This window comes from Rhododendron vialii, chromosome 5a, assembly GCF_030253575.1.
Source record: "Rhododendron vialii isolate Sample 1 chromosome 5a, ASM3025357v1".
Classification (NCBI taxonomy): Eukaryota; Viridiplantae; Streptophyta; class Magnoliopsida; order Ericales; family Ericaceae; genus Rhododendron; species Rhododendron vialii.
Genome location: NC_080561.1, coordinates 25,765,531 through 25,837,619, shown reverse-complemented (window position 1 = coordinate 25,837,619; position 72,089 = coordinate 25,765,531). Strand labels below are relative to the sequence as shown.

Genomic DNA, 72,089 nt, shown 5'->3' with positions numbered 1-72,089 from the left:
AACAGCAACTCCTTCAGGACTGCCTGGAGGATTGGGCAGTGATGGATCCGACTATGGTGGATCTGGTTGTGGCTGCTGATTCTTCTTTGGTGGCATGATTGAAACCTTCAAACGACTAGGGTCCCACCGGGGATGCCAATGAAAACTCTCGTTTTTGGCAAATGCGTGAATGCGTTGGGAGTGGGCGTGCCAAGACTTGTAGCGCCTAACTTTGAGTGAAGATTGCCATGAATCTTGACTTCTAATGGATGAGCAATTGCGTGTGACCCAAAGGTTAAAGATCACAATGAGGTTCATGGTTTGCCATACGGTTGTGGACTTAAAATTTCCTAGTCGTGTTGGAAATGGGACATAAAAATGTGAATTTTATTACTCCGGGATAATAAAGTTTGATTACAAAAAAAGTAAAAATCCAAACTACTTGATGAAGTGAGTTTGAATGGGGGTTTGAGCACGAAGTACTCGATAGACTACTTTGTTGAAAGTAGGAAAGTGTTTGTAAGCGTTGAGCTTTGATTGGTGTTGGATCTGTTTTTCATCTTGTGAACTTGTATTTATAGGCACAGCAGTAAGCTGATTCAAGCCTGAATCCGAATTCTGCTTTGTTCCATAGGTTGACATGTGTCCCATGTTCATGCATGCAAGATAATGGGCAGTTTTCTAGCAGTTGATAAATCATGGGTGACGTGGCAGTAACTTCCTACTATCTCCCTCTCTTTGTATGTATCTGACACATTGGTCAATTGGCCTTTGAACTTTGGAGGGAAATAACCACCTCAACAGCAACAGCAACCAAACCCCTAAAAACGTGGGCCGCACCTCATGGGCCAAATCTGCTCCTTTTTTCATGGGCCCAACCGTGGGCTACCTTCCCAAAAAATCATGGGCCATGCTCTTCATATGGGCTACATGTTTCTTGGGCCCAAATGGAAAAAACCCATGGCCCAATACTTAACCAATCAGTTACACACCTTCAATCCAATTTAATTAAAGAATCAATTAGAAAGTCCAATCACGGCTAGCCCGATACATGGTGCAAAAAACGGGTATAAACAGATATATGACAGGAAATGTCTTCTTGACAGAGATGATGGGGTACTACATATACCTACACTTTCATTTTGATCATTAAAAAGAGGGAAAATAATGGCCTAGGACGTTTTTCAATAATTAATACCCGCTAACATGTTGAGAATATTTGTTAATATTGAAAATGTCTTTAGCGGAAATTAATTATTAAAACACGTTTTTGGCCGTCATTTTCCCTTAAAAAGAAGATTAATTAGAAGCCCAATCCTCAGCCCATGTCATTACTTTTCACCAGGTACGGGAAGTCAGTAGTTTTTGGGCTAATTTTGGGCCAGCTTTTTTCAAACCTGGATGAGGAAGTGGATCGAGGCCCAACGCTATTTGGTTATATCTGTCTGTGCAATTATAAGGGGTTTTTACGGCTATGAATTTGTGCTCAATTCAGAAATTCACACGGCTACAATTGTTTGCTATGTTTCTGTGTGAATTGAAAAAACATTGCTGTTTTTCAAAGCGTCAAATGAAGTCACAAAGGCATAGCAAAACAGTTTTTGAATTGACACATCTCCTCCTCGCGCTATAGCACCCGTACCGATTTCATTTGACGCTTTAGACACTGCTGCATCTACGTTTATCTTCACCATGTTAAAGTTCGGTCGTACCCAAGTTCTTTGTTGATTTGGAACGTCAGAGCGCAGAGAAGAGGAAGGTGGTTTCACATTAGCCTCCAAAAACTCATGATAATCTCCTAGTGCTTTCCTGTTTACCACCTTCGTTGCCCATTTGATTCTGTTAAACACAAAATCATTTCTCGCCCTCCAAATCCACCACAGATAAACCAAACCCAAGCCAAAAGATAGAAGATGGGAGGAGTTGCATGTCCTTGGGAAACGCGGTCCTGGATGCAACTCCTCCAGTTAGTTAAATACCGAAATTTCACGAGTTCTTCCAGCCTTAAACAGAATGGTGAAAGAATCCAAACTTTAATATCAGGCTCACATCAATCTAAAAAGAAGATGGATAATGGATTCGTCTCCCTTGCCGCAAAGAGTACAGTTGGATCAATTCTTATCTTCCCCGAAACCAGAGCCGAATTCGTTGCTACCACATCATTGAAGCACTTCCATACAAACAATTTGATTTTTGGATGAATTTTCAGACCCCACAAATGTGATTTCCATACAACAATTTGATTTCCGTACAAACAATTTGCTACCGCATCATTGAAGCACTAGCTTCTTGTTGAATTCACAAATTTGGCGCCCAATAATTGTCAGTTTCTTGTGAATTTTTTTTTCATCTGCAAAAGATGAAAATTTTATTAAAAACGGGGAGAGAGAAGAGGGGATCCAACAAAAAGTTGAAAAACGCCGCTAACGGGTGAATTTTATTAATAATCTTGTGAATTACTGTTAGGGTGTGTTTCACTAATTAAAATAATAAGTACTTAATTTTTGTCGAACTAGTAGATTATTGATTGTCATTCTTTTTATTTATAATTGGTAAGAGAATTTATCCGTATGAATGACCCCATGTTTCTAAAATCTTGGAGTCGCCATTATCCGTTACATGGTATCCAAAATAAAGTTACTAAAGATGGTCACCATAAAATTTCTCTTATGTAAGCGTGACTACTGTTGTGCACCCAAATCAAACATGAAAATAAAGAATAATTAAAGCACTAGTTCTATCATGCCTTCACCTTGTGTAGTCCACTATTACTTATCCAAGACGACAGTTTCCAGCTCAATAAAAAATCCCATGTAGCTAGGACGTCCTTCTAATCCTTTTGCAGTACTGTGTTTGGACTTTTGATTTGCAGATGGAATTAAGTACTCTTGTTTCCTTGGATTAGATGTGCGGGGGAAAGTAGATAGGATTAACAAAAATCACCTCTTGTAGTTCTTCCAATATATGAATAAAATCAAGATTCAAACATCGGATAATACGAAAAAAAAAGATATGCAGACAAAATCAGCATATTTTCCTCTCTTTCTTTCTCTTCTGATATTTATGTCCTTAATTGTGCCAGTACTTCTGTACAGGTGTTGCTTTTGCTACTACAAAGAAAGCTTGAGGTCTAAGCCATGATGATCACCGCCTTCCCCGTCTTTATCTTCTTCTTCTTTTTCAGTCTCATCTTGTCTCTTAGAAGGACCTGCTTCTGGGCTTGCCTGAGGAAATTTAGACTTACCACCACCACCACCACCACCCTCGATGAAGTCTTCGAGTTGAAATGAAGGGTTCAAAACCGCCATCGACTTGTCTTCCTCGCCTTTCTTCTTCTTCTTCTTCTCTTCTTCCTCCTGCAATTTGTTTGCGCTCTTAACCATAAGTTCGCGCACCTCTCGTGTGCTTCTAACCAAAGCAAAGAACTTCTGTATCTTCTCTTCTTCATCTTCATCCCCGTTCTGATCTTTCTCAATCTTCCTCTTCCTACTTTCTCCCTCCATGCTATATATTATGTAAAACACACCGAGTGGAAAGGGAGAGTAATGATCTCACCCTTATAACAAGAGAAAAATACTATGATTGGGTTAGGTCAACTTGAAAAAGTGACTCTAATTAGAGAGAGTAATAGAGTGAAGGCATTTCCATGTATATATATGAGATGATAAGGAAAAAACTTATTACAGAAATTAGAAAACTCTATCAGATTAGGGTGTTATTGAAGTTTTTGTGAACAGAAAGTAATCCTCATGGATGCTTTGATTTAAAGTGAAACATCTCATATGGACCCAAATAATTTTACACGGTACTCATTTTAGTTGGAATCTTCAACTGGAACCGATTGTGCAGAGATCCGCACACGTGGCCCACTCCGAGTGATTCTGTAAACTAAATTAAAAACTAAAATATTAGATCAAGCACCCACACTTATCTTGTCAAGCTAATTTGGCGTACAACCACTCGAAAAATTATTTTAAGATTATTCAACGACTCGAATTACCCGTATGAGAGCTAGAGTGAGCCCCACGTGCCGGCACAATCAGTTCCCAAGTCGTCGGTGTCCCCGGAGATGGAAGGACTCTTCGTAATTGGGCATGTTCTGACAATATCGTATTGTATTCGCAACTGTGTGACGCCCATACCATGACATGTCACTATGACATGTGCCTAATAAGTGGCGTCTTTTCGGCGGCCCCCTAGCTTGTATTATTATTGGAAAAATTATTAATTGGGTGCTTTTGGGCACAACTACTTCGTTCCCCTGATACTTTTCTCCACCACTTATTCTATAAACTTTTCTATGTGGTGGAATAGAAAAGTTTATAGAATAAGTGGTATAGAAAATTTTATTGAATAAATGGTGGAGAAAAGTATTAGGACACCGACCAAGTTCGTGGTCCCGACATGAATATGTCGTCTTCAAAGACCAAGTTGATCGATTGGAAAAGATTATTGTTATCATCTCACTGAATAAAACATGATGTCATCATCCCGCATATCATTCAGTGTAATTTAGTGTACACTCAAACTGCAAATTATTCATATTTAACAGTGATGAAAATTTTATAATAACTTAAATGAGCATGTAACAAATAAAACTACATAACTTATTTTATTATTAAAAGGAAAATTGGGTGAGACCAGCTTTCGCGGACCCACCCCTAATCTAGGATTCAACAAATTAAGGAGGGGCTCTAGCTCGATCATCGTAATTTTTAATATAACATCATTCGAATGTTCGACGCAAAGCAAAAAAAGTTTTGCATTAACCTTAATAACAACTCATTTTGATTACTAGCAATAAAATCCCATCTTAAGAAACACGTATTTTAGTATGTGATTAGTAAACTCAACTCACAAATTATATTATTAAGAACTTAATCTTTCATTTATCAGCTGGAAATGGAATTAGTCTATTGTATGATTGCTAAAAATGAAAAGTCATACAGAGAGAGAGAGAGTATTGCCGCCACGAGAGAAGAATTTAGATTTTGGGGTTGTTTGAATAATTTAGAAAACTAGGAAGTTTTGAAGAACTTATGATTGAAACTTAGAGCAATCAAAGTGGAATAACCATATCTTAAATGGATAAAATATAAGCTCCGTAACCATATCAAAGTTTTTATTGGGGTTGTTTGAATAATTCAGGGAGGCTGATCATATCCCGGCCTCTTAGTCCTTGACTAGATTTGCCAGTGGCCTGCTCTGTCGTAGCTTCGCCCTTTGTTGAACACATTTTGAAATTCCAAACTAAACTTGAGAAACTCAAGGCCCAGACTCTCATTTACTATCGATTTGTATGACTTGCTCAATTGAGGAATATTAAGATACTTGTCACTTTAGTAGGGGCTGTCACTTTAGTAGCGGCTACATAGCTTATATTTTAGGAAAAAATTTACTACTTAACACCCCTTGGAGGAAAAAATGCTGCCATCAAGAAAAAAAAACTTTACATTTCTGTTAGTTCTAACAGAATAACTTACAATCCCACAATTGTTGATAGTACATGGGTATAAGTGTTTAGAAATATAGTAGACGGGGGTGTCTTTGAAATTCCCTCAAAGTACAATGAGTGTAAGTAAAAATTCCCCTAGATTTTTTCCAGAATAAAGAAGTTCCATGACAGGACTTTAGACTTGGAAATTGTTTGGTGGGGTTGGAATCAACCTCAATACTGATTTGGCTCCAAAAAACCACCTCAATGATTGTTAGGCAACTTTAAAATATCCAACAGATGATCCTTCCTGTCCTGGATATATAGCTAAACAGAGGTCGCGGTAGGCTAGACGTAGGTACAAGAGAAGTCCAATCGCTCTGGAAACATGGCATGTTAGTATCACTGATAGCCATAGGAATATGCGTAAGAAGCCAAAAGGGCAACAACAACGCTGCTATAGTATAGATAGCCATGCAGGGCTCATTACGGATCTCACACAGAAAATTTGAGCTGTTCAATAATTTTAAAATAAAAAACCGAGTGGGCATCGTCAAAAATTAGCTCAATCCAATATGTGTAGGTGTTCGATCTAATCTTTTCATTTTTCATCCAATCTTTTCATTTTGCCGATTTTTAAAAAACAGAAAGATTGGATCGAGTATCTATACTGACATATGGGATTGAGTTAATTTTTCGCGTAGCCCACTCGTTTTTTCTTAAAAAATTATTGAACAATTTGAATTTATCGTGCAGGTCTCGTAGTGGACCCTGCGTGGCCGTCAGTATAAGTGTTTTCGGTCCCTTTAGCTTTTTCGGCCAACAGGATTATGAGTTGGAATATAGGTGCTCGATCTGATACCTATAGGTGCTCGATCCAATTCATTGAACTTTTCATTATCCTGATTGGATCAAGAAAAGTTAGATGATTGGATCGAGCAGTTAAAAGTATTGGATTGAACTGATTTTTCGCGAGGACCTTCGAAAAAATATTTTCCATTTAATAAACAGTTCGGATCGTTTATATGGAACCCGTGGCGGGTCCCATAACAAAATTTGTGCACAATCTGTGTATAACTTGTCAGTGTGGGTAGCAGTTCTCTTATATTACTCCATTTGTTTTCATTCTTTAGTCTCTTTTGGGGTTCTTGCCTCTTTTTAATTGATTATATCTTACAATCTATAATTTCTTAGGAGATTTTGAAAACATCGTTTAAAAGAGCTCATTGATATCTATCAAACAAGATCTATATTGCATATTAATAGTATTACTGATTAAAAGTTATAATTAGATTTTTATCTGATTAGAATAGGACGAGGGAAAAAAAAATAGGGTGGGAGGGAATATAAATACTAAATAGTGACTTCCATTTCTGTTTGTTCGCTTTCTTCAACATTGACTTCTCTGCTTCCCTGCTAGGGTTGGTAGGTCTTTGCAAAACATCTGTGTTGGATTGCTTTTTGTAATATTTTTTAAAAAATAGTAGAGATAATAAGTAGAGATATAGAGAAAGAAATGTTGAAAGTAAGAAGAATCAAAAGGGAATTTAAGAGGAATTTTTTAAAAAATTCTTTTTAAAAGGTAAAGTGAACAAAGCATAAGGCAGAGACTCCTTTTGCCATTAAATAATCAGCACTCTTAACCACACAGATAATTTGTGCACAGATTGTATACAGATTTTGTTGTGGGGTCCACTATGAGTCTCACACAAATAATTTTCGCCATTCATTAAATGTGAAAATAAAATTCATGGGTCTCCGTGAAAAATTAGTTCAATTCGATACCTATAGATTCTCAATCCAATCATCTAAAATTTCATTAAAATTTTCGGATAATGAAAAGTCAGATGATTGAATCGAACACCTATAGATAACGGATTGAGCTGATTTTTCGCGTGGACTTTTGAAAAAAAAATTTACATTTAATGAACATCTTGAATTTTTTGTGTGAGACTTGTGGTAAACTCCACAACAAAATCTGTGTACCGAATGTCTGCATGGATGGACTTATTGTTAAACAATTATTTGGCTGGTAATTATTTCAAAAGGTAATTCTTTTACTAAAAGTTTATAAAAGATTTTAACTTTGGTGACGTCTCATTCAGTGTCTCGTCATAATACTACAGCAGCATTTAATACTGCAGTTAGTAGTAGTTAGCATACGTTTCTTCTTTCTTTTCAAAAAAAAATATAGTAGTACGTGTTTTCCAGTTTTCTCAGGGTATTTTTTTTAAAAATCCATTCGTTCCAATATGAAAAGAGTGAATTGAACTATTTTAACCTCTTAAAAAATACTACTTATATTTCTTACGGAGTAGTTTAGAATACTTTTATATCCAATATGAATGTTGTAGATAGAGTTCCCTAAGCTAAGATTTTAAGTTAGTATAAAACATGTACTGTAGTAAAATATTGGAGAAATTGAAAAGAGTGAATTGGCCAACTGGGACACTTATCTACGTTATATTTTTGCTATTTTTTATTTCGATATTTTTGTTAGTCTTTTCTGAATTTTTGTTGAATTGATATTTTAATTTTTTGCATTAATCATTTGTTTCGGCGAGAGGAGTTTAAAATATAAAAACTTATGACCAAAAACAAAAACAAAAATCACTAAAGACGAAAAATACCAAAGAGTTGGTATTTTTTGTCTACAGTGTCATCTTATATGAATTCTTTCCACGTCAGTTCACATTTTTATATTTTTCCGGTTCCTCTCTATGTGACGAACTATTAGTCCCAAAAATTACGACGAAAGGCTACACTAAAATTAAGAAAAGTATGTTTTAGCCAAAAAAATACCAAAGACAAAAAATATAACGTAAATTATTTTGCGACAGAGAGAGTATTGGGAAAGTGGCTTTTGTTTCTGCGTGATTTTGATTGAGTTGGAAGACCGAATCCATTTTTTCTTAGGGGTGTTTCAGAGTAAATTACGTACTTTTCAAGTTATGAAAGAAATACTCCAGATTTTCGACTTATCAAAAGAATCTGTAAAGATCGAAAAAGAAAAGAATGATAGTAATTAATATGCAGAATATACTCCGATAGGGAACTCAAAAATTCATCCGGATGCAATTTTTTTTTTCTGCATTATCTTTAGTTTATTTGTCAGTAAACAATGTTGACGTTCACTATTCACGCCTTTCCTAAAATTATCTATGTTTTTTTATCTATGCTCCATCCGTCAAAAAAAGATAGATCCGCCAAATAAAAATTTAAAAATAACATGTCACGATCACAAAAATCCTAACATTTTTCATATATAACAACTTGTTGATATTTAGTAACTTAAAAATAAAATGAGCGATCTTTATGTGAGACGGAGGAGGGACTATTAACTCAATCCCTTGGTCGTCGTTATAGTGAGTTCAAGACTGAAACCCAGATCTTCTAAATTATTGTCGGTGCTCTTTTCTTATATCTAATGAATCGAAAACTGAACTAATAAGGCCACGTTTTCACTAACAATTTTCGACCATAACTTATGGCATTTTATCAAGTTACTCACACTAATCAACAAGTTATTGGTTAGTGAAAATAACTTGACATTTGGCAATAACTTATTGGTTAGTAGAAACAAAATATTTTTAAACAAATTTTCACTCACATATCCACGTACAACTTATTGGTTAGTGAAAACAACTTAACATTTGTATACACCCCAATTTGGGCCTACCCGAATCACCTTAAATCTTCAATGATGATTACAAAACAGAACCATGAATTTGGAAGCTTGATCGATGACTTTGAACATCCCAAGCCTGAACCACATTTAAACCATAACCAGCGCTGGACGCCACTGCCTTAGCACTGGGCAATCCAGTTTCCACCCCAGTGCTGGACATCACTTTTCCTTTTTCTAACAGCTCTGACTACTACAGGAATCTCATCATTAACCTACTAAGCATGCAACCGACTCTCATCAGAAACTAGGCTAGCATAGACGCTCCTCCTCTATTTCCCTCTATAAATACAAGTGCTCAAAGCCATATATACACCTTCAATCTCTCTCAAGAATCCTTGCAACACATATGTTGGAATTTTTCTCATATATTTGAAGAAAAATTCTAAAATATCTTGCATTTTGGGAGAAAAATCCCATTTCAACTCCAAAAATCCTCTTTCTTCCATCTTTCCATTCCGAAAATATTCCCCCACCGTTCTCCAACTAAAACTACTCCATAAACCATTCAAAATAAGTCTCAAAGTCCAGATCAAGCATTCAAAAGGTAGAAAACTACCAACACCATTGGTTTCTATTACTCTGAGGAAACCAGGAGTTCAAAGCAGCAATACGAGCTGGCTACTATGATCACAAGCCTTTGTTACAGAAAAATGTAGCCAAGCTCTGACCAGCGTTGGCCTTCCCTTCCCAGCGCTGAGGATGTGCTCTTGGGCTCACTGATTTTTTCAATATCAGTGGGGTCCAAGGGCTTTAATGTTCATTTCTAGCATTCATTCATTCATTTTTAATATTGTTTCTTGTTGTTCCATTTAAAAGTACATTCTAAAACTCAAAAAAGCCGTTTTCATGCATTTGTACTAATTAATCCATTGTTTGGGCAGTCAAAAATATTTTTTTAAAACTGGTATGGGAACAGAAGCCCAGCGCTAGGCACAGGGACCCGGTGTTGGGGTTGTGTGTCCATTTTCTGCGATTTAGACAGTCTGAATTCTTTTTCTATATATTATATACAGTGTCGCCCTCAATTTTTAACATAAATAAATAAAGCCTTCCGGAAATAAAGTCTTCCCATTACATGGATAATACCCCAAAGAGAGTTCCAAGTCCCCAATAGTTCAACTTATAAATCCAACTTCAAAAGTCAAAGAGATTTCATCAATGGCACTCCAGCCCATAATTGCTTTTGTCACGCATCGATTTTCAACATTAATAAATAATCTTTTTTGATAAAAGATCCTCATGTATCATGAATTACACCCAAAAGAGTGTCCATAGGTTAAACTTTACAAAACAAGTCCCCATGTTTAGAGTTAAACAATTTTGGCACTCCGGCCCCAAAGATAACTTAAATACATGTACTAACAAACCATTAAGTTACAAACGGTTTAGTCAAAAGGAATTTCTAGAATGAATAGTTATAAACCCATCTTTATCAAAAGAAAGTCCTTTACAAAAGATTAAGTAACTAAAACAGTTAGCTTCCAAAAATCTCACTTCCAAACACGCAATGCATGCATGCTACTGTTCAGCATTTGAACCTGAAAAGAAAGATTAGGTTGAGCTACACTAGCCTAGTAGGAAAATTGTCACGCCCATCGATTTTTAACATAAATATATAATCCATTTCAATTAAAGATCCTCACATAATATTAATAATACCCGAAAGAGTTCCCACCAGTTCAATTTACAAAATAATCCCCCAAGTCAAAGATGCACAACTTTGGCACTTCAGCCCAAATTAGTTTAGATACAAGTACGAACATGTTTTGAATACTACAAACTTTAGTCAAAAGATAATTCAAGAGCAATTAGTTACAAGACCATCTTTAACAAAATGAGATCTTTACAAAGATGATGAAATAACTAATGATGTCAACTTTCAAAAGTCTTTCACTACCAAACACACGATGCATGCAATCTATTGCCCAGCATTTGAACCTAAAAAGAAAGATTAAGTTGAGCTACACTAGCCCAGTAGAAAAATCTTTACCAGTACTATGTGTAAATATGATGATAAGTGCATAAGGATGAAGACAAGAGATACAACTCAATTGATGGATAACAATCAATTCATGAGTATGCCAACGTTCAATACGATCATTCTAAGACATGCCTTTATCACAATATGCCAACTAGTTCACAAGACATTGACAACTCTAGTAAATCTCGACACGGCTCACTATCGTCAATCTCCACCATCGGCATTTCTACCCCTTGCGTTGCCGTATAATGCTACGAGAGTCACCGTATTAATGGACTTACATTCCGGGTCTTGAGAATCCCGTACGTCTCCCAAAGATCTCCAACATGAGTCCAAGTAGGTCATTCTCCATTTTTTTTTTGCTCAGCAAACGAAACTTTTTATTAAACTCGAAAGGGTACATCGATGAGGAAACCAAAAGTACAAAGATCTATCCAACCAAAGTTGGATAAAATACCCTCAAATACTTACTCTACACCTTCACTTTTCGTATCCCATCCAAATAACTTTTAAAATCCTCCACTGTGTAAATTTTGATGTCAAACTTAGCCTTCATCCACATGGCTACTCTAGTTTTGACTAAATCCACCACTTCCGAAGCCTGAGTTGTTGCTCCGTTGAAGATATAATCATTCCTTGTTAACCAGATGGACCAAAGAGTTGCATAAAAGCAAACTTCCCATGTAGCTTTCTCCAAGTTGCGAAACCTATTCCCAAACCACCAAAGCGCCAACTCTGCTACTGCAGATGGGCATGCCCACTGTAGGTTCCACCATTCCAGAATTCCTGACCATACTACCCACGCAAATCGACAGTGTAGGAGAAGATGTTGAGGGGTTTCCACATGAAGAGCACAGAATGGGCACACTGCCAAGTGGATCTCAGAAATTACATTCCTATCGACAAGTACCGACCGAGTTGCAACTCTATCTTGAGTGGCCATCCATGAAAAAATTTCCACTTTAGGAGGGCTCAAGTTCCTCCACATCAAACCCAGAAGAGTGTTTGGAGACTGTGTAAGGGATTCCCACTGCCTATAAACCGATTTCACCGAGAAGGTTTTATCTGCTGTCCATATCCACTGAAGCGAGTCTGGTTTTGAGGGATCCAATGTCACACCATTCAGTCTTTGTTTTAAGTCCTCGTACTGTTGATTCTCCCGAACACGAAGCGTTCCTCTAAACTGCAAATTCCAATCTCCACTGCCTCTTCCTTCACAAATATTGCTCAGAACCACATCCTGTTGCATGGACCGGCGATATAGTCTTGGAAATTCCTCTCTAAGCGTAGTAGAACCCAACCAGCTATGTTCCCAAAATAGAGTATCATGACCTGAGTTTACTTGCACCTTGAAGCCCTCCCGGAGAGAAAATCCCAAGGCCGAATCAATATTTCCCACTGAGCATATGTCCCTCCATACATTAGAAATCGAACCCGAGCCTTGTGTATATGGAAGCCAGCTCCTCCGGTCCAGATTATATTTCCCACGAATAACTTTTACCCATAAAGAGTTTCTATCACTACCAAATCTCCACCACCACTTAGCAAGAAGAGCCAAATTTTGTTGTATCAATCTCTTGATCCCTAAGCCCCCATTTTCCTTTCTCAAAGTAATCTTCTCCCAATTCACCATGTGCATTTTCTTTTTGTCCGGTGTATCGCCCCAAAAAAATTGTCTTTGTAATTTCTCCAGCGACTTTGCAACTGCCATTGGCATTTTGAATAGGGACATGTAGTAAATCGGCAGAGTGCTAGAATTATGGTTGATAAGCGTAAGTCTTCCCCCGGTAGAGATGGTTCTCGATCTCCAAATGCTTAGCCTCTTTTGAGTCCGTTCAAGAACAGGCTCCCACGTTTTGACCCTCCTTGGATTAGCACCTAACGGAAGCCCAAGGTATTTAATGGGCAAAGACTCCACTCTACAGCCCATCACATGTGCAAGTGCTTCAATATCCTCCTGTTGAACATTTATACCACAAATGGAGCTCTTAGAGTAGTTGATCTTTAGACCAGACATTAATTGAAAGCACCTAAGAATTCGTTTAATGTTCCCCATTTCCTCCAGATCGTTGTTGCAAAAAAGAATCGTATCATCGGCAAACTGTAGGTGGGAAATAGTTACTCCATTGTTCCCCAACTTTACGCCTTTAATGATATTTTTCGCACGAGCTCTTTCCAGCATGATATTGAGTGCTTCAGCTACTATGTTGAACAAAAAGGGTGATAAGGGATCCCCCTGTCTCAATCCTTTCTGGGTTTGGAACTCCCTTGTAGCTGATCCATTAATCAAGACAGACATAGAAACTGTGGAACAACATTCTTTAATCCACCCACACCACCGCTCCCCAAAACCTACCTTCTTAAGCATATCCAAAAGAAAACCCCAATTCACACAGTCATACGCTTTCTCAAAATCTAATTTAAGAATTAAACCTCCTTGAGCAGAATTTTTCCAACAGTGAATAGCCTCATTAGCAATCAAAACACCATCCAATATTTGTTTACCCCCTACAAAAGCAGCTTGGGCTTCACCAATGATAACAGGAAGATGCTCCTTAATCCTATTAGCTAACACTTTGGAAAGGATTTTATAAACACTCCCCACCATGCTAATAGGTCTAAAATCCTTAAAAGAAGTAGGACAATCAACCTTAGGAATTAAAGCAACAAAGGTTGAGTTAATACCTCTCGTGAGCTTTCCATTCCTGTGAAATTCTGAAAAGAATTGGATAATTACGTCCTTCATGAAATCCCACCCCTTCTTGATAAACGAAAAGTTAAAACCATCCGGGCCCGGAGCCTTTAAGCTATTGCACCCTTTTAGAGCAGCCACAATTTCCCCTTCCTCAAACTGTCTTTCCAAATGCAAGGTGACATCGCCGGACAAGGATCTCTGAAAAAGTCCCCCCAAAGTCGGTCTAATCTTCCTTTCCTCTGTGAAGTTACTTCGGAAGTGGACAACTGCAGCTTCCTTAATTTCATTGGGGTCCTCCACGGCTCTACCATTAATTCTGACCGAACCTACCATATTCCGCTTAAATCTGTTATTCGCCACGATCTGAAAGTACCTTGTATTCTTGTCCCCCAACTTTAGCCACTTAACCCGTGATTTCTGTCTCCATAAAGATTCTGAAAGCTTATAGAGCCTCCCGTATTCTGCTCTTACTTTGCATCTGAGGGCCTTTTCATCATGATCAAGAGGTCTTTCTTCGGCTACCAAATCGAGCTGATGTAGTTTAGCTTCATTCTCCTGTAGAGCAGAGTTGACATCCCCAAATTCCTCCTTATTCCAGACTCTCAACCTATCTTTGATGGCCTTCAATTTTTGAACTAGAATGAAGCCGGCCCACCCCACTATCTGTACCTCATTCCATGTTTCTTTGGCCAAAGTCATACACTTAGGGTTAGAGAGCCAAATATCCATAAACTTAAATGGTTTAGGACCCCAATCCCTGTTGTCATCCCTAATCGTTACTGGGCAGTGATCAGAGATTGGTCTCGGCAGCCCCCATTGCAAAATATTGTATTTTTCAAGCCATTGATGGGAAACCAAAAATCTGTCCAGCCGGCTATGGATAGCATTATTCTGGTAGTTTGTCCATGTGTATTTCCTGCCAAGCATTGGCATGTCAATCAGCTCCATGTTGTTACAGAACTCAGAGAACTCTCTCATGCCCCTTTCAATCCGTAAACATCCCACCCTTTCACTAATAACCCTAATTTCATTAAAATCCCCTCCCAGGCACCATGGACCATTACAACCTGCCTTAAGCACCAATAACTCCTCCCATAACACTCTTCTAGCCACTGCCTCATTTGGAGCGTACACATTGACAAGCGTACACGGGAATTCATCATACAGCAACCCACTCATCAAAATGAATAATCTATGGACCACAATATTATTAGCAGTAAAAAACTCCTTATTCCAAATACTAATAAGACCCCCCGAAGCACCCACTGAATTGGAACAAGCAAACTCCATATTAGCACTACCCCATATCTTTTGAATATCAAATCTCTCTACTGCCTCCAGTTTAGTTTCTTGAACAAACACCATGTCCGGTTTGCTTTTCTTAATAAGTTTTGACAGAAAACGTTTCTTGACAATGCTCCCCAATCCTCTAATATTCCAGGTTATAATTTGCATAAAAACAAGAAACCTTTCAAACTTCACCACAGAATTAGTTACATGCACTAATTCCCGGCACCCCTCTCCTTCACTAGAGAGTATTCCTTAGCCTCCAGTTCAATCATCCTCTTTAAAGTCTCATTATCATCAGGTATAAAATTAATATCCAACTCACCTCCGACTGCCATGGTAGCTCTGACCTCGTTAACAATCGACGGGCTGACTTGGCTAATATCCTCTGAACACGATTGAGACTCCTCCGCTGAACTGAGCTCACGGTCCAAATCCTCACGGACCCTCAACAAATTATTCAGTTGTCTTCTTCTTCTTTTCCTGCATTCCGTATTATTTAGATCCACCAAAAGATTAATGCAGGGCAGTTGAGACGATCGCACGACCAGCTGATTTGTTGAGCTCTCCTCTGGTGACTCCATGGCTGGAGACGTCAATTCCAGCTGAGGATTATCAGAACGAAACCCCACTAAAGAGGGCCTCTGTTGGACATAACCCACCTTCTTGTTTGCTCCTGACTGGCCCACCGGCCCATCCATTAGATTAAGACGAGCCTGCGGTTTTTCTTGGGCTTTGTTGGGAACTAATAAGTCCAAGTGGGCCCCTTGGCCCAAAACAGTATCATGACCCACCGATTCTTCCACCAAGGATTCAAAATCCTCTGAATGAGACTGAATATCCCTATTGTCACACATTAAATGCTCTCCTGCAGTCAGCTGCTTTGGGCCACCAACCCTGGCCTCAGTTTTCTCCTTCCCATACGCAATAGCAGAGTCAAAGACAGAGACCCCTGCACCCTCACCTACCCCGCCTTTCTCATTGGCTGGCCCCTTTGAAATTGTTTCCACATCATCATCTTCTTCCAACACCCCTTTTGCACCAGAGCCATTGCCAACCTTCTCCAGCGATTTCGGTGTTGGCCTTGGAGCAGCAAGAATCATCGACCTTGGAATTTCAGTTTCATCAGGATTGACAAAAGAAGAAATCTCCTTCACCAAAACATCATATTTCACTCCTTGCACCACCAATTGAATCCACTGTTCTATCTTTGATTTCTCTTCCGTAGCTATTAAAATTTTCCCCTGAGCAAAGTATAGACTTCTCAATGTTTCCTCATGCACTGATATGAAATGACCCCATATTTCACCGATTCGCTGAAACGTGGTATTATCCCATGCATTGAGTGGGATCCCTTGACAACCCAGCCAAGCAAAACGTTCATGACTAGCTGGTTCTCCGCTCCACGGTTTGACCACTTCAAACCACCTTTCCATCCACGGGTCTTTAATAAAAACATCCCTCGTTTCTTGGCTTTGGAATGTTATTAAGACAGACCTCCCCCCTAAGGCTCTAAATTGAGTAGCCATATCCATTTCCAACCCGCAACTTGCCCTCAAAGTCGGCAACGGGACCACACTACGCATAACCGCCACCGCACTCCGGAAGAGCCATCCATTCCCAGTAGGATTGATCTGCAACGAAAGAATGGGGCTGGGTTGTTTGGATGACTCTCCATTAACCACTTGGGCAAATGATCTGCCATGAGCCATGCTATTCCATACTTGTCCAGATGGACCAAATTTCTTGTTTTTCCCATGATCAGTCTGTTGGTGCTCTCTCCTTTCATGGGTCCTAGGTTCCTTCAGCTTCACAATCCGACCAAAGCAAGCCTCTTTGACAAATAGCTTTTTGTCCTCCACCCATAGCCCATTCAACCTAGAGACTGCCATGGAAGCCGAAATATGACAGTCAAATCTGACAAAGCCAAATCTATTACCTGTGCGCTTGCTTCTCTTCCATGGGATGAACGCATCCTTAACTACTCCGAACTTATTGAAAGTTCGTTGTAGCCATTGAAGGTCTTTGTCCTCAGGGATGTTGTCAACAAACAGAGTGTAGGTCTCGAGAGTCCTGTCTCCATTGTTAGCTTGAGCCCTGTGGTTCTTGATCACAGGGATCCACCCACCTTCATCTTGATCCTTACCCTTCTCTCTTTCCAGAACTCTCTCTCTTTTGCTCTCTCTCTCTCTAGCCATGTTTACGAATTTCGTAGGTCATTCTCCATTGACTCATCAAATAGTAAACTTAAGAAACTTTCCGGGTCTTAGGGCCTCATTTACCCATAATACATTCCGGGTATTCGTGACCCCATATATCCATTTTACATATCATCCCACGTATTTCCAAGACTCTAATTTCAAGAAAGTAGATAGGAGAGAGATATTGGTATTAAGTAGGTAGTTCACATATTAACTCGTATTTCCGTTTTGTTCCCAAACTCTCTATCTCGACTCACCCCTCGTACTACATGGCATCAATTGTCAAGTTGTCACATCGTACATTAATAAATACCTTAAGATCACGTTATTCCTCTAAGTTCATCACGACGCCCTTCGTCACGTACCGTATCCACAAATGACTCCACGAAACTCCACCCGCTAGGTTCTAAACGAGAATCTTACCGAAAGAGTGCCAAAGGAACCTAGAAAGATCAACAAGACGATGCATGAGGATACGAATCATAATCTTATCCGTCGGATCACTAATATTATACTCTAATGATTGCCAAGAGACAAGATTAAACGAGTCAATAGGACACAAGTAATCATACTCGAAAGTGACTTAAACATGTTCTAATTAGATAGGGAGTCATAACACGGAACGAGAACAACTTTAGGAATAGCCATAGACACCAGTAAACTGACACACCTCTACTCAAACGATCATAACTTTCTGTGTACTCAGAGTCTTAAGGTGATTCCGGTAGCAATGGAAAGCTGACTTCAAGACCTTCGAATCGATATAAAGATTGCATGAATCAGACATCGGACGTAAAAGTTATGGCCATTTAAAGTTGGGCTGAAACCCAGAAGACAGGCAGAATTTTCAAAGAGGGGAGAGATCGATCCCTCCTCTCATGGGGATCGATCCCTGGGCGATTTCGGGCGATTTCGGCAGATTTTGGCAACTTTTCAAATGAACAAAGGGCGACGATCAAGGCTCGATTTTTACACCAAATCAACATATAAACACATAAAAGAGGTAAAGAAGTCCCTACCTTGTGACGATAACCAAGATCCAAGCGATTTAAACGAGCCCTGGCCTTCACAAACTTCAAAGTTTCACTCTAAGCTCGACCCAAGGAATTTCGAACCCAAGAACACGATAGGAAGGCCAGAGAGAGGTTAAGCTTTGAGGGTTTTGTGAGATGGAGTGAAGTTTTGAGTGAGATAGCAAGAGAGAGAGACACACGGTAGAAAGAGAGAGAGATCGGCGTGAGAAAGAGAGAGATACAAAGAGATAAAAATGATCTCCTACACCATCCACATCCCTTATATACTCTTATATCTTTATATCACACTCACACTCCCTCTAGTTTCTATTCTTTCACTTCAATCCTCAATTCAAACAATCACCTAATAAACTATATTCTCCCAATTAGGCATTTAATAATCATTTTAAAAATTAAAAATTTTATGGGTCTCTACAAAAATCTTTACCAATTCTATATGCAAACATGAGGATAAGTGCAAAGGAAGGAAAACAAGGGGATTTAGCTCAAACGACGAAATACAATCAACTCAAGGATATGCCAATCATTCAAGACGGTCGTTCTAAGATATGCTATAATCACCTTATGCCATATAGTTCACAATACTCAAGTAAATCAACAATTTCGACACAACTCACTAATACCAATCTCCACCGACTGTATTTCCACTCTTTGCGTTACAGTTTAACCCCACAAGAGTAACCGTATTACCACCCTTAGCGTTACGGTGTGTACCAACATCTACGATATTCGTATTACTGCCCCTTGCGTTACGAGACCATCTAAGTATTTGTATTACCACACCTTGCGTTACGAGACTCCCTAATTTGACCACTGACCCAAACAACTATTCCTTCACACAATACTCAAGTTAAGGCTTCCCCAAATCCACATTGATTCATAAAGTGTGTCACGACATGCCAACAATATCACAAATATGCTACAAACGTTCACAAGTAATCATTCAATCATAAGCTGCATCTTATTGACATTTTAACCAAGTAAATTATTGTTCGTTTCTTACTAACAGGAGGCCAACAAATCAAGGACAACATCGATTATTTGTAGGAAGTCAATTGAACATGCAAAGAATAGGTTTGGAAGTGTCCAAAAGGGTTTAGAAACGATCGGGGGTCGATACGGTCGAAAGAGAACAAAACATCAAAACGGCTATCCAGAGGGAAGGGGGATCGATCCCTCCTCCATCAGGGATCGATCCCTGCAGTCACTGGATGAAGACAGAACAAAGGGGGATCGATCCCTTAAGTCTAGGGATCGATCCCTAGGCGATTTCTGCAGTTTTCTGACAGCTTTCAAATGAACAAAGGGAGACTATCAAAGCTCGATTCTTTCACCAAATCATCATATAAACACATAAAAAAATGTAAAGAAATCCCTACCTCGCAACGATAACCAAGATCTATGAGATTTGAACGAGCCCTAGTCTCCTTGAACTTCAAAACTTCGATTCAAGCTTGACTCAAGGATTTCCGAGCTCAAGAACGTGATTGGGATGCCGAGAGGAGGTTGTTCTTGAGGTTTTGGAGTGTTGGAGCAAGGTTTTGAGTGAGAAGGGGAGAGAGAGAGGGAGAGATCGGATGTGAGAGAGATGGGAGGATGAAATGTTATCTCCTACACACACACCCACTATATTTATACCCCTATACAGTTCCTCAAGTCTCACTTCTTTCATTCTAGTCCTCAATTCAAATAAACCATATTCTCCAATTAACCATTTATTAAACACTTCAATAATTAAAGATTTTACAAGTCTCTACAGCTTAAGTACAAAATACGAAGGAGTTAAGGGTTTACAAACATTTCAGTTAAAAGGAAATTAAGAAATTTAAGTTACAAACACATCTCCGTCAAAAAGAAGTCATCATAAAGATGATTAAGTAACTCTTGGAGTCAGCTTTCAAAAGGCGATCTTTCACTTCCAAGCACACAATGCATGCAGTTATTGCCCGGCGTTTGCACCTAAAAATGATGAAGGGTTGAGCTACACTAACCCAGTATAAAAATCTTCTACCAATTCAATATGCAAACATGAAGATAAGTGTAATGGCATGAAAGGTATGGTGAATACAATTCAATCAAAAGTAACGCAACCAACTCACAACTCTTTTTACGATAACACATATGGTACGTTCAACAAAGTCAAGCAACTCCCAAGAAGACAAGTAGATATAGAGTTTAAGACGCATCAAGTAGGTTAACATTCATCACGTTTCAATCTGTGGTACATCACAATCTTATATAAGCTTATAGTTCATGAAACAAGTAATACCGACATCCTCTACACAACAACCTATCACCCGTCACCTACGTCTATATTTCCACCCCTTGTGCTACAACTTAACCACTCCTAGAGTTACTGTATTTCCACCCCTTGCATTACAGTGAACTCAATCCACTTGGGTCACCATAGTACCACTCGTTGCATTATGAGACCCACTCGATTCTCTGTATTAGCACCCCTTGCGTTACAAGATCCCTCAACTCCATTTCCATACACATACATGCAAAACCGATTCAATACCCATAGTAAACGAATTCCATTATTTTCAAGCCATCTCACTACATCATACTAACATTGCAAAATGTGTCACAATTATCCACACACATACGATAAGCACATAAGAGATTTCGATATAGTTTTAATCAAGTAACCTTTTAACCGTTCCTTAATAGTCAGAGTCCAACGAAACGAGGATGACTTAGATTAATCAAATGAATTCAATTCACCATGCTTGAAAGAGGTTCGGAGGTGTCGAAGAGGTGCTAAAAGTGTTCAGGGTTCAACACAATCGGCAAGGGATCAACAAAGTTCAAAACTGTTCCAAAGCTCTGGGTATCGATACCTCCACAACTTTGGTATCGGTACCGAACCAGTTAGCGACGATACAAAGAGCTGGGTACCGAAACCTCCACAACTTTGGTATCGGTACCTAGGTTGTTACAGCACACGATTTGCAGATTTTCGATAGATTTCAACAAGGCAAGAAACGATGATCAAAAATCAACTTTTACACCAAATCATCACATATACATATAGGAGAGGGGAAGGAATCCCTACCTTGAAGCAAAAACCGAAACCCATGTGATTCAAGCAAGCCCTAGCTCCAAGAACTTCAAAATCGACCGAGACCTTTCCTCCGAGCTCAAACCAACGAAACCCAATCTCAAGAACGTGATTGCAAGGTGGAATGGAGGTTGATCTTGTGAGTTTTTGAGTGATTGAGTGGGATTTTTGGGTGAAAATATATATATATATATATATATATATATATATATATATATATATATATATATATATATATATATATATATATATATATATATATATAGAGAGAGAGAGAGAGAGAGAGAGAGAGAACCGTGTGTGTGGGGAGAGAGGGAGAGATGAGATATTATAATCTCCACACACACTTATATACTAGTACAACTTTAGACCACACAAACACCCTTCTACTTTCAATTCCATCAGTTTAAACTCCAAATTATATAACCACAACACTTTTCCCAATTTCTGGCATTAATATAACCTTTCAATAATTTAAAAATTTTACAAGTCTCTGCAGAGAGTCTCTGTTCTATTCCATTCATGTATTGTACATTCAGCACATGCCTACACTGCACATACTACTTGCTACATGTTTCAAGGTTAAAGAATAGGGGAAATTACATTAAGCCCCCTTCAACTATACCTCGATAACGAGTTGCCCCCTTCATTGTTTAACTCAAACACTTAACCCCCTTCATCTTTTATCTCGCGCAAAATGGAAGATGCCGTTAACGGAATTGCTGAAATTACCAATTTACCCTCTTTTTAGTCCTGAATAAGATGATGCCTTGATGGCAAAACTAACCCGTTCTAGCGTTATGTCCATTCGATGCACAGGACAATTAAAAAAAGTAGGTTGTCTTTTTGGGTAATAACTACCATTTCCAGTACTTTGTTTCCGGGTTGTAATCTTTATTGGAATGCACTACATTAATCAACCAATACTCATTCATATTGTACCTAAGCCAAAGCTGCGTACTTTTCAGTCTCCATTTTTTTGTACACGTGGGATTAAAAAAAGAGAACAATCAAAAGGAAACCTATTTTCTTCCACCACGGTTCCTTCTTCAAACATAGGACTTCCTTCTGCATTTGCCCAATTTTTTTTTCATTTGTTGAACTTCTTTATGCATTTGTTCTTTCATTGCTTCCAACACTTCCACTCTACTTTTCAATTCATCAACCTTTCTCTGCAACTCTGACTTGCGGATCTGTAAATTCTGGATGCTCTCTATGTTGGACTGTGTGCACTCGGATTTTGGTAGGTCGACCCAGATGAAAAATCCACAACCGAATTTTGTCTGCAACCACAAATACAATGAGACCCAGTGCTACCTTCCATCACAAAGAGAAAGAGAGAGAGAGAGAGAGATATTTCAAAGAAAGAGAGAGAGAGAGAGAGGGAGAGAGTACCGTTGGGAGGGGCAGAGAAAGAGAGAGAGAGTGTGTGTACCGTTGTATGTATTCTTGACTAACGGCTCACTAACGGATGGTGGTTAAGTGTCACGCAATAAACGATGAAGGGGGTTAAGTGTCCAAGTTAAACGACGAAGGGGGCAACTCGTTACCGAGGTATAGTTAGAGGGGGCTTACTGTAATTTCCCTAAATATTTAGTAGATATTTAGTAGAGACCGATCCTTGCATCAGGTGAAAAGAGTGCCGAACAAAAGCTTTCCCTTCTCGTAACTTGGCTCCCGAGCTCAAAATCTCTGGGTTTTTTTCAAGCTCAAATATCATTTTCAAGTTCAAAGTTTCTCAGGTGGCAAACCATCTTATAAAAACTCAGGTGACGACTCTCTTTTTCAACAATCAATCAAAAACTCTCAACGAGTGAGGGCCTTTGCCCCAGGCTTGGTAGCCCACAATATTTTTTAACAACTTATTAGTTAGTGGAAACAACCAATAATCTTTCAACAACAACAAAATCAAACACCCCTAAATTGTTTGGTGCACCTTTTAAATAAGTTCAAGACCGGAAGTTGGGTTCGGGTACCTCGGTTTTTCTCTCATATTAAAAGAAGGAAAAATGATGGCCCATGACATGTTTTGATAATTAATATCCGCCAAGAATAAGCTAAGAACATTTGTTAATGCTAAAAATGTCCTTGGCAGGTATTAATTATCAAAACACGTCCTTGGCCATCATTCTCCCTTCAAAGAAGGGGTTTTGGTTTTGGTTTCGGCCCGCTGATTTGAAGGGTTGAAAACTGAGCCCAATTTCGGGTTCTTGGGTTATTTTGGATTAAAATAGTTGATTCCATTTCGGGTTTTGGTGAGTCATTAGAACTTGGAGGGTTTCCAGTAGTAAAAAATTTGTAGATTTTTATTTGTGGTTAAAGTTGTTATGTGTTTTCGGTAGTGTATTAATCGTTGAGAAATGTCAAGTTATTTCCAGTAGTGAATAAATTGTTGTTGGATTTGTAAATAAAGTTACTGTAGCAAAAAAAAAAGGTTATTAGAACTTAGAGGGTTTCTAGTAGTAAAAAAATTTGTAGATTTTTATTTGTGGTTAAAGTTGTTAGGTGTTTCCGGTAGTGTATTAATTGTTGAGAAATATCAAGTTGTTTCCGGTAGTGAATAAGTTGTTAATGGGTTTATGAGTAGAGTTACTGTAGCAAAAAAAGTTTTTGTTGACAATTTTTTTGTTAGTAGAAAAGAGATGATAAAATACTGAAACTTTTTTTGTTAGTGGTAAAATGCGTTAAACGAGGTGGTAATATAGTTCTTTGTTAGCACCACTTCATGGCTTTGTGAGCTATTGATATAGTGGTTTCGGAAAAAGTTGACAACGAGATGCAAGAGTGATTTCCGACAGTGGGATTGAGACGCGACAAAACTTCCCGAATATATACTGGTTTATATTTGTATTTAGCGACTTAGAGAAGTCAAATACAACTTTTACATTTTACGTTCCTCTGGTCAAGACGAATAAATAATTCAAGAAATATTTGACTCAAAACTAACAAAAGTAGAATAAATAAATTGTCATTAACGCATGTAACGATTCACTTTAATATACAAAATCATTATGGGTTGTGTTGAAGTTTCTAAATGAATAAGGGGAAATTTATACCAAGTGCATATCACAGGGGGTCAAGTGCAATTTTCACAATTGGTTCCGTTAGTAGGAGGAAATGGAAGTTAGTGATTATACTTAATTGGCACAAAATCAAAACTATAGGGTTAAAATTGAGTCAATTAAAACTATAGGGACTAAAGTGACAAAAAGACCAAACTACAAGGATCATTCGAGTAATTTGCCCTTTAATTATTGATTAGAAGGATGCTAACTTTGATTATTATAATGTTAGCACTTTTTTAAGCACACTTTGCTAACTTTAGCAATATTTTGATTTTGATTAATACATTGTGGATGCTCTAAGAGTTTATTAAGTTTGGTTATGCCACTGTGAGCACTTTTTTGAAAAAATATTTTTACTTTAGTAACTCTATTGTTTTGGTTATTCCACTATAGATGCTCTTACACACAAATTTTTGCACAAAAATCGTGCACGGTAAATACATTTTTTCAAGGGTTCTCGCGAAAAATCAGCTCAATCCGATACCTATAGGTACTCGATCCCAATCATCTAACTTTTCATTAAGATTCCCGAATAATGAAAAGTTAGATGATTGGATCGAACACTTATAAGTATCAGATTCAGCTGATTTTTCACGAGAGCCCTTGAAAAAATGTTTTACATTTAATGAACAGCTCGGATTGTTAGTATAGGACCCGTAGTGGACCCCACACTATGATCTATGCAAGATTTGTGTGCAAAAAATCAATGCGTGTAGACTTCAAAACATTATTTGGTAATATTTTTTCGTAAACAATAAAAAAATATTTTATTTTTTATTTTTTATTTTTGGTTCAAGAGGGAGAATAATCAAGGTAAGGTAAAAAAAAAGAGAAGGAAAAAGCTGTGAAGATTATATGAAAAATGCATTATGCCATTTATTGATTTGGTAAATGTTTATATTGAACCATCAAATTCAAACAGAAGACAGAATTGAGATGCTTGTTTTGGAAGGTGGAGTTTCAAAACCCTACACATCTATGACTTGAGTATATTATATACTATACAGTCACCTCCCATGAAGATTGCCCATCTTTCCAAGCACATCAAAAACCAGAAGAGAGAGGGAGGGAGAGAGGAAAGAGCGGACCGGTACTAGAGAAGAAAATGATCGGGACCGGATGAAATAAAATTATTGGGATTGCCTTGTTATGTTTGTGTTCCTCCAAAAAAAATTGAAGAAAACACATTTTTGTAGTTTTCAAAATTTACAAAGACTCACAACGTTTATGAAAAACAAAAAAAGTAGAAATATGTTACTAAATAAATTTTCTTCATTAGTTTTCAAAACAGTAAAAACAAAAATTGAAAACAAAATAGTTACCCAACGCCCCCTTATAAACTTACTCTTATAAACTTACTTATTTTTTCGTTTTGCGTTTTGTTCCTCTTTTATGAAATTTTGTTAGATTTAAATAATATTTATTGAATTAATCACCCGTCTCGACGAGAGAAGTCTAAAATGTACAAAATTATAAAAAACAAAAAAAAAACAAAAAAAAATTACTAAAGACAAAAAAAATGTATCAAACAACCGTTTTATTTGTTTAAATTGCCGTCTTATTTGAATTTTGTCAACATCGATCCATATTTTTATACTTTTTCGATTCACTTTGTCGAGACGAATGATTAATCACAAAAATTACAACAAAAAGTAAAAAATACCGAAACAAGTTTCAAATTAATAAGTTTACAAGAACGCGGCCTAATTTTAAAAAGCAACCGACTGAAAAACCTACAAACCGAATGCAACACACTATTTAAATCCAAAACCCGAACAAACCGACTGCAACCCACTATTTTAATTCAAGAAAACCGAACAAACCGAAACTACGCCACTATTTTTGCTATTTTTTTAAATATAAAGGAAACCGAAACAAACCGAATGCAACTCACTATTTTAATCCAAAACCGAAAACAAACCGAATGAAAACCACTATTTTAATCCAAAACCGAATGGAAGCCACTATTTTAATACTACAAGGAAACCGAAAGCAACCCACCTATTTTAATCCCAAAAAACGAACAAACCGATTCATGCAACCACCTACTTTAACCCCAAAACCGAATGCAACCCACTAACTTTATTCCCAAAACCGAAACAAACCGAATGCAACCCACCTGCTTTAATCCCAAAAACCGAACAAACCGAAGCTGGGAACGAAACACGACACATTTTAATATGAGAAAACCGAATTGAAACCACGTTTAACGTCGGCACGGCACAACAGGAACACAAAAGTTGGCCAGACTAGGCCACTGTTTTGGAGCCCACGGCACAGTGAAGCATTGACACGGTATGAGCACGTATAAGGGCACAACACAAAAGTAATTTTTTATTTTTCAGAAAAAAAATACTAGTAAGAAACATCCCAAAAAAATAATTTATGCCAATTGTAAATCGTATACCATATATTAATATTTAGTATATTACATGCCTCATATGCCTAAAGAATTGGAAAGATGCACTTCTTGGACTCAAAACTCAAAAGTGGATGATATTACAGTATTATTAAAATCTAGATATAAATAGTGACTTGAATGAGTAATGAGTCAAAATTCCCTCCGATTATATTTTAAGAAATAGAAATGTTTGATACTCCAATTGTGTAAGCGTCAACCTAGTTGAGATGTATTCGAACTATAGTGATGCATTTCTTGAATTCTTGAGGTTGAATTTTTTTGGTGGTGTGAATTTTTTAATTCTTGGGGTTGTGAATTCTTGGGTGTGTGAATCCTTGGTGTAAATTGTTGGGGGAGTGTATTCTGCCAAAGGGTGTAGCCGAATTCACATCTCCCAAAATTCACACTCTAATAATTCAAAAATTCACACCAAGAATTCGCACCCCAAGATAGGTGCATGGGTGGTAGGGAGAAGCCGATTGAGATATAGTGAGGTTCAGGTCTATGGAGAAACATCAAGCCTCCTTGGCTGTTAAGACATGAACTCTCCGCTAACCCTCCATTCAAGTATACAATAATTTAGCGGGTAAAAAAAAATGGTATTTAAATACACACAAGATGATAAATTTTCAAAACTCAATTTTTTCTGGTTTCTAAAATTGATTAGCACGTTTTCCCCTCTCAAAATTCGCAACGCCAACTGTAAACAATGGTCTGTATACATCAATGGGGGTTATTACATTAACAACAAAGAGAGTTTGATGTCCCTCCATAGACTTGAACAACACTGTTGATCACTCTTTTTTAATTGAAAGACATGTAAAAAAACAAACCGAAACACTTCTTAAGGCCACCTTTTAATTAAAAGCAACCCGACCAAACCGAATGGAAACCACTATTTTAATCCCATATAACCCCACAACCCGAAACTAAGCCACTATTTTAATATAGAAGAAACCGAAACAAACCGAATGGCAGCCCCTATTTTAATCCAAGAAACCGAATAACCCGAAAACTGGGCCACTATTTAAATACTCCGTAAAAAACAAACTGAAACACCTCTTAAGGCCTCATTCTTAATTTCTTATAAACTTAATTATTTTTTTCGTTTGTGTATTTTATTCGTATTTTATGAATTTTTATTAGATTCGAGTAATTTTTTTAGATTAATCATCCATCTCGACGAAACGAGTTTAAGAAATACAAAATTATACCGAAAAAAAAAATTATTAAAGACAAAAAAATGTATCAAACAGCTATCTTAGTTGTTTCATATTTATTTAAAGTATAGTCTTATTTAAATTTTTTCAACATCAATCTATATTTTTATACTTTTCTGAATCGTCCTGTCGAGTTGAACGTTAACCCCAAAAATCACAACAAAATCTAAACAGAAAGTAAAAAATACCGAAATAAGTTTCAGCTTAATAAGTTTACAAAAACGCGGCCTAATTAAAAGCAACCGACCAAACCGACTCGGCCCCATTCGCGCTAGTGATTGATTTATGCACTACAACTTTTTAGTTTTGTCCTTATTCAAAAAAAATTCGCATTTGTTAGTTTTACGCTTTAACTTTTATGTGATATGGGTTCGTCTCAATGAAAGAAACCGGACAAATAAAAAATGATGCCTTTAACACAAGTATTTTGAAAAAAATCCAAGAAAAAGTCCAAAAATAGACTTTTTAAGCTTTTCTTTAGATATTTACCAAAATACTTTTGTAAAAGTCATAATTTTTTATTTTTTCGATTTCTCTCGTCGAGATGAACCTATATCACATAAAAGTTTGCCGTAAAACTATCAAACGTAAAAAAATTTGAATAAAGACAACCAAAAAATTATGTTGCATAAGTTCAGTTCAGCACCAACGTGAAAAACCTACTAACCGAATGCATCCCACTATTTTAATCCAAAACCCGAACAAACCGACTGAAAACCACTGTTTTAATCCAAGAAACCCGACCAACCCGAACTAAGCCACTATTTTAATATAAAGGAAACCGAAACAACCCGACAGCAACCCACTATTTTTTAATCAAAAGCCCGAACAAACCGACTGAAAACCACTTTTTTAATCAAAAAACCCGAACAAACCGACTGAAAACCACTATTTTAATCCAAGAAACCCGAACAACCCGACACTACCCCACTATTTTTAATATCAAAGGACACCGAAACAACCTACTCCTTTAATCCAAAACCCGAACAAACCGACTGAAAACCACTATTTTAATCCAAGTAACCCGACCAACCCCAACCAAGCCACTATTTTTTAATATTAAAGAAATCGAAACAAACCGAATGCAACCCACCTTACTTTAATCCGAAAAACCGAATGCAACCCACTACTTCAATCCCAAAAACCGAACAAACCGAAGCTGGGAACGGAACAGCACTTTTTAGGGAAAATGACGGCCCAAGACGTGTTTTAATAATTAATACTCGCCAAGGACAAGCTAAAAACATTTGTTAATACTAAAAATGTCATTGGCAGGTATTAATTATCAAAACACGTCCTTCGCCGTCATTTTCCCCACTTTTTAATATGAGAAAACCGAATGGAAACCACAATTTTAATCCAACCTGAAACTAAGCCACTTTTTCATATAAAAGAAACCGAACAACCCAAATATATGAAACCGAAACAAAGGGACCCAAAACAACAGCCAATTAGTGGCCAACACCAATTCTTTAATCATTAATAGTTTGTGTTTTTTTAGTACTTCGCTAGTCATTTACCCTTCCTAAGTACCCCTTTGAAGGGTTTTCACTCTTCTGATATCTATCTACACAAGTCCACCATTGAGAATGTAATACCCAATGCCTTTCTTTTTTCCTTTTCTATCGGTGAAAAAGAGCAAAGGAGGGGACGAATGGTATTAGCAACATCCCTAGGTGTGATCATGAAGTTCACACTCGCAGACCGCAGCAAATTCCGTAATGAGATAGTGATCCATAGGGGTATTCTACCGCTGCTAAGGCACAATCAAATCAAAAACTCTCTTACATTTTCATCTCGTTCACAAGGCTACCAAGTAGGGGTGAGCAAACTATCCGGTAACCTGCAGGTCCGACCCCCCGCCCCGAGGGGTTTCAAGCAGCTCTGAACAAGTACTTCGGTCGGTACGTGTAGAGGTCCGTCAAAAAAACTGTTTTCGGTTCAGGGCATGGGTTTGTATGTGTTCTACCCGTCGGTCCGACCCGACCTATGTATATATGATATATATAACCCCTTTTCCTTTTTCCAAATGCCCAAACCCTTCACAGTAGGCCCAGATCTGAAAAAGAGGAGCTGCATGATGCACGCTCCGTCTCTCTCTCTCTCTCCTTCGCCGCACATCGTCCACCGTCCATCTCTCTCTCCTCCGCTGCACATCGCCCGCCACTCCACTGTACTTCCTTCTGCAGCAGCAGCCCCGGAAAAATGTGCAGCTCAGAAAAGAGTTGGTAGTTCGGTATCACCACCACTGCGTCCACTACTTTCTCTTCTTTTGTAGATCTCATACTTAATACATCTGTGTTTTCAAATTGTGTGGGCTTTTGTGAGACTGACCCTCTCTCTCTCTCTTGGGGGTTTTGTGAGATTTCATTGTGCTGTGGCCAACCCGTCGGCTCCGACCGACCCGACCTGAAAGGAATAATCGGTTTTTCAGACGGTTGGGGGTTTTGTGAGATTTCATTGTGCTGTGGCCAACCCGTCGGCTCCGACCAACCCAACCTGAAAGGAATAATTGGTTTTTCAGACGGTTTTCCCTGCTACACGGTTCGGTTGCAAGTTGGGAAAATAGCTACCCGACATGATCGGGTCGGGTGACGGGTTCGGCCCGAACCGGACCCAACCCGTGTTCACCCCTACTACTAAGCAAGCAAGTTCGACTTGCGACCGAGTGAAAAAGAGCTGCAACTTAAATTCAGATTCCCAGCCAACTCGTCTACCACCTTGGTTGGCCATTACACCTAGTCCAGATTCCAGAACCTTTCCCCCATATATCTAAGAGAGATCTCACATTCATAAACCGGCCTCAGTTTTTACTGGTATATCCCAAAATCTAGGTGTTTCTTACTATACCATATTTGTTACTTCAACCCGAAATCTCTTTTCCACTAAACAAATTATTTGCCATTGTAGACACATGTTCTTTACGCATGATATTTACACAAATCTTCAACGAGATCTCGTAATTATAGTTGTATTGTCATTTCAGAAGATAATAGGAGAATCGAATCTAATTCAATGGTACGTGAAATACAGATGTAGCAAGATGGGTCAAACAGAGGAGAGCAACATAGATCCAACTCAATACTATTAGTTGAAGGCGGCTACAGGTTTCAGTTTTCCTCTAGCTTGCACTGTCAACCCTCTAAATCTCTAATACCAAGCAAATGGACTCCGAGTGTGCAAAGCGGTTCAGGTAAAGACACAAGCATGACAAGCCCTACTGATAATATTATTCAAATGTAATGGAGGAACAAAGAGAACTCACTTCGGCCACTCAGAAATCATGGTATCAGCTCCATATTCACTTGAAACAAAGAACACATGAGCTCCTTCTCTGCAGCTACCCGTATCTCATACTGCAAAAATAACATACAAAAGTTAATCAGAAGCAGATGACATCGAAACGAATGGTTCGTTCATGCAAGTGACGGAAAATAAGGGTGAGAAGAGGAAATAGCACACCTATACCCAATCAATATCCCCTATCAATAAATGGAAGAGGAGGATATCCACCCTCTGGCGGTGGCTTAAGTGATGGAGGTAAGTTACCCAGCGAAATTCCCATACTATCCCTAACCGTACCACCGGGTACCAAACGAAGAGAATAGGCAGTAAGTGCAAAAACAGGTACCAAAAGGAAAAGAACCAAAGCCATAGTTATCCCCGTATCTTGTCACAGGCGAAACAAAGCCATAGTTATCTCATGATTCTCATCACAGGCAACAAAACAGTAACTCAAACAGTACGGGAAAAGAAGGGATGTCATGTTTGTTTATAGCATATGTTCATGCTGTGTGATAGTCTGATAGACAGGTATTACACTAAATGGCCAAACCCAAGAACCAACCTCTTTTATTGTTACAACACCAATTAAAAAAGCAGGTTTTGATTGTTTGACAATTGAATGGTTACCCTTTTAAGATTATACATCTAAGAATCTAACCAATCCAACTTATGCAGTTATACCACATAGCAATTTTTACTTGTTTAACATCTGTTTATCATCCGAGTTGGTAGCTAGTAACAAAAAAATACACCAAATTAGCAATCTAACAATCTTCATTCATGTTGGAAATTAGCATGCAACGCTTCCCCTTTGCATAAGTGAGTAGTGAATTGTAAGGCAGAAATGTAGTAAGATTAGAGACCCAAACCAACAGAAGTAATAATGCGTGCCTGGAAAAGGTCCTCCTCCGACTAGTTGACTCTCGGCAATACTTGGTGAATGAATATTATCTGCTAATTTCCATAGCAAGTCAAGTAAATACCCCATTTCTATCTACTCAAATACGCATTTACAAGTTATTTGCCCCTACTTAAACATACAAGCATCAAGTGGTATTGGACCACAAGGTTAATGAAAAGTAGTAGGAGCATATAACTTCTTGCCAAAAAAGAATAAAAGAGGATCGAAGAGATAAATCAAAGAAAGATACCCGGTATGACTTGAGGATTTAAACTCTGGAAGTTTTGCTTGGGGTGATAATATTTACATGAATCACCATATTGGCATGATCCCTTTCCAGTAAGAGAAGAAAACAGCTCAAATAAGTAAACTTATTTAATCCAATCCAGCTAAAATAAGTAAACCTAATAATCCAATCCAGCTTAAATGAGTTTAAGGTGATTTTTTTTAGTCGACTTCTCTACAAATACATTCATATTTCGCCCCTTACAGGGTGAAGTAACCAACATGTCTCATTCTGTATATCACTATATCCTTGTTCACTTTGGGCAAATGGATTAATTAAACGGGTATTTTTGTTAACTTCGCCTAGTAAAGACCAAAAAAAGAATGTACATGAAGAAAAGTGAAGTGCAAAAGCATTAACATTAACATTTACAAATCAAACCTTTTCAAAATCATAAAAAATTGACTAGACCATGACTCAACATGCAATATCTCTCTCCAATATTTGTTGTAAATTTGCATGCACAACTACTAAAGAAAATAGTACTCCCTCCATCTCATTCTGTTTGTCCTTTTTTGATGTTATGTCAATTTTCAATCGCTTAAATTTCCCTATATGAATCACCAAAAATATACAAGATGGACCATAGTTCTCGATTAGGTCTATAAGACAGTTTTCAAAATTATGAAAAACTTAATAGATTGGGACATATAAGCATTTAAAGAACGACACGAATAACAAAAATGGACAAACAAAATGGGAGCAATTCACAAACTAGTTATCTATGAGGACTACCATTCCCAATGAATAAATTTACACTTCTTCTCCCCCCTCTTCTTTTTCCTTTTACAGAATTGCCATAGGAGAATGCATGTTGTTCCTAACTGTCATCCACCTATTTTCAACCAACATAGTATTTGGAGGAGGCTGATAAAGACAAGTACATTTTGAAAGTCATTAAAAATAATCTTGAGGATACATCAACCTAGAGAGAAAAGCTCATGAAGAAGATGAACATGAACAAGAAAACAGGGGAAAACATCATGCGGTTTAGTATTTGGAGAGGCCGATGAGGCTATTTTGAGGAAGCACCTTAGTAGCACGAAGCAGGGGCGGGAGCAGAAGCAGAAGCGGGAGCGGGGGCGGAGAACCTCCTAAGGTTGGGAGCACCTAAGTAGCCTATATAGATTATATAAAAATATGTATATAAAATATCTTTAAATACTTAACCATTAAAGGAAAAGTGATACTTCACTGGAAAAAATTTCCGATCCTAAAGTGTAATTATTTGAAGTTATATATTCTCAATTTGCAAAACTTCTTGACTAATATGATTCTCATATTCTTATTTTCACAATGGTATAACTCCCTTAAAATTAAGAGAATATTTGCCTTAACGGCCAGATAAGCTCCCATCTTGGGAGCGCCGATTCGAACTCGTCTAGGGACCGCACCAATTTTAGAAGGATCATGCTACTAGGCAAAACACTATTGAAGAACTAAACTTGTTTCAAAAACTTGCAAGAGACAAGAAAACAACAACACACCACTATTGTATTGATAATGGATTCGTGCAGCCACCCCAATTGATTAGGAACCAAGGCTTCGTTTGGTTTGGTGAGCACATATTTAAAAGGTAGCCAGCCAGGTTTCGTCTAGTTTAGTAGCTACAAGCAATCTTAGAATCTAACATCCAAACCGGTTGGTCTAGAGGAGTTAAATGATCTTAACAAACTGGTGATAACATGAGCTTAAGCCATTTCCTAGCTTCCTTGTACATAATTCAGACCCATTATAAGGTACAGCTATTAAACCAATAGCACATTGCATAAGTCAGATCTCCATAAACAAGAGGTTCATATAATTATCATGGCTAAACAGAAGGCACCCAATATCCTTTGTAAAGCAATGAAAAAACCCATCAAAGGGTTTTTACCCCCTTATTTCTTATGGATAGACATCCAATATAAGGTTTTCTCATTAACCATATGGTTGCCAACTTGCCAAATACAATTTGCATAATGGCTATGTTTGATATACGAAACTGGACACTTACTTTGCTCGTCCAAATTCTATCCAACATGTTTATCAATGCCTTGAAAAATCGATAATCACCACAGCAAATTCCCCAGTCTAGACAATGAGCCCCAGGTTGATATGAAAATTAGACCGGCAACCGATGCATTCTGCCAATCCAACCAAGTAATCAATTCTGATATGAACATTCCTGCTATTCGAAAAAAGCTAGATCCTTTCGAACTATTGCCTTTAAAGTCAATTTTGACATACCCGTCCACTTAGTGTTACCCTATACTACACCCATATCACTACTCCTAACCACCGCGTCAACCCATCCACAATAGACATGTCCAAAGTCCAAACTACCTTAATCTGTTTTCTCTCATCTTATCATATGCCGTGAGAAGATGATAGAAGTTAAGATGGAAAAAAAAATCCTAACGCAATCATCATGATCACAAAATTGTAAGCATTGATTAAACAACCAAGGCATTCCTCCCTACCAAACACTTACAGAACTATGACATGTTGAAGTTGAAATTCAGATCACAAAAATGGAATTTAGCTCATAACCACTTTAAAAGAAAGAATGAAAAATAAAATAAAATAAAATTTAGTTCATAATGGTTCGTGTCGTTTATTGATGTTGTTACATAGGATGTAGTGATATATCAATGGTCCTATACACACCCAAGCAAATACCCACGCAGCTACGCCTAAGGGTTGTAGATTCTATTGTGTCTTAAAATCCTAGTTCTCACTTAACATGAATCCAGTAGGTCCCTTTTTTTTTCTTTTCCTGATCAAAATCCAGTAGGCCATTCAATCCCCCACTTTGAGCTCCAACCATTTGAGCACATGCATCCATATAGCATGCTTTTTGACTTTCTAAGCAAACTAATTTGTTTGATATAATGGCAAAAGAGAGAGGCAAAAATACTAGGCAACAACAAAAGGACGCATTGCTCTTAAAATGGTATACGATATGTGATGAAAAAAAGTACATAATTTGAACATCTTGAACATAAGCGTGACCCTCTAAATCGAAGCAAGATTGCCTAAATCATCAATCAAGTGTACTTTTAGATTCTACTTTTTCACACTCATTCAAGAAAGCTACAAGAAGCAATATTATCAGATTTTTTACACGAAGAAACAACTGGATGATGCTGCAATATTCACCCACTGCCATAAAACAATAGTTAGGGGAATCCTTAAGCAGCAATTTTGGTGTCAACGGAGAGACAGCTACTGCCATGCAAAGCGAATGAGAATATGAAACGCCAAATGGTTGGCCATGGTCAAGGCCCGAATTTAGGGGTTTGCTTCCTCCTAAAGATCTCAGGTTCGAAAGAATGCTATCAATTGCACCAAATTTAAGTGGGCTCCCCGCAGGTAGGCGTGCACCCCAGGATTAGTCAATTGGGCCCAGATTAGTCGAGGTGCTCATAAGCTGGCCCGGACACCTGAGTTGTCAAAAAAAGAGAGTATGAAACACCAACAACAAAAAAATTCCCTCAAGAAAAACCCACTCGATCGCATTATACAGAAGAAGAAGCATTATACACACATGTATGCTCAGAAAGGAATTAGAGTCTAGAGAGAGAGTAGTTGTTCCTGTTCTGAGGAATCGATTGCAGAATCCTTTCCCGAAGGACTCAGGATGCATCTGGTGATTGGCATCTGCTCACAAACAACGTGAATGAGCAGAATAATACGATGATTAGACTAGTGTGGGCAGGCGTTTCGTGCAAATATGATCAATTTCGAGATACATATGTGGATGTATGAGTATAGATTTGGAAATTAGGGTTTGGAGTTGGAAGTTAACCTAACCTGGTAAAAAGAAGGAGGAGGAGTTTTGGTAGTAGAGAGCTTTGGCACGCTGGTGCTGGACGCCTTGGAGATGTCGCTTCCTAGCGGCTGGTGTGTCCTGGAATTGCTTCTCACGGTAATCGCAGTAGGACTTCAACAACGGCATTACTCTTCTTCATTTTCCTTCGAAGAGTGACAGGGATAAAAAAAAAAAAAAAAAAACCCTTAAAAGTGTATTCCGCCCAAACACTCTCTCTCTTTTCTTTTTTTTAGGCAATTACTAATACCACCCCCCACCCCGACACGGGTCATGTTTCTCCCTTTTACCCCGACCCCACCTCCCCTTAAACCGAAAACACTCCCGTTGGGCCCAAAAATATCCGAACTCATTTTCTGTTATTTGTTTTTTATTTAATTAATAATGTTTATAATCTGTATCTTTTTTCTTTTTTATTTACTTAAAATTATTTTAGTATTCCGATTTTCAATCCGATTGAATCGGTGAAAAGATCTTTTTTTTTTATCATTTTATCTTTAATCGTCATAATGAATTTTTGGTCTCGTAGAACCAAATATCTCCTACGGCTAATCAACGAGAGCCCTAGAGTCAAAACTTAATTATGGCCATTGTATCAAAACCACGGGACCGGTTCTAGGTTTTATTCGAATTACGAGTAATTTCTACTTTTTTTTTTTATAACTACACTCTTGAAAGTGTATATATTTTTTGTTAAAAAACAAAAAAATAAGTTTAGAAATCAATTCTCTTTATTCTTTTATTGTGGTCCAATCTGATTCCCCTAATTTTTGTGTATTGTAGTACTTTTTGGAGATTTTGTTCTTATTTTGTTCTTTTTCAAAAAAATCGCATTGGTTAGTTTTGCAGATTTTGTTCTTGTTCAAAATGGTTAATTTTGCTCTAAATTTTTGTGTATTATTGATTTGTTTCGACGATAAGAATCGAAAAAGTAAAAAAATATATATAACTTTTATCCAAATATTTTTGAAAATATCCAATTTTAAGTTTAAAAAACCAACTTTTTTTACTTTTTTTTTCTCAACTGTAGTTATTTTCCAAAACAATTGGGTAAAATTTATAATTTTTTACTTTTCTGATTCGTCTTGAAAATGTCGAGATGAATCAGAAAATCTAAAAAATGAGGTACAAAACTAACAATTGCGAATTTTTTTTGAGTAAGGACAAAATTCCAAGAAGTCCAAAAAGTTTTTAGTGGAACAACACCTTAATTTGGTCATTCATGTTGTAGAGCTCGTCGAGCATGGAGAAGCGAGCATGTCATTCTTTTCAATAATTGTAGATGGATCGAAATCGATTTGTCCATAAACGGAAAATATTTGTACAAGGAAAATCACGTGAAAATATAAGAAACTTAAATTGCTATTTTTTTTGTACAAATCTGTTTCAAACATGTATCATTACCTACGGTACTCCTAACCATTTACCATGCGACAAATCATTTGTTAGGGACTTTATTATTCACTTTTGTGGGGTGATTGAGTTGAAAAAAAAAAAAATGACACATTCTATGGGGACGATCTTTTATTTGCGGAAAATACTAGTACATAACAATGTCACATGATACTCTAGAAGTACCCAATGATTAACGGTCCCAGAGCAACTCCACTTATGGGGTTATATATCTTAGTTTGGTTTGTTTATGAGACAACCCAATCTGAAAACGAACTTTAATTGAGCCAATCACAAATGGATTTCGAGTATCACAAATTTTTTAAACATTATGCGTCCAACAAATTGAGCACTAATTTATTCGAGCTTGGTTTAAAACTTAACAAGCATACAAAATATTCTTGCTTGATTTGCTTCTACAACAAATTGATCTGAAACAAACTTTTAACGATCGAACACAAACTCAAACAATTGGTTTGTTTATGAGCCCCAACTCTAATAGAAGGCCGATGGTGCTTCTACTGTTCGTGTTATTTTTTGAAGTGTCGATAAGTTTCGTAGAGTTATATTTGCGTTTTAAAAAATCCACAGTAAGCATTTTCCATTTTAGCCTAGCCAAAAACAAAACAATGGGTCCTTTGGATAAATACAAAAAACAAAACTTGGGTTTTCTTTTTCCATTTCAATGAACTAGCAGTTATGAGGAGAGATTAATCTGTTTGGAACTGAATGAAACTGAGAGAAGGAAAAGAAAAGAAAATAGGGAAAAATAGAAGGAAAATTCACTATTTACAGAACTTGGATTTGTAATTTTCTCTCTTCTTTCTCTCCAAACCAAACAATAAGAGATGTAGAAAATTTTAACTTTCCTTCTTTTTCTAAGTTCCCAAACAAAGCTCCGGACAAAGGATAATAGTATGAAAACCAAATAGTATAGTCAAGAATTTTACTTGGGTCTTTTTCACTCTCTTCATAATTTTCCTTTCCGAATTATTGATCCGAACGCAAACCAAATTAATTTCCCAAAAAAAAAAAAAAACAAATTTCCTCTTTTATGAAATTTTGTTAGATTTGAATAATATTTATTGAATTAATCACCTATCTCGACAAGAGAAGTTTAAAATGTAAAAAATCATACAAAAAACAAAAAAAAATTACTAAAGACAAAAAAAAAATCAAACAACTGTTTTATTTGTTTAAAATGTCATCTTATTTGAATTTTTTCAACATCGGTCCATATTTTTGTACTTTTTCAATTCGTCTTGTCGAGACGAATGATTAATCACAAAAATTACAACAAAAAGTAAAAATTACCGAAACAAGTTTCAGATTAATAAGTTTACAAAAACGCGGCTTAATTAAAAGGCAACCGACTGAAAAACCTACAAACCGAATGCAACACACTATTTTAATCCAAAACCCGAACAAACCGACCGCAACCCACTATTTTAATCCAAGAAAACCGAACAACCCGACACAACGCCACTATTTTTGCTATTTTTTTAAATATAAAGGAAACCGAAACAAACCGAATGCAACTCACTATTTTAATCCAAAACCGAAAACAAACCGAATGAAAGCCACCATTTTAAGCCAAGAAAACCGAATGAAAGCCACTATTTTAATACAAGGAAACCGAAAGCAACCCACCTATTTTAATCCCAAACACCGAACAAACCGAATGCAACCACCTACTTTATTCCCAAAACCGAATGCAACTTTATTCCCAAAACCGAAACAAACCGAATGCAACCCACCTATTTTAATCCCAAAAACCGAACAAACCGAAGCTGGGAACGGAACGTTGACACTTTGTAAAATGAGAAAACAGAATGGAAATCACGTTTAACGTCGGCACTGGCACGGCACAACACAACACAACAGAAGCACTAAGGTGGACCAGACTAGACCACTGTTTTGGAGCTCACGGCATGGTACGGGCACAGTCAGGCACAACACGGCACAGTGAAGTATCAACACGACACGATGCACGGTATGAACATGTATAATAATTTTTTATTTTTCAGAAAAAAAATACTAGTAAGAAACATCCCAAAAAAATAATTTATGCCAATTGTGAATCGTATACCGTATTGATAATTAGTATACTACATGCCTCATATGCCTAAAGAATTGGAAAGATGCACTTTTTGGACTCAAAACTCAAAAGTGGATGATATTACTGTACTATTAAAATCTAGATATAGATAGTGATTCGAATGAGTAATGAGTCAAAATTCCCTAATCATATTTTAAGCAAAAGATTATATTTTAAGAAATAGAAATGTTTGATACTCCAATTGTGTAAGCGTCAACCTAGTTGAGATTAGGGGTGTTATTCGGTCGGTTCGGTCGGAGATTTCGGAGCGTTCGGTCCGCCCGAAATGGGCCTTAGTTGGGCCATTTGGGCCGTTTTTAAAAACTAACAATAGACTACGGGCTATGTTTGGACCATTTTTTCACCCATATTTGGGCCATTTTCACATGTTTCTCACCCATATTTGGGCAATTTTCAACCTTAAGTCAATCACCCATGTTTGGGCCATTTTTTCACATTTGGGCCATCATAATTTGTACCTATTATTTTTTTTTTCAAACACCAATTGAAAAAAAAAATTAACATGCAACAAGTATGCTCAAACAATTACAACTTTTACAAGTACTCTTCCACCATCTTCTTTTTTTTTCAATCGATTGGAAATATTTTCTACACTAGTGTATATAACTTGGAGGAGTTAAAATAATTTAGAACAGAGAGAGTAATCGATTGGAAAATTTTGCAAAAACGTAAATAAATCAAGCAATGAAATTCCAAAAAAAAAAAAGTAAGAGCCAAAAGTTAACCATTCAAAACAATAAGAGCCAGAAGATTAAAACAATTTATATAAATATATATAATATATATGGTTCAGTCGGTTCGGTCCGCATTCGGTTCGGTCGGTATAAATTTCCAGAAAACCGAGACCGAACCAATCTAGGTTCGGTTCGGTTCGGGGTGGCCCGAACCGAAAAAAAACTCCCCTGGACCGACCGAGGACCGAACCGATCGGTCGGTTTTTTCGGTCTTTTTCGGTCCGGTCAGGTTCGTAACAGCCCTAGTTGAGATGTATTCGAACTATAGTGATGCATTTCTTGAATTCTTGGGGTTGAATTTTTTTGGTGGTGTGAATTTTTGAATTCTTGGGGTTGTGAATTCTTGGGTGTGTGTATCCTGCCAAAAGGTGTAGCCAAATTCACATCTCCCAGAATTCACACTCCAATAATTCAAAAATTCACACCAAGAATTCCCACCCCAAGATAGGTGCAGGGGTGGTAGGGAGAAGCCGATTGAGATATAGTGAGGTTCAAGTGTATGGACAGACATCGAGCCTCCTTGGTTGTTAAGACATGAACTCTCCGCTAACCCTCCATTCAAGTATACAATAATTTAGCGGGTAAAAAAAAATGGTATTTAAATACACACAAGATGATAAATTTCAAAACTCAATTTTTTCTGGTTTCTAAAATTGAAGAGCACGTTTTTCCCTCTCAAAAGTCACAACACACACAAGATGATAAATTTTCAAAACTCAATTTTTTCTGGTTTCTAAAATTGATTAGCACGTTTTCCCCTCTCAAAATTCAGCCAACTGTAAACAATGGTCTGTATACATCAACGGGGGTTATTACGTTAACAACAAAGAGAGTTTGATGTCCCTCCATAGACTTGAACAACATTGTTGATCACTCTTTTTTAATTGAAAGACATGTAAAAAAACAAACCGAAACACCTCTTAAGGCCTCATTCTTAATTTCTTATACACTTAATTATTTTTTTCGTTTTGTGTATTTTATTCGTCTTTTATGAATTTTTGTTAAATTCGAATAATATTTTTCGGAATAATTATCCATCTCGACGAAAAGAATTTAAAAATACAAAATTATACCAAAAAAATTTATTAAAGACAAAAAAAAAATTATCAAACAGCTATCTTAGTTGTGTCTTATTTATTTATAGTCTTATTTAAATTTTTTCAACAACAATCTATATTTTTATACTTTTTTGATTCGTCGACAAACGATTAACCCAAAAATCACAACAAAATCTAAACAAAAAGTAAAAAATACCTAAATAAATTTCAGCTTAATAAGTTTACAAAAACGCAGCCTAAATAAAAGCAATTGACCAAACCGACTAGGCCCCATTCGCGATAGTGATTAATTTATACACTACAATTTTTTAATTTGTCCTTGTGCAAAAAAAAAAATCGCGTTTGTTAGTTTTATGCTAAACTTTTATGTGATATAAATTCGTCTCAACGAAAAGAACCGGACAAGTAAAAAATGATGCCTTCCACACAAGTATTTTGAAAAAAAATCCAAGAAAATGTCCAAAAATAGACTTTCTGAGCTTTTCTTTTGATATTTCCAAAAATACTTGTGTAAAAGTCATAGTTTTTTATTTTTTCGATTCCTCTCGTCGAGACGAACCTATATCACATAAAAGTTTGCTGTAAAATTAACAAACGTAAAAAAAAATTGAATAAAGACAACCAAAAAAATTATGCTGCATAAGTTAATTACTAGCGTGAAAAACCTACTAACCGAATGCAACCCACTATTTTAATCCAAAACCCGAACAAACTGACTGAAAACCACTATTTTAATCCAAGAAACCCGACCAACCCGAACTAAGCCGCTATTTTTTAATATAAAGGAAACCGAAACAACCCGACTGCAACCAACTATTTTAATCAAAAGCCCGAACAAACCGACTGAAAACCACTATTTTAATCCAAGAAACCCGAACAACCCGACACTACGCCACTATTTTTAAAATCAAAGTAAACCGAAACGACCCCCTCCTTTAATCCCAAACCCGAACAAACCGACTGAAAACCACTATTTTAATCCAAGAAACCCGACCAACCCGAACTAAGCCACTTATTTTTTAATATAAAGGAAACCGAAACAACCCGACTGCAACCCACTATTTTAATCAAAAGCCCGAACAAACCGACTGAAAACCACTTTTTTAATCAAAAAACCAGAACAAACCGACTGAAAACCACTATTTTAATCCAAGAAACCCGAACAACCCGACACTACACCACTATTTTTAATATCAAGGAAACCGAAACAACCCACTCCTTTAATCCCAAACCCGAACAAACCGACTGAAAACCACTATTTTAATCCAAGAAACCCGACCAACCCGAACTAAGCCACTATCTTTTACTCCAATATAAAGGAAACCGAAACAACCCGACTGCAACGCACTATTTTAATCAAAAGCCCGAACAAACCGACTGAAAACCACTTTTTTAATCAAAAAACCCGAACAAACCGACTGAAAACCACTATTTTAATCCAAGAAACCCGAACAACCCGACACTACGCCACTATTTTTAATATCAAAGGAAACCGAAACAACCCACTCCTTTAATCCCAAACCCGAACAAACCGACTGAAAACCACTATTTTAATCCAAGAAACCCGACCAACCCGAACTAAGCCACTTTTTAATATTAAAGAAATCGAAACAAACCGAATGCAACCCACCTACTCTAATCCCAAGCCCAAAACAAACCGAATGCAACCCACTAACTTTAATCCCAAAAACCGAACAAACCGAATGCAACCCACTACTTCAATCCGAAAAACCGAACAAACCGAAGCTGGGAACGAAACAGCACTTTTTCATATAAAAGGAACCGAACAACCCGAATGTATGAAACCGAAACAAAGGGACCCAAAACAACAACCAATTAGTGGCCATTGGCCAACACCATTTCTTTAATCATTGATAGCTTGTGTTTTAGTACTTTGCTAGTCATTTACCCTTCCTAAGTACCCCTTTGAAGGGTTTTCACTCTTCTGATATCTACACAAGTCCACCATTGAGAATGTAATACCCAAAGCCATTTTTTCTTCCCTTTATTTTTTCCTTTTCTATCGGTGAGAAAGAGCAAAGGAGGGGACGAATGGTATAGCAACATCCCTAGGTGTGATCATGAAGTTCACACTTGCAGACCGCAGCAAATTCTGTAATGAGATAGTGATCCATAGGGGTATTCTACCGCTGCTAAGGCACAATCAAATCAAAACCTCTCTTACACTTTCATTTGGTTCACAAGGCCTACTAAGCAAGCGGGTTCGACCAGCAACCTCGTGAAAAAGAGCGGCCACTTAAATCCAGATTCCCAGCCAACTCGTCTACCGGCCGTTACGCCGAGTCTAGACCCTCCCCCCATATATCTCATAGAGATCTCACATTCATAAACCGGCCCCAGTTTTTACAGGTATATCCCAAAATCTAGGTGTTTCTTATTATACCATATTTGTTACTTCAACCCAAAATCTCTTTTCCACTAAACAAATTATTTGCCATCATAGACACATGTTCTTTACGCATGATATTTACACAAATCTTCAACGAGATCTTGTAATTATAGTTGTATTGTCATTTCAGAAGATAATAGGAGAATATAATATAATTCAATGGTACTTGAAATACAGATGTAGCAAGATGGGACAAACAGAGGAGAGCAACATAGATCCAACTCAGTCTTATTAGTTGAAGTCGGCTCAGGTTACAGGTTTCAGTTTCCTCTTGCTTGCACTGTCAACGCTCTAATACCAAGCAAATGGACTCCCAAGTGTGCAAAGCGGTTCAGGTAAAGACACAAGCATGACAAGCCCTACTGATAATATTATTCAAATGTAATGGAGGAACAAAGAGAACTCACTTCAGCCACTCAGAAATCATGGTACCAGCTCCATATTGACTTGGAAGTTAGAACAAAGAACATATGAGCTCCTTTCTCTACAGCTACCCGCATCTCATACTGCAAAAATAACGTAAAAAAGTTAATCAGAAGCAGATGACATTGAAACGAATGGTTTGTTCATGCAAGTGACAGAAAATAAGGGTGAGAAGAGGAAATAGCACACCTATACCCAATCAATATCCCCAATCAATAAATGGAAGAGGAGGATATCCACCCTCTGGCGGTGGCTTAAGTGATGGAGGTAGGTTACCCAGCGAAATTCCCATACCATCCCTAACCGTACCACCTGATACCAAACGAAGAGAATTGGCAGTAAGTGCAAAAACATGATACCAAAAGGAAAAGAACCAAAGCCATAGCTATCCCCGTATCTCGTCACAGGCGATACAAAGCCATATTTATCTATCACAGGAAACAAAACAGTAAAACATAAAGAAGGGGTGTCGTGTTTGCTCATAGCATATGTTCATGCCGTGTGATAGTCTGATAGACAGGTATTGCACTAAATGGCCAAACCCAAGAACCAACCTGTTTTATTGTTACAACACCAATTAAAAAGCAGGTTGTGTTTGTTTGACAATTGAATGGTAACCCTTTCAAGATTATACATCTAAGTATCTAACCAATCCAACTTATGCAGTTATACCCCATAGCAATTTTTACTTGTTTAACATCTGTTTATCATCAGATCTGGTAGCAAGTAACAAAAAAAACACCAAATTAGCAATCTAACAATCTTCATTCAAGTTGGAAATTAGCATGCAACGCTTCCCCATTGCATAAGTGAGTAGTGAATTGTATGGCAGAAAATGACAACATGTAGCAAGATTAGAGATCCAAACCAACAGAAAAGATATTGCATGCCTGGAAAAGGTCCTCCTCCAACTAGTTGACTCTCGGCAATACTTGGTGAATGAATATTATCTGCTAATTTCCATAGCAAGTCAAGTAAATACCCCATTTCTATCAACTCAAATACGTATTCACAAGTTATTTGCCCCTACGTAAACATACAAACATCAAGTGGTATTGGACCACAAGGTTAATGAAAAGTAGTAGGAGCATATAACTTCTTGCCAAAAAAGAATAAAAGAGGATCGAAGAGATAAATCAAAGAAAGATACCTGGTATGACTTGAGGATTTAAACTCTGGAAGTTTTGCCTGGGGTGATAATATTTACACGAATCATCATATTGGCATGATCCCTTTCCAGTATGAGAAGAAAATAGCTCAAATAAGTAAACTTATTCAATCCAATCCAGCTAAAATAAGTAAACCTAATAATTCAATCCAGCTCAAATGAGTTTAAGGTGAATTTTTTTAGTCGACTTTCTACAAATACATTCAAATTTCGCACCTTACAGGAATCACTATATCCTGATTCACTTTTGGGCAAATGGCTTAATTAAACGGGTATTTTTGTTAACTTCGCCTAGTAAAGACCAAAAAAGAGTGTACATGAAGAAAAGTGAAGTGCAAAAGCATTAACTTTTACAACATCAAACATTTTCAAAATCATAAAAAATTGACTAGACCATGACTCAACATGCACCAAAAGTATGGCACCTCTAATATAAGGACGGCGTAAATTAAGATAAAAGTGCAAGATCTCTCTCCAATATTTGTTGTAAATTTGCATTGCACAACTATTATAGAAAATAGTACTCCCTCCGTCCCTGTTTGTCCTTTTTGATGTTCATATCAGTTTTCAATTGCTTAAATATTCCAATATGAATCTCCAAAAATATGCTATATGGATTTTGTTTGATAGTTCTCGATTAGGTCTATAAGACAAAGTTTTCAAAATTATGAAAAACTTTACAGATGGGGGACATATAAGCGTTTAAAGAATGACACGAATAAAAAAAATGTTCAAACAAAATGGGATGGAGGGAGTAAATCAATAACTGGTTAAATCTATGAGGACAACCATTCCCAATGAACAAATTTACACTTCCTCTTCCCCCTCTTCTTTTTCCTTTTACAGAATTGCCATAGGAGAATGCATATTGTTCCCAACTGTCATCCACCAATTTCCAACCAACATAGTATTTGGAGGAGGTTGATAAGGAAGAGTATATTTTGAAAGTCATTAAAAATAATCTTGAGGATGCATCAATCTAGAGAGGCTGATGAAGAAGATGAACATGAACGAGAAAACAAGGGAAAACATCACGTGGTTTAGTATTTGGAGAGGCCGATGAGGCTTTTTTGAGGAAGCACCATAGTAGCACCAAGCGGGGGTGGGTGCGGAGAAGCTCTTAAGGTTGGGAGCGCCTTAGTAGCCAATATAGATAATAAAAAATATATGTATATAAAATATCTTTAAATACTTAACCATTAAAGGAAAAGCGATAATTTACTGAAAAAAATATCCGATCTTGAAGTGTAATTATTTGAAGTTATATATTCTCAATTTGCAAAACTTCTTGACTGATATGATTCTTGTATTCTTATTTTCACAATGGTACAACTCCCTTAAAAGTAAGAGAATAACTGTCTTAACAGCTCGATAAGCTCCCATCTTAATTAATTAGGAGCGATCTCCATTGAGGGGAGCGGGCTCCCGTCTTGAGAGCGCCGATTTGAACTCCCGTCTAGAGAACGCACCCATTTTAGAAGGATCCTGCTACTAAGGAAAACACTATTGAAGAGCTAAACCTGTTTCAAAAACTTGCAAGAGACAAGAAAACTACAACACTCCACTCTTGTATTGATAATGGATTCATGCAGCCACCCCAATTGATTAGGAACCAAGGCTTGGTTTGGTTTGGTGAGCACATATTTAAAAGTTAGTCAGCCAAGTTTCGTCTGGTTTAGTAGCTACAAGCAATCTTAGAATCTGACTGACATCCAAACTGGTTGGTCTAGTGAAGTAAATGACCTTAACAAACTAGTGATAAGATGAGCTTGAGCTATTTCCTAGTTTCCTAGTACATAATTCAGACCCATTATAAGGTACAGCTATCAAACCAATAGCACATTACATAAGTTAGATCTCCATCAACAAGAGGTTCACATAATTACCAAGGCTAAACAGAAGGCACCCAATATCCTTTGTAAAGCAATGAAAAAACCCATCAAAGGGTTTTTAGCCCCTTATTTCTTATGGATAGACATCCAATATGAGGTTTTCTCAATAACCATAAGGTTGCCAAACTTGCCAAATACAATTTGCATAATGGCTATGTTTGATATACGAACCTGGACACTTAGTTTGCCCGTCCAAATTCTAACCAACATGTTCATCAATGCCTCAAAAAATTGATAATCACCATAGGTCCACAACAAATCCCCAGTCTAGACAATGAGCCCCAGGTTGATATGAAAATTTGACAAGCAACTGAGGCATTCTGCCGATCCAACCAAGTACTCAATTCTCATATGAACATATTTGAAAAAAGCTAGATCCTTTTGAACTATTGCCTTTAAAGTCAATTTTGACCTACCCCTCCATTTAGTGTTACCCTCTACTACAGCCATATCACTACTCCTAACTACTGCGTCAACCCATCCACAATAGACATGTCCAAACTACCTTAATCTGTTTTCTCTCATCATATCATATACCATGAGAAGATGATAGAAGTTAAGATAGAAAAAAAATCCTAACGCAATCATCATGATCATAAAATTGTAAGCATTGATCAAACAATCAAGGCATTCCTCCCTACCAAACAGTTGAAATTCAGATCACAAAAATGTAATTTAGCTCATAATTGCTTTAAAAGAAAGAATGAAAAAGAAAAGAAAATAAAATTTAGTTCATAATGGTTCGTGTCGTTTATTGATGTTACATATGATGTAGTGATATATCAATGGTCCTAAACACACCCAAGCAAATACCCACGCAGCTACGCCTTAAGGGTTGCAGATTCTATTGTGTCCTAAAATCCTGGTTCTCACTTAACATGAATCCAGTAGGTCCCTTTTTTTTTTCTTTTTCTGATCAAAATCCAGTCGGCCATTCAATCCCCCACTTTGAGCTCCAACCATTTGAGCACATGCATCCATATAGCATGCTTTTTGACTTTCTACGCAAACTAATTTGTTTGATATAACGGCAAAATAGTGGCAAGGCAACAACAACAGGACGCATTGCTCTTAAAATAGTATACGATGGGTGATGAAAAAAGGTACATAATTTGAACATCTTGAACATAAGCGTGAGCCTCTCAGTCGAAGCAAGATTGCCTAAATCATCAACCAAGTGTACTTTTAGATTCTACTTTTTCCCACTCATTCAGGAAAGCTGCAAGAAGCAATATTATCGGATTTTTTACACGAAGAAACAACCGAATGATGCTGCGATATTCACCAGCTGCCATAAAACAATAGTTAGGGGAATCCTCAAGCAGCAATTTTGGTGTCAACAGAGAGACAGCTATTGCCATGCAAAGCGAATGAGAATATGAAACACCAAATGGTTGGCCTGGTGATCAAGGCCCGAGATTTAGGGGTTCGCTCTCTCCTAAGATCTCAGGTCCGAAACATCACAGGTGCTATCAATTGCTCCAAATTTAATTGGGCTCCACACAAGTGGGCGGTGGGATTAAGCCCCGGGATTAGTCGATTGGGCCCCAGGATTAGTCAAGGTGCACGTAAGCTGGCCCGAACGCCTTTTTTCTTCAAAAAAAGAGAATATGAAACACCAACAACAAAAAAATTCCCTCAAGAAAAACCCACTCGATCGCATTATACCAAAAAAGAGGCATTATACACGCATGTATGCTCAGAAAGGAAATTAGAGTCTAGAGAGAGAGTAGTCGTTACTGTTCTGAGGAATCGATTGCAGACTCCTTTCCCGAAGGACTCAGGATGCTTCTGGTGATTGGCATCTGCTCACAAACAACATGAATGAGCAGAATAATACTATGATTAGACTAGTGTGGGCAGGCGTTTCGTGCAAATATGATAGATTTCGAGATACATATGTGGATGTATGAGTGTAGATTTGGAAATTAGGGTTTGGAATTGGAAGTTAACCTAACCTGGTAAAAAGGAGGAGGAGTTTTGGTAGTAGAGAGCTTTGGCACGCTGGTGCTGGACGCCTTGGAGATGTCGCTTCCTAGCGGCTGGTGTGTCCTGAAATTGCTTCTCACAGTAATCGCAGTAATACTTCAACAACGGCATTTCTTCATTTTCCTTCCACCCAAACTCTTTCTCCGATGTTTTTGTAGGTGAGCAAATCTATAGCCGGCCGAGCTGATCGAAACCACTTTTAGGTTTAAAATGCGTTTATTGCGGTCCAGTCCGATTAGACCCCTAACTTTTGTGGATTTTAGTATTTTAGTATTTTGGAGATTTTGTTATTCTTCAAAAAAAAAAATTTTATTTGCATTGTTTAGTTTTGTGTCAAATTTTTGTGGATTATTGATTCGTCTCGACAAGAAGAATTGAAAAATAAAAAAAATTACTTTTACCCAAAGATTTTTGAAAATATCCAATTTTAAATCAAAAAAGCTAACTTTTTTTACTTTTTTTTTTTGCTGAAGTGTGGTTATAAAAAGTCATAATTTTTTTATTTTTTTAATTCATCTTGACACGACAAATCGAAAAACCTAAAAAGTGAGGCACAAAACTAACAATCGTGAAAAAAATTTGAATAGAAAAAATTTCAAAAAGTCCAAAAAAATCTTAGTGGAACAACACCTTAGTTTGGTCGTTCATGTTGTAGTCTTGTAGAGCTTGTCGAGCATGGAGAAGCAAGTGTAGGGAGGTAATCTCGAACAGATAGAATCAAGATACATGGTATGAGGCACCGTGGTATAGATCTAATAGGAGAAGTAACATGCGAAGTCACTGCTCCAAATAGTCTGTTCGGCTTAGAGTAGGGCCGAACAGACTGAGAGCTCATGAGAGCTCTTGAGAAGACGTAAGCCCAAAATGATTGATAAAAGACCAGTTAAAGTATTAAGTAAACTAGTCCAGACAGTCTGTTCGGCTATGAGATAGCCGAACAAGGAAGGAGCTCCAATCAGGTGCTAAGGAAGGAAGAACACTCTGGAAGGGTCCAGAAGCAGTGTTATTCCGTTAAGGAATGAGATTCTGAGGAAATAGAATCTAGAATAGATACCCAATGAAAGTGGGATGTTCGGCCAGCTATGGAAAAGAGTCCTAAGTGGACTAAGGTAATGAACTGATAAGGGAACGAGAATCCAAGATATTTTGGTTTCTTATACGAGGTAGGAAACCTAGTACAACACGGATATTTGGGCGGCAAGCATCCATGAATCTATAAATATGAGGTAAACCTAGAGATAAAGGTACGCAATACGTGGCATTCATTATTATTTTCCTACTAATAAAGGTTCGATTACTAGTACGTGATACTAACTTAGGCATCGGAGGCCTTTGCCACGAGAGGCAAAGGTGTACTCACCTTCTATCTGTTTTGCAGATTAAGGGTTCAGGCAACGAACTAGGGTTCCGGTGAAGAGGCACGAGTAGCCGTTGCAATCTGGTGCTGCTCGAAACACCAATTGTTTTCATCCCCTTACAATTGGCGCCGTCTATGGGAAACGAAAGAGATCCCTTTGACAAAAACGACCATGGCGGAAATAGATCCAGCGACACCACATGATCCAAAAAATCTGTTAGATGCGGGTGGAGATAAATCTCCACCCAGGGCTCCGAGAAAGCCCGAAGGCGGACACAAGAGGACCACGAGTAAGGGTCGCCCCCTTACTGTTCATGATAACTCTAAAAACAAAGAGGGAGAGACGGCTTCGAGATCCCCAAGAAGGAGTAAATCCCACCGAAGGGATGAATCGGTCGCGCACTCCAGGAGTGTGCACCATAGCGAAGATGTTCTCGATAAAAAGAGGCAAGAAATCGAGGAGTATGCTCGTCTGATTAAAAAACAAGAGCATGAGATCAGGGAGCTAGAGGGAATCAGGGAACACCCGGAGGATTCCGGACTATCTCGAAGAGATTCCAGAGGCAACGGGTATGCTATGGTAAAATACAGAAAAGCCCCTTCACGAGGAAGAAAGAGCAGAAGCAAAAGTCTAACCCCAAGGCGACACAAAGCTTCTCCACGAAAAGAGAGGAGCAGGAGCAAGAGCCTAACACCGGAACGAAGGAGGGTTTCTCCAAAAAGGAGGAGAAGCATGGGCCGAAGTTCTACCCCTGAGGAGGAAGGGACTAGGAAGCATCATAGGGACAGGTACGAAAGACCTGATTCCGATTGGGAAAGGACTAGACCCAACAAAACGAAAGGACTAGAAGATGAAACCATGACTGCACAAGAAGCAGCAAGAAAAGCATTGAGGAATATTGCATCCTCCCCTTTTGCAAGAAAATTACAAGAGGCTAGATTGCCGAGCATAGTGAAACACAGAACATTTGTCATCTATGAAACAGATGCTGATCCCGTGGCACACATACAGCATTACCAGCAGGCAATGTTTATGCATGAAGGAGACGATGAAATTATGTGTAAGATGTTCCCATCGAGTTTGGGGAAGGTAGCTTTGTCTTGGTTCCATAAGTTGGAACCACGCTCCATCCGAACATGGGTGCAGTTGGCTGAAGAATTCACTGCTCGTTTCTTAACAAGCAGAAGAGCTCCAAAAAATTTTGAGAGTCTCTCCTTTATGAAGCAAGGCGAGGATGAGCCGATCAAAAGTTATGCAAAAAAATACTGGGAGACTTTCAATGAGATTGAAGGTTGCAGTGAAGAATACGCGATTGCCACGTTCAAAATCGGGTTGCCTGTTCGGGGAGAACTGCGTAAATCCTTGAACATGAGTCCAGTGAGAACATTAGCAAAGCTAATGGAACGGATAGAGCAGCATGCCAGGAACGAAGACAACATATTCCGGGAAGACGGCAAGGTAGTTGCCGAGCAAGTCAAAGGCCTTGCAAAGAAAGCAGACAAGCCAGAGCCCAAGACCTATCGAGAGAGAAGGGACTATGGACAGGCTAAGAGAGAGCCGAATAAACAAGCACCTGATCCCAAATCTTTCTTTTCCATTATCACGGTTTGGAAGGAGCCTATCTATAGGATTCTTTATCGAAGAAAGAATCAGCCTTACTTCAAGTGGCCCCCAAGTCTTGGTGGAGATAAAAATACAAAACGTGCTACGAATCAGCACTACAGCTACCATAAAGATTGGGGTCATATGGTTGAGGATTGTGAGATGTTTAAAAGGCACCTCGATGATCTGGTCTTGCGAGGTTATCTCAAAAAATTTATCCAGGAAGACCCCAAGGATAAAGAAAAATCAATGGAATTGGATTACGAGCAGAATTCAAAGGGCATAATCCATATGATACATGGATTGGCCGAGCTTTATACGAGGAATGAGGTGAGATTACTCCAAAGACAAATAAAACATGACCAACATGTAATGCGGTTGGGAAAGAAAAGAGGGCGTGACGAAGAAACATGCAACGAGGGCATAGTTTTCACGGATGAGGATTTGAGAGGAGTCCAGGTACCTCACAATGATGCTTTAGTCATAACCCTACGAGTTGGGGAATATGACATGGAAAGAATCCTGGTGGATTCAGGGAGTTGCACCGAGGTGCTATATTACGATGCATTCAAGAAGTTGGGATTGACTCAAGCAGATTTGATACAATCAGTAACCCCCTTGGTCAGATTCGGGGCAGGAGCAGTGTGGCCATTAGGAAAGGTAGCTTTGCCTGTTCGAGCTGGGACAGTGGTACTGCGAACTGACTTCCTGGTGGTGGATGTGCCATCCTCCTATAACGTGATTATAAGGAGAACATGGTTACACAAGATGAGGGCAGTCTCTTCCACCTTCCATCAAATGGTAAAGTTCCCAGGATCCAATGGGATTGAAAAGATCAAGGGTAACCAGAAGGTAGCTCAACAGTGTTTGGTGTCCATCGTAAAGAGAATCCAAAATGCCCACCATGTCCATACGGTGGAAGCCCCGGATCAACCGACTATCGAGGATGTCGGAATGGACCCAACAGAGAGGGTAATTGAGGGTTTGAAGAAAATACAGATCAACGAGATTGATCCAAAAAGGTATTTCCTCATTGGAGAATCATTATCGGCTAAGGAAGAGGATGAATTGGTAAGTGTCCTAAAGAGATACATTGACGTATTTGCCTGGATACCAGAAGAAATGCCCGGGGTGGATGCAGATGTCATCTGCCACCATTTGAACGTTGATCCACAACATAAGCCAGTCATTCAGAGGAAGAGAAGGGCAGCCGTGCAGCATGTTGATGCTGTTATCGAAGAAGTAGATCGTTTGTTAAAGGCCAAGGCAATACGAGAGGTTTATTATCCAGAATGGTTATCCAACACAGTGGTAGTGAAAAAGAAGAATGGAAAATGACTTGTCTATGTAGATTTCACAGACTTAAACAACGCATGCCCAAAAGATAGTTTTCCTCTTCCCAGAATTGACCAGTTAGTAGATGCCACTGCTGGATATAAGCGGATGAGCTTTCTCGACGCATATCGAGGATATCATCAAATTGCTATGTTTGGGCCTGATCAGGACAAAACTTCTTTCATTACACCACGAGGGTTGTATTGTTATAGTGTCGTGCCCTTTGGACTGAGGAATGCAGGGGCAACATACCAAAGACTAGCAACCATCATGTTCAAAAAGCCCTTGGTAAGACCATGGAGGTTTACATTGATGATATGGTGGTGAAAAGTAAGACTCATCAAGGACACATAGCAGATTTAAAGGAGGCCTTCAAAATCCTAAGAAAGTACAAACTAAAACTCAACGCCTCGAAATGTGCGTTTGGAGTGGGATCTGGAAAGTTCTTGGATCACCTTGTAACCATGAGAGGGATTGAGGCAAACCCTGACCAAATAACGACCCTACAGAATTTACAAAGTCCCAAAACCACAAAGGAAGTCCAGAGATTGACTGGAATGGCTGCAGCACTCAACAGATTTATGATCATTTATCAGTAGATCAAGTGATAAGTGCAGACCCTTTTTTCAGTTGCTTAAAAAAAGGGAAGGATTTGAATGGGGAGCAGAGTGCGAGCAGGCCTTCCAAGACCTAAAGAAGTATTTAGCCAAAGCCCCACTTCTGTCAACTCCACTATCTGGTGAGTCTTTAATTTTGTATCTGGCAGTTTCTGAACATGCTGTAAGTGCGGTCCTATTAAGGGATACAGGATCCGAGCAAATCCCAGTCTATTACGTGAGCAAAACATTGCTAGACGTAGAAACAAGGTATCTGCCCCTTGAGAAACTGGTCCTAGCATTAAGGACAGCGACAAGGAAATTGCCACATTATTTTCAAAGTCATAAGGTTGTGGTTTATACTGAGTTCCCATTAAAGTCGCTGCTACGAAAAGCAGACTTCTCGGGAAGGATCTCAACTTGGTCCGTCGAGTTAAGCCAATACGATATTGATTATCAGCCGCGTACGGTAATCAAAGGCCAAGTGTTGGCTGATTTTGTGGCAGAATTCTCGCCTACTGTAGCACCTTTGCCTCCTACTAGAAAGAAACAGGTAACAAGGCCACCAGCAAAGAAGAACCAGGCCCCAGCCGAACAGAATCCCCTGGAATAGAAGTTATTTGTTGACGGATCAGCATGTAACACAGGATCAGGGATTGAGATTGTGCTCTTTCCCCCTGATGGAGTGATGTTGGAGCTATCTGTTCGGTTACGATTCAATGCATCAAATAGCGTGGCGGAGTATGAGGCACTCTTAGCTGGCTTGAGAAGTGCAAAAACCCTAAAAGCAGAACGGGTTAGGGTATATTGTGATTCACAGCTCGTGGTCAATCAACTGCCCGGGGAATACGAAACCCGAAGTGAAAAGATGGCAGCCTACGTGCAGGCAGCCATAGACCTGCTTGATACCTTCGAAAGGGTATATATTGAACAGATAAGTTCTGGACAGAATGCTCACGTAGATTCATTAGCTTGGTTAGCTGCAGCTGTACCAATTGAGTTTAAAAGTAAGGTGGCAGTGGAGTATCTGGGTGAGCCGAGTATTGGGAGAAGTGTGGAGTTGGTCTTGGATGTGAACCAAGGACCAAGTTGGATGGACCCAATCGTGGAGTTTTTATGAGACGAAATACTCCCTTCTGACAAAAAGGAGGCTCACAAGATAAAGACCAAATCTGCTAGGTTTTGGCTGTCCCCAGAAAGAAAATTGTATAGGAAGTCTTTTACAGGTCCCTATTTGCTTTGTGTGCATCCTGAGATGGTGCAAAAATTCCTACACGAAATTCATGAGGGAACTTGTGGAAGCCATGCTGGGGGTAGATCCATAGCCCACCGAGCAATTACCCAAGGTTATTGGTGGCCACACATACAAGAAAATGCCAAGGTTTATGTGAAGATCTGTGAAAAGTGTCAGAAATTCTCACCAATGATTCGGACACCAACAGAAGACTTGGTGCCATTGACAAGTCCTTAGCCATTTGCCCAATGGGGTATGGACATCGTGGGTCCACTCCACAAAGCAACTGGCAATAGAAAATTTCTGTTGGTGGCAATGGATTACTTCACTAAGTGGATTGAAGCAGAACCGTTGGCTAAAATCACTAAACCTATGATAGAAAGGTTCGTGTGGAAAAGTATTATAACTCGATTTGGGGTCCCTTATTCATTGATTAAAGACAATGGGTCCCAGTTTCAGAAAAAGTTTAAAGCTTTTTGTGCCCAATACGGGATACGAAATTACTACTCAACCCCAGCCTACCCTCAGAGTAACGAGTAGACAGAAGCTTCTAATAAAATTATTCTTGACGGGATCAAGCAAAGGTTGGATAAAGTAAAGGAAAAGTGGCCAGATGAATTACCATTGGTACTATGGGTGCATCGAACGACGCCTAGAAGGTCTATAGGAGAGACCCCCTATTCATTGGCATATGGTACAGAGGCAGTTATACTCCTAGAAGTTAGCCTTCCAACCAATAGAACTGCATTGGTTGAGAGTGGGGGCAATGACAGGGCGCTTGAGATTAATCTTGACCTTGCCGAGGAAAGAAGGGAAAGGGCTCTGGTTCATTTAGCCTCATATCAGGAGCAGCTAATGAAAAGCTACAACAAAAATGTCCACCCACGATAGTTGTTTGTTGGAGACCTTGTACTTCGAAAAGTGCTCGGTAACACCAAGGTGGCCAACGATGGCAAGTTAGGGGCCAATTGGGAAGGCCCGTATCGAGTGACCGAGGTTGTGGGCATAGGGGCTTACAGATTGACAGATTCGGAAGGAAACCCAGTACCAAGGCCTTAGAATGTCCATAATTTAAGGAAATTTTTTATTTAAAGGCCTCCAGTCTTGTAGGGCTGCATTTCGTGATTGTGTGGGAGTTACGAGTAAAACTCTTATGTTTTTATTACTTGTTAGTTGCAAGGGGTACGAATAACGCCCTCTTGAGTTTCAAAGATTATGAATAAAATCACTTTTTGCAGTATAATATTGCATTCTTGGTATTTGTCCTAAGAATACGAACTACGGGCTTGGTTTCCCCCATTCGTATTGGGGAGCAGGGAACAGGCACCTATACACTAAGTACGAGAACTTAAAACTGTTGAGTACGTGAAACTTAGCGAGTACAAGTATGAAACACTTGTATGGTTTGCAATTCATGTTAAGTACGAGAAACTTAGAAATATTTAAGTATGAGAAACTTAAAAATATTTAAAGTACAAGAAACTTAAATAAAGTACAAGAAATGATGTTTATAGGATTTGCTAAGTACTGAACATTTATACACAAGCAAACATGTGATTAAAGGATCAAAGCATGAAATATTCAGATAAGTTGTTTGCATCCGAACAGATGCAAAAAACGTAGGGTGCCAAGCAACATGTAAAGTTATGCCACAAGGGGCCAAATACCCGTGTTACCAATAGTATTAAAAACACTGGTGCCTCGCAGGGCCAAAGCTTACAGTCACACAGGACCAACGTACTTTTCTAAATATTAACAAGTACATGCCACTTACTTACCCATCAGTCTAAGTTCTGGACCTCTAGAGGGGTTTCATCTGCAACCTCTGTACTGGTCTCATTAACGGGACCATCTCCAGCCGCATTCTCCTCCAAAATGATAGGTTCATTGGCTGTGTCCCGGACAGGTGAACGTTCAACAATGGTACCATGGGTGTCAGTAGGGGTCTCCTCATCAGCCTCAGCAAAGTCTTCAATTTGCTGGTCCACATCGTCCTCCAGATCATCTGCAGTGGTTGACACACGTTTGCTCGGCAAGTCATTTTCAACCCAGAGAGAAGAGTCATCTGCAACTCCAGCCTTTGTCAAACATGCCTCCCAGCATGCAATCCAGATCTGGTCCTGAATAGCCGGCATCTGTTCAACATAACTGACCGTTGTGGCGTCAAAGCCTTTCTGATAGCCCTCTTCATAGGCAGCTTTCTTAGTGTTTCAATCTCTGACAAAGCCTGATTAAGGCTCTCTTCGGCAATCTCGAGTTTGCCCTTAGCTCCATCAAAGTCAGACTTGGCTTTGTCTCTCTCTCTCTCTCTCTTTCTAACCGAGAAACTGTCCGAAGTAGCGGGGTGTTGTCGTTCAACAGTCTGATCCTTTCGGCCTCAGCTTCTTGGTACTTCTGGCCCAAAGTGACCATCTTTTGGATAAACTAAAGGAAAACCAGAATAAAGTTTGGAATTAATAAATGAGACAGGATGACATATAAAGTTATGAAAAAAAAAACACCAAAAACACGTTACCTTGATTCCACTGACGAGTCCAGTGGACACGAGCCGATCAGAGGGAGAGGAGGACTTTTTCTGCATGTCAACCGGTAATAATAAACCCTGGGCAAGGGCCAGTGCAGTCTCCGAAGAGCTAGCACTATCTCCGACGTTAATAGGACGCTCGCCCCTCATGAGTAAAGGGGCCCAGGTTTCATGAGCTACCTGGATGCTCGGAGAGGGATTTTCCAGAGGTGATATTGCAGCTTGGGCACTAGAGTCCTTGGCTTCTTGGTTCCTAGGGCGTTTGTCCCGATGAGCGTCAATAGCCTCAAGGGAACTATCACGTTCCCGAGGAGACAAAGAGGATCATGTTGAAGCCCCTCTAGTTCGACGAGACGGTGGAAGGGCGTGGCCAGTTGATGGCACCCTTCTAGTGGCCCCGCGTCCCCGTGAAGTGACGATAAGAAGGGAACTAAGGTTCAGGGGTTGACGAGTCATAGTACCTGAGTTTGGTGGAGATGGAGAGTAGCCGGAGGAAGATGATTGGCTGGTTTCACAGCTGGGAACTGGCTGTTCGGGCTGTCGTTGAGAGGCAGCCTGTCTTAGAGAGGGTCTTCGAACTCTCAGCCGAGGTAACGGAACACCTTCTGAAATGGGAACCTCGCCCAACTGCCCCGCGACTGTCACTCCGGCGTTAGCCCTTAGACTTCTCGGCTGGGGAGCAGTTGAAGTGGAGGCAACACTAGTGCTTGGGTTGGCAGCGAGTCTTCTGTCGATAACACCTTTATACACGGGATCATACCCTAATAGAACGTCCGCATTGCGACCCCGACCAGCTGTTGGGGTACCGGGCTCACCTGTATACTTCAGAACCTTGTTAATCTCTGCTGTTCGGACGTAGCTTGGTTCACGTCTTGGACGCTTGTTAGCATTGTCCGCTGCAAGTCAAAGCACAAACAGGAGTTAGAATGAGCAGAAAAACAATAACAAAGGAAAATGCAAGTAGCATAATAGAAAATCAGGAGCATACGTGGGTAGCCCCATATGTGGGGGCAATGGAGGCCCACCACTTGACCATCCTCCCCCAATGGCTCAAAGCCTCCATGACGTAGAGGAAATCGATTTCATGATCTCGAACAGAGTCTGGCAGGTTTAGCACGAGACGCTTTTCTGCCCTTCTAACTTTGAAGTAGTAAGTATTGTATTCAGGATTCAAAACAATATTGTACCACCATTGAATGTCCCAAATCCCTAATTGAGTTCCCAGAATCCTGTTTAAAGCTACTACTCCCATTATAAGCCTGAACACGTTTGTTGAAACTTGCATGGAAGTGAGACGGTACCAGTTCAGGACCTGGCGAAGTAGTGGGTGTAGGGGAAAATGAACTCCGCCTTCGACAATGGCTACAATTGGGATACACATCCTATCCCATGAACCGCCATCCCTGTCCGCACCTAAAGGGGCGAGTTCGAGCCCCACGTTATCAGGGACGTTATACTCAATCCTAAATGCCGCCATGGCAGGTTGGGGTTTCACAGAGTTTCCTAAACTTGCTGGGTTTTGGAAGGTTTTCATTATCATCCGCCATGGATACGAAAGAAATGAGCAGGACAAAATCGAAAACTGGGAGCAATTGAAACCCTAAAAGATAAAATCTGGAACAAATCTCAGAATAAGACGCAAGAAAGAGCAAGAATAAGAAGTCTTACAAAGCTATTGCAGCGGTTGCCTAAGATGCAATCGAGTTGCAGACGACGGCAATGGAGGATGAGAGACGGACGATTTTCGCCTGGTTTAAGAGAAAGAAAGGGAGGATTCAAACTTTTGGTGGAAAACCCAAAAGTATCACCTTTAGGGGTTTAAAGTGAAAGCAACGGAGACGAAACGTCTCCTCTTGCGCCGTTACATGAGAGGTAACGGGAAAAGAGAAGTCTCAACGGATGGCCGTTCTGACGCCGTTTATGAAACGTCAGATTGAGTTAAATGCAAAGCGTACGAAATACGCCACGTGGAGTTTCTGCCTCGAGACGGCATGATGATTTAAACGCCAAAAGAATCAATGGCATGTCTGCACGGGATCTAAGGAGTTGAAAGCTTAGTTCAAGGATAAGTTTTAGTTTTACCAGCTGCCCTCGAACAGAGGCAAAATGGCAAAACTGGGGAGCAATTGTAGGGAGGTATTCCCGAACAGATAGAATCAAGATACATGGTATGAGGCACCGTGGTATAGATCTAATAGGAGAAGTAACATGCGAAGTCACTGCTCCAAATAGTCTGTTCGGCTTAGAGTAGGGCCGAATAGACTGAGAGCTCCTGAGAAGACGTAAGCCCAAAATGATTGATAAAAGACCAGTTAAAGTATGAAGTAAACTAGTCCAGACAGTCTGTTTAGCTATGAGATAGCCGAACAAGGAAGGAGCTTCAATCAGGTGCTAAGGCAGGAAGAACACTCTGGAAGGGTCCAGAAACAGTGTTATTCCGTTAAGGAATGAGATCCCGAGGAAATAGGATCTAGACTAGATACCCAATGAAAGTGGGATGTTCGGCCAGCTATGGAAAAGAGTCCTAAGTGGACTAAGGTAATGAACTGATAAGGGAACAAGAATCCAAGATATTTTGGTTTCTTATACGAGGTAGGAAACCTAGTGCAACACGGATACTTGGGCGGCAAGTATCCATGAATCTATAAATATGAGGTAAACCTAGAGATAAAGGTATGCAATATGTGGCATTCATTATTATTTTCCTACTAATAAGGGTTCAATTTACTAGTACGTGATACTAACTTAGGCATCGGAGGGCCTTTGCCACGAGAGGCAAAGGTGTGCTCACCTCCTGTCTGTTTTGCAGATTAAGGGTTCAGGCAATGAACTAGGGTTCCGGTGAAGAGGCACGAGTAGCCGTTGCAATCTGGTGCTGCTCGAAACACCAATTGTTTTCATCCCCCTACAGCAAGCATGCCATTTAGGTAAATAATTATAGATTGATCGAACATCGATTTGTTCATAAACGAAAAATATTTTTACAAGGAAAATTGGATCATGTGAAAATATAAGAAACTTAAAGTGCTCATTTTTTGGTGTACAAATATGTTTCAAATCATATTTGTTAGGGACTTTATCAATTCATTTTTGTAAGGTGATTGATTGAAAAAATGGTGCCGATCATTTATTTACGGAAAGTACTACATAACAATATCACATGATACTCCGGAGGTACCCAATAATTGACGGTCCCAGAGCCACTCGACTTATGGGTCGATAAATATACTAACAGAGCTCAACAATTTGTTTCTAACGGTTTAAATTTGGTTTAAACTTAATGGGTTTTATAATATATATCTTAGTTTGGTGTGTTTATGAGACAACCCAATCTAAAAACGAAGTTTAATTGAGCCGATCACAAATGGATTTCAAGTATCTGAAATTTTTTAAATATTATTTGTCCAACAAATTGAGCACTAATTTATTCGAGCTTGGTTTTAAAACTTAACGAGCATAAAAAATATTCTTGCTTGATTTGTCTCTGCAGCAAATTGATCTCAAACAAATTTTTACCGAGCGAACACAAACTCAAACTTTTACTCAAACAATTTGGTTTGTTTATGAGCCCTAACTCCAATAGAAGGCCAATGGTGCTTCTACTGTTCGTGTTATTTTTTGAAGTGCTGATAAGTTTCAGAGTTTATATTTGCGTTTTCAAAAATTTCACAGTAAGCATTTTCCATTTTAGCCTAACCAAAAACAAAACAATGGGTCCTTTGGATAAATAAATAAAAAACTTGGGTTTTCTTTTTCCATTTCAATGAACTAGTTATGAGGAGAGTAGTCTGTTTGGAACTGAATGAAAGTGAGAGATCGAAGGAAAAGAAAACAAAATGAGGGGAAAATGGGAGTAAATTTTTCACTATTTACAAAACTTGGATTTGTAATTTTCTCTCTTATTTCTCTCCAAACCAAACAATAAGAGAGAGAAAATTTTAACTTTTCTTTCTTTTCTCTCATTTTCCCTAATTTCCCAAACAAAACTCCGGCGAAGGATAATAGTATGAAAATTAACCAAATAGCAAGTCAAGAATTTTACTTTAGCCTTTCAATCCGTTTTTTCACTCTCTTCATAATTTTCCTTTCCGAATTATTGATCCAAACGCAAACCCAATTAATTTGCAAAAAAAAAAATTTCAAATTTCCTCATTTAAGTTTCAGATGATGATTGAACAAATATAGAACTCGAAGTCGTGGACTTCTTCAGCGGAGGATAAGCTTCCATGTGGGCAATCTTGAGAATCACGGGTAGTTTTTGGGAGAAATTTTTCAATGCCGAGTGGGTACCACGTCGTGCCCGCTCGACACATCTAAGCCATCTATTTTGGTTTTGGATAATTCAGATTTAGAGAGAGAAAAAGGATAGAGAAGAGAAGAGAGGTGGTGAGGTGAAACGAGAGAGAGGGTTTTAATCTTGACTGTCTAACATACTTTTAAACGGTTCGGTTGGGCTGCTCGGACACTATGTGAGCATGGTAACGTGGTATTCATCCGGTACCGAAAATTTTCTCTCGGTTTTTGGAGGTTACTGACGGTGACAGTTATCATGGGATCGAGATTACGCAACAATTCCGAATTCCCTTCTTCCATGGGCTACACGAGTAATGGGAAAGTTAGTGACAAAGTGTGGATTGCCCCCACTAATAACTCATTTCATGCTCTTTAAAGAATAATTGGCAATTTAATCAAATGGCGTTTTTTTGAAACTATAAGTGCCAGCAAACCAATTAAATCCCCTTGGAACCATCTTCTGGGGTATCCTCTACAAATTTATTCATATACAAATGTATTCAAATAGTAAAGCCCAAGAGGCCATTTGCATTTGTGCAGCCCAATAATTTTAATCCACCAAATCTTTATTTATTTATTCATTTGGACCGAAATCAACTGGGCCTAATTTGCATTTGTGCAGCCCAATAATTTTAATCTACCAAATCTTTATTTCAGTGCGAACCCTTTTTAACTAGGCCAACTCCATCTCCTCACTACACAGTTCGAATATGTGCGAAAATTATGTTTAGCCAACCAAAAACATACAACCTAGCTCCCTTCTTAAATTTTTTCTCCCAATTATTCAAAACTTGAAAACCCATTTTCACTCCTCCACTATCTTCTTTCAACAAGTGTCCAATTAAATAGTCACTACGACCCCGTTCGTTTTGGGGTTTCGGATTTTGGATTATAATTATTATCTTATTTCTCTTCATTCATTTCTTTAATTTTTCTCTCTATCTCTCTCCAACCATTATCCCAATTTCAAATTATTACTCTATTTCTTTCTATACTCATTACTTACAAATTCAAATCCAAAATTCCAAAACGAACGGGGTCTAGATCTCTACTATCATGTTCAATTCTTCATTACCTAGAAGACACAAATTCAAATACAACCAATTATGAAATTATATGGAGTAAACTACACTAACAATGCACATGAAAGAATAACAACTTGGATAACTTATTCATGCTTATCAAGAAGAGGCTTGGGGGCACCGTGTAACTTGGATAAATTATTTCATGGTTATCAAGAGGAGGTTTGGGGCACCCAATAACATGGCTAACTTATTTCATGCTTAACATAAAAAAGGTCTGGAGCACCGCGCAGTGCCACAAGCATGGATCACAGGCACACCACAAATGATAAAAAAAAATTGCAGATCATACCAACGTAAATCACAAGCACGCCACAAATCAAATACTCGTAATTAGAAATTTACCTAAACATCCTATTTGGGAGTATTTATAGTCCAAAAAAATCTGCTATTAAGAGCACCCACAATGGATTTGGTATCTAGGCTCCGTTTGTTTTGATGTAAAATATCTTACAAAGTAAAATGTTTTCCATGTAAAATATTTTTTCAGAAAACAAATTTCAAACTTTTATTTTTCCAGTATTTGGTAGGTACTTGAAAAATATTTTCAGAAATTGACAAAATGGTGTAGAGGGAGAGGGTGGGCTTAAACGGTGGAGAGATCTGAGAATATCGGAATTGAACATAGGTCAAGACTAGTGATCAATGAGCATTAAGCATTGCAATAGAAGGCAGTAGATACATTTCGTAAAATAACTTACTAAAGATTTAAGAGTAAGTCATTTTCATCCAATTAATAGAAAATGTTTTAAATGTAAAATGTTTTCCTTATTTTTTACACAACCAAACACCAAAAAATAGGTAAAACATTACCGGAAAAATATTTTACGCCCAAACATACGAAGCCATACTAGTGTTTTAATTGTATTAAGAACTAGCAATAAAAATATATGTTAGGTGTCACAATGCTTGTATTAGTGTTGTGTGTTAAGAGTGTATTAATTTTGGAATGTACAAGCATATGTGTCAAATTTGGCCATGGAGCTACCAAACAATAAGTACGCCACATCTTTATAAATTCAAATTCCAACTAGAAAACATAAATGTCCAATCCCACCAATTAATCACTCTTTTGTAGACGTTGATTTCAACATTAATTTAAAGAGCTTTAGAATTTAATGTGAAAAAATAACACACTTAGTTCTAAGTTTCTAACTAACCCATTGAGGTACTCATGTATATGCTTAGTTAGGCCATCCACAGTAGTATAACAAAAAAAGAAACCAAAAGTTGACATATCAACTTTTAATTATTCACTTAAGAGGTTGCTAAGCTTAACAATGTTGAGCTTCACAATGGTCACTTTTAGTTCATAACCAAATTAAGAGTCCACTACAATTTCACTCCCCCCCCCCCCCCTTTATTTTCCTGCCATTCACTTCCCTCCATTTTTCTTTTTTTTTTTTCGCAAAAATATATCGATTCTCTCTTTTAATTTTGGAAAAAAATCGGTGACTTTCTTCCCTCCTATTATGAATTTTTTTGGGGAAAAAAAATAATGTAGAAACAGGAAAAAAAGAGTGAAATACCTTAATCCGGCGATGATGGGTTGAATTGTAGATAATAGAGAGATGTGAGTTTCACTTTTTGAGGGAAAGAAAGAGAAATAGTTTGTGAGTAAAGTGAAGAAGAGAAGAAAAAAATATCAATTGAAACATGCATGTATACAAATTTTGAAACTAGTTAAGTTATGTGGTGTGGAGTCCACAAATTTTGATTATTGAAAAAAGTTGCTAGTTTTGGTTATCCAAAACCCAAAATTTGATTATTTCTAGGGATGTTGCTAAGTTTGATTATACCATTAGAACATTTCCATTGTAATAAGCAAATAGGTGTAGATAAACAAACTTAACAATAATGCTCAAAAAACACCTCACATTGTAATAAGCAAAGTTACAAATCTTTTAGCAAATAACCAAATTTCAATCATTCCATATCAAACTTAAGAGCATCCACAATGTAATAATCAAAACCAAAAAATTGCTAAAGTTATCATTATTTGTTCAAAAAAGTATTCACATTGTAATAACCAAACTTAGCAATATCTTAGCAACTCATCAAATTTTGGCTTTTGAATAATCAAAACTAGCAACCTTTTTGCCAATAATCAAATCTAATGGTCCCCACATTTTCTCAATCAAGTACACTCATTATTACATAAAAACCTTCTCTCTCTCAACAATGTTTCCAGAAAATTATTTTCAAAAACTGTTTTTTTTTCAGAAACTTCTAAAAAAACAGTATTTACAAAAAAACTTTTTTTTAAAGTGTTTTTACACAAAAACTGTTTTATCTTTTTTTAAAAATGGTTTCTGACAGTTTTTCAAAAAAAATGTTTTTTTAAAACTGTTTTCTTTTTGGAAAAAACTATTTTCAATTTTTTTTCACTAAACTATTTTCTTAAAAAAACTGTTATTTTTTCAAAAAGAGTATTCAAATTATTGTCAAAATTTTTAGTTTTTAGAATTTTTTTTAGTTTAAAAAGGTGATGTGACAAGTTTTGGTTATCCAATTTTGATTATTACATTGTGGACCTCTACATTGCTAATCTTAACAATGTCTTAAATGGATAACCAAAAGATGATGTGGCAACTTTTGGTTATCCAATTTTGATTATTACATTGCGGATGCTCTAACATTTTTTACCAATAATCAAAACTCAATAACCAAACCCAATAACCAAACTTAAAACTCAATAACTCAAAAACACCCCACATTGGAATCGTCTCATCGAGACAAATAATTTGGTGTGATCGGATACGTGATTGGAACTCGTTTGCGATTGGACATAGGTGCATTGTGTATTGTGGGGATTTTTTTTGGTTAGGGATGCAAAAATAACCAATGTGGAGGTAAAGGTTGTTAAGTTTGATTATGAACTAAATGGATAATCAAATGCTGACGTGACACATTTTGGTTATTGATTTTGATTATTCCCATTGCAGATGCTCTTATGAGTCATCTTTTGCACCAATATTGTTAACTTTAAAAACAATTGGCTTTTGATTATACCACTGTGGATGACCTTAATGTCTTAACACACACTCGTGGGACCTACTTTTTGTCCTAATACACATTTTAACAAATATTTGACACACAAAATATAGAGTCCTTTTGTGTAAATGCAGTAGGTAAATTGACATATATACCCTAATTTCAAAAATTTTGAGGATCCCCGTTCTGCTAATATTCTTATTTTTTGCATTAACTCTTTTATTTTACTCAGCTTTTATGGGGAATGTAAAGTTATGGTAGAGTATTAAATTGTTTGCTTTGTGAAGAATTAAATTTTTTGAGCATGGGACAGAAATACCCCTACTTAAGTGTATCATTCCCCCTTACCCAACCCAATCTCAGGAAATCATCCGCAATAAGCCAAGGAAACCATTGAAATCCCTTACCCTTCATATTAAAATAAATTGAGAAATTGCACAAAAAAGTCCAACAATTCCTAATCAGATTAAAAAAAATCAACTTGGGTTTTGATTTGTCTTTATTCATTTTTTTTTCGCCTTGTTGATTTTGCATCAAATTGCTATGGATTATTGATTCATCTCGATGAAAGGAATAAAAAAATATCAAAAGTTATGACCGAAACCCAATTTTGTTTGGAAATTCAAAAAGAAGTCCAAAAGCAAAACCACAAACGGGGAAATTTTTTTAAATAAAGACAAAACAAAAAAGCCTAGTTGGCTTTTTTAGGGAACTCAACCTTAGCGAACACAACGTTGACATAAAACACATATCTCATCCAGAATCTCCAGCTATCATGTGTGTGATATTACGAACTACAATTTAAAAAAATTATAAAACTGTAAGGTTACTACTTAAAAGGTAAAAAGCTAAGTACACATTTTTTTAAATTCACTAGCGTTGCACCCGTTCGATGCACGGGATGACATACATTAGATTGACTAATCATATGCGCCTATTGACTAATCCTAGAGTACCAATGTCACCGTCCATTGGTGGAGGACAAATTAAATCAGGGCAGGACCTCATATGAGATGGTCCAAAGTGAAAGCCATCCGTTACATTAAGGATGCGCATGAAGTTGTATCACCGTAGTGAAAATCCAATTGAAAACAACTTCTAAAAACAAAAAACCTGGAGCATGATAGAAAACAATGGAAAGATTAATTTAGTGATATTTACATTTGTTGAGAATATCGGTTTAGAATAGGAGGGATGCTCAGGGGTAAAAAAGAAACTGCAAATAGAGGGGAAGAAGCAAATAGTTATATTTACAGGAGAGAAGGGGGGTGTTCCAATTAAGAGAACGTGGGGATAAGGACATAGGGGGAGACGTGTGAGAATGGAGAGAGAGAGAGAGAGAGAGAGGCGGTGCCGCGTACTTTTTGCTTCTTCTTTTTTACTAATTTCAAAATTCAGAAAATTAGAAATGGACATTTGAAGGTCTCTCAGGGCACACTACCCCTCTAGGATATCAATAATTCTAACACCACATTCATTTACACATTTACACTCATAACAAAGATGGGGCCCACATACATTGGGTGTGTAGTGTGTATGGGCTTCACCCTTGTTGTAAGTGTGGGTGTGTGAATGGATGTGTAAATGAGTGTGGTGGTAGAATGACTTTTTTTCTTCTTTTCTTGGTTTACGGTAGAGTACCGCCCCGTTCCATAAACTCAAATTTAATAAGACAATTTCAAACTAAAAAATTATGTATTTATACAAATAATTTTTCTAGCACTATGTGTCTTGTTTGATAGATCTCATTGAGATCTTTTAAACGGTGCAAAAAAAATCAAAAATTTATGTTTATTTATGTTATTTTTGAGTTTCAAAATGTGAAAGAAATTGTTTATTTTTTAAGAAGATTTATGAAACGGGCCATTCAATTGAAAAATATAGGTAACAAAACCAAAAGCGGGGAATTTTGGAGAGTAAAAGGGCATTGTGGTCTTCGTGGAACAAGTTTTTCTTCTCATTAACTTCTTACACTATTTTTTATGGTAGTGGCCGGTTGGTTTCTTTAGTTGTTCTCATTTAATGATCTTTAACATTTGCCCCCAATACACACATTAATAAAAGCCTTAAAAAATAAGCACTTATTTGAAAAATAATCACTTATTTCTCGTAACGGAACAGAATGAATCGTAATCTCCTGAATGTGTACCAATTAACAGTCCAAATACACTTGTTTCTTGATACGAGGCACAATTTTGGTGATTAGTCAAGTTAATGAGATTGACTGTTGCCTAGCTGTAGAATCATCATATCTTCAATTCAAACATTTATACCTACCTATTGCCGAACTCTTCTCTAATTACTCACCATGTCACCGCACAACAAACTGTCAAGGTTTTTTTTTTTAAAATGAGATTCACATTCATTGTTGTTGTCATTAAAAGTAAATTCAAAGGATCATACTGTTATCACACAGATCAGGGAATCAAGAACATCGGAAACAAACTCCCAATACCAAGCACTAAAATCTTCAGAAAATTACCTTGGACTATTGTGAGTAGAAACAACACAAGAAACGGCAAAAGCGGCTAGCCTATGGATACGATGAATGACATCCATGAGTCGTTAATTTGAAATTGAGGAATTCTCAAAGTGTCCCACTGCTGAAAAAAATTTCTATGTTGGTTGAATTGAAAAATTGTTGGTTTTCCAATAAACTTATTTTCTTAGAGTGGTCGTAGTTCTCATTATAATGGAAATTACACAAAACTCGAACTCATATTATCCGAAATTGAGAAAATCTGAATATATTTAGAAAAGGGGGTTCCATAAATAATTTGTAAAAGTCATAGGTAGGGATTCAAAAGGTTATTAAAAACTGTAAAAATCCCAATGTTTCACGCATAAAAGATGAACTCTCAATTCTTATGTTGGAAACAAGAGAGGTACGAAAATGTGAACCTTTTATAAAACGCAAAGTGAATATCACAACTTGAGTTCGAGCCATAGCTTGCCTCATGCGGATGAGTCTTTGGATCTTGTAGGATAAGCTTATGCTAACTGTGTATCTAGGTGATGCTGTGGTGACGGTTTGTTTTTACGGACGGTAACTATGATTTGAACCGGACATTCCACAGTAGATAAGGAGCCCCGATGGTCATGGCCAAGGGATTGTTATGCTGGTTGCCCCCTCTCACCCTTTTTGATAATAAAAAAAAAAAATACATCTCAACTTTACCGGTTATTAAAAGCTTCATGATTTTACAATTGACAACTTCTTAGTTTATTGAAAGAAACAAAGAGGGTGTAATAAAGATCTCTACACTTGAGGTTCTCTCTCTCAAAAATTAAAAATAAATCCTAGCCGTCTTCTCTCTTCTTTCCCTCCTTCCCCCTTAGGCTTCGTTCAGTTACTAAGAAATGATGGGAAAACCAACTCTATAATTTTTGTAGTGTTCAATTGCCAGAAAAATAGTAAGACCCATGTTTTTAAGTTTTTTTGCAAGATTTACTAACTAATTATCAGTGGATTTTTTTTATCGGCAACTAATCAAGCACATTTGTTTATTTAGTTATCATCTCCTTATTTTTAAGCTTCTTTTTTACGGTTGATTATGTCAATTTGAACGGAGGATTTGCATGATCATTCAGAGGATAGAAAATTGAATAGGGAATTGCAAACCGATTTTTCCATTTCATGTTAAGGCTTTGCATTAGATATAATACATGTTCAACATTTGTTAATTTTTGAAATATGGAAGCCCATTATTTAACTCTCAAAGTTACTTTTATTTAAAATTAGCCATGGGAATAAAAATAGAGAAATTTCTCGTAAGTGTCTTTTTCCGGCAAATGAACAACGAACTTTTAGTTTTCCTGCAAAATTCTTTTGTCAAATGAACAGTACTCATAGGAAAATAGATTTATTTTTCCTTTAGTTCACTCTACTTCATTTTTCCTGAGAATAATTTATCTACACAACATTCCTGACAGAGTTTTCAATCTCCCTAATGCGGCTGTGGGAGGGGAGGGCTTTACAATTGATAGGTGTTTTCCTTCTTCTTCGGTGATGACTTTTTTTCCCGTTAATGACTGCCTTTAATCTCTCCCAACCTCAGATTTGAAAGTTTCTTTTATGTGTTTTCCTTTTTTCCCTTTGTCTTGTTTTTTCCTTTATCATTGAGATACCATTTCATGTCTCAATAAAGGTGGTGCCATGGTGGTGATGGTCTTTTGATGAAGCAAGACAGAGATAGTGGTGGTCCAATCAAATCGATTGGATTGACTTACCATCAGTGTGTGGTCTTACCCTCCGAAAATAGAAGTTGCCATCAAAGATCTTCACGGCGGAGTTGATCGGTTAGGATTTGTGATTTTCTTTTTATTTGTAGATTGGCGAATGTATTTGCATACGTTTTGGCAACTTTGGGTTTGCGAGGTTCTGGTATCCGTACTTGGGAAGCTAGATCTCCTAATTGGTTATCAAATCTTTATGTGAAACGATGGTCTTCTCGGATGTATTGCTATGATATTTGTTATCAATGAAAGGGGGAAAAAAAGAGAAAGAGAAATCGAACATAAAAGTAGTATATCTCAGCATCAAAATTCAAGGCTCCATTTGTTTTGATATACAATTTTTTACAATGTAAAATGTTTTCCATGTAAATATTTTTCAGAAAACAAATTTTAACATTTATTTTTTAGTATTTGATTGACACATGAAAAATATTTTTCAAAACAATGGGTTTAAAGTTTGTTGAAAGAAACCACCGTGTTGCCAGCCACTGGTAGTTGCCAAGAGTGCTCTTGTCCGCTGAAGGCCAAGCGAATGAGATGATGGTGCATTACTTGACAGGTGTTTATTACTTCCTCAACTAAGAAAACAATTTACGGGCTTTCTTTCCGTAAGTCATTTTATGCCAACTAGTGTAAAATCATTTACCGAGCATTTGTGCAGCCAAGCAAGTGAAAATGTGGAAAATATTTTTGTTGAAAAAACGTTTTACAGTCAAACAAATAGAGCCCAAATGTAAAATATCCCACAAATTGGTGCAGACAGAGAAATAGTATGCAGTTTCGATCTATTCCAACCACTCTCTCCGCTCACAATTTTTAACTAATTTTTTGTTCAATTATTACACACTCTCTCTCTCTCTCTCTCCAAAAACCTCTTTGTAGCACTTACACTCGTTCGCGATACTTAACAAGGGCATTTGCTTTGGAGAAATTATTCAGGCCCCATTCATCCTAGTGATGAACTAAATGTACCACAACTTTTTCGTTTTATTTTTATTCAAATTTATTTCACATTTGTTAGTTTTATGTCAAATTTTTATGTGATATGAATTCAGGAATCGAAAAAGTAAAGAATTATGACTCTTACACAAGTATTTTAGGAAATATATCCAAAAAAAGTCCAAAAACTGCATTTTGAGTTTTTCTTTAATATTTCTCAAAATACATGTAGAAATTAATGTTTTACTTTTCCGATTCTTCTTATTGAGAACCCATATCACATAAAAGTTTGGCGTAAAATTAACAAATGCAAAAAAAAAATTGAATAAGGACAAATTCAAAAAATTATGCTGTATTAGTTAATCACTAGCGTAAACAT

General features: G+C 37.8%; 2 protein-coding genes and 1 long non-coding RNA gene across 11 annotated transcripts; 1 reads left to right on the top strand and 2 right to left on the bottom strand.

Annotated features, from left to right (window-relative positions):
• The first annotated feature begins 30,493 nt into the window (after nucleotides 1-30,493).
• On the top strand, nucleotides 30,494-44,438 carry LOC131325291 (uncharacterized). Its single transcript, XR_009199646.1, has 2 exons — nucleotides 30,494-31,156; nucleotides 44,303-44,438. It is a non-coding gene; the product is annotated as an uncharacterized LOC131325291 (long non-coding RNA).
• LOC131325288 (zinc finger CCCH domain-containing protein 3-like) lies at nucleotides 31,294-36,544 on the bottom strand. 3 transcript variants are annotated; one of them, XM_058357475.1, is made up of 6 exons: nucleotides 36,317-36,539; nucleotides 36,099-36,166; nucleotides 32,486-32,567; nucleotides 32,227-32,288; nucleotides 31,512-31,635; nucleotides 31,294-31,405 (listed from the first exon to the last, which is right to left on the bottom strand). In XM_058357475.1, the coding sequence occupies exons 1-5, from the start codon at nucleotides 36,459-36,461 to the stop codon at nucleotides 31,522-31,524; spliced, it is 471 nt and encodes a 156-aa protein (XP_058213458.1). In that variant the 5' UTR covers nucleotides 36,462-36,539; the 3' UTR covers nucleotides 31,294-31,405; nucleotides 31,512-31,521. The 3 variants fall into 3 exon arrangements, with proteins under 3 accessions (XP_058213458.1, XP_058213460.1, XP_058213459.1); XM_058357477.1 differs by having other exon boundaries at nucleotides 31,298-31,405; nucleotides 36,099-36,163; nucleotides 36,317-36,544; XM_058357476.1 differs by having other exon boundaries at nucleotides 31,359-31,405; nucleotides 32,227-32,285; nucleotides 36,317-36,534.
• LOC131325290 (zinc finger CCCH domain-containing protein 3-like) lies at nucleotides 44,123-49,722 on the bottom strand. 7 transcript variants are annotated; one of them, XR_009199644.1, is made up of 7 exons: nucleotides 49,487-49,721; nucleotides 49,269-49,336; nucleotides 45,619-45,700; nucleotides 45,359-45,421; nucleotides 44,658-44,780; nucleotides 44,453-44,551; nucleotides 44,123-44,355 (listed from the first exon to the last, which is right to left on the bottom strand). XR_009199644.1 is itself a non-coding variant. In XM_058357479.1 (6 exons), the coding sequence occupies exons 1-5, from the start codon at nucleotides 49,626-49,628 to the stop codon at nucleotides 44,668-44,670; spliced, it is 468 nt and encodes a 155-aa protein (XP_058213462.1). In that variant the 5' UTR covers nucleotides 49,629-49,722; the 3' UTR covers nucleotides 44,123-44,551; nucleotides 44,664-44,667. The 7 variants fall into 7 exon arrangements, 6 of the variants coding, with proteins under 6 accessions (XP_058213462.1, XP_058213461.1, XP_058213464.1 ...); XM_058357479.1 differs by having other exon boundaries at nucleotides 44,123-44,551; nucleotides 44,664-44,780; nucleotides 49,487-49,722; XM_058357478.1 differs by having other exon boundaries at nucleotides 44,123-44,551.
• Nucleotides 49,723-72,089: the final 22,367 nt, after the last annotated feature.

Excerpts from the sequence above, each read along its gene's own strand:
- LOC131325288 (XM_058357475.1), bottom strand. The coding sequence starts at position 36,461 with ATGCCGTTGTTGAAGTCCTACTGCGATTACCGTGAGAAGCAATTCCAG. Across the intron at positions 32,289-32,485 it reads AAATCCTCAAGTCATACCGG|CAGATAATATTCATTCACCA; the intron begins GTATCTTTCTTT and ends TATGGAAATTAG. Across the intron at positions 31,636-32,226 it reads TCGGAGGAGGACCTTTTCCA|GGTGGTACGGTTAGGGATAG; the intron begins GGCACGCATTAT and ends CGTTTGGTACCC.
- LOC131325290 (XM_058357479.1), bottom strand. The coding sequence starts at position 49,628 with ATGCCGTTGTTGAAGTATTACTGCGATTACTGTGAGAAGCAATTTCAG. Across the intron at positions 45,422-45,618 it reads AAATCCTCAAGTCATACCAG|CAGATAATATTCATTCACCA; the intron begins GTATCTTTCTTT and ends TATGGAAATTAG. Across the intron at positions 44,781-45,358 it reads TGGAGGAGGACCTTTTCCAG|GTGGTACGGTTAGGGATGGT; the intron begins GCATGCAATATC and ends GTTTGGTATCAG.